This window comes from Cervus canadensis, chromosome 13 (genome assembly GCF_019320065.1).
Source record: "Cervus canadensis isolate Bull #8, Minnesota chromosome 13, ASM1932006v1, whole genome shotgun sequence".
Classification (NCBI taxonomy): Eukaryota; Metazoa; Chordata; class Mammalia; order Artiodactyla; family Cervidae; genus Cervus; species Cervus canadensis.
Window position 1 is genome coordinate 5,169,091 of NC_057398.1, and position 70,446 is coordinate 5,239,536.

A 70,446-nucleotide genomic window follows, 5' to 3' on the forward strand; every position below is an offset into this window, starting at 1 on the left:
CACCAAGATATTCTGAAACAATAATACTCAATTGCATGGTTCTTACTAAAAAAAAAATCATTCTTAACATATTTAATTCCTCAACAACATCCATCTACTTCTTATATGTGCCAAGCACTGTTTCATGCCTTTGAAATATGGCAGGAAATGATACAAACAAAAACCTCTTACCTCATAGAGCTCAGATTCCAGTGGGGAGAGAAAGAAAATCTAACAGAAGTACACAGTATGTTAAATGGTAATAGTTCTGTGGAGAAAGGGCTTCCCCGGTGGTGCTAGCGATAAAGAACCAGCCTGCCAAGGCAGGAGATGTAAGAGACGCAGGTTCAATCCCTGGGTCGGGAAGATCCCCTGGAGGAGGGCATGGCAACCCACTCCAGTATTCTTGCCTGGAGAATCCCATGGACAGAGGAGCCTGGTGGGCTACAGTCCATGGGGTCACAAAGAGTCAGACATGACCCAAGCAACTTAGGATGTACACACACCCTATGGAGGAAAACTACTGTAGGGAAGAGATGCAGGAAATACTAGCAAGGGTGTGGGAGCAGGCGGGGCGCTGGAAGGTAGAGCAGATAGGAGCACAGACCCAAAGGAAGGGAGAGAAAGCTGTGCGGCTATCTGGGGAGAAGCATTTTAGACAGAGGGAGCAGGAGGAATGGCGAGGAGGTCAGTGTGGCTGGAGCAGAGTGAGAGAAGAGAAGAGCGGTAGGAGGGAGCGACACAGAAGCGAAGACCACGTGGGCCTATAATTGTACCACGGCGGCCGCCAGGCACGTGAGGACACCGAGCGCGTGAAATGGAGCTGGTCCAAACCGCATGTGCCATGGGGGTGACGTAGCACCAAAAAAGAACATCGAGATAGACATCAGAGATGAAAACAGTGTTGACATACTGGGTTAAATTATCAAAATTAATTCCACCTTTTTCCTTTTAAATTTAGCTACCAGAAAAGTGTTAAATTATGAATGTGGCACTCCTGTGTAACTCGTTGTATTTCTACTGGACTCTGTTCATAAGCTACGGAGTCTTGCAGGCCACTCTGGGGACCGTGGGTTTCACCGAATGCAAAAGAAGCCACGGCAGGGTTTTGAGCACGGCAGGCATGCTGTGACTTACACGTCATGGGATCCTCCCGACCACGGAGAGGACTACAGCCTGTACAGGGCAGAGGAGAAGCAGGTGAGCGATGACGCTGGCCTGGACGGGGGTGACGGCAGGGGAGGCAGCTCTGACTAGTCATACCCTATGTCTGAATATATGTTACCGGCAGAGTGATTGAGATTCACCAGCAGACTGGATGAAGGACGTGAAAGAGAGAAGTGAAGCAAGACCACGGGCATTGTGGCTGAGTAAAACCAAGACAGGAGACTGGGGGAAGAATATATTTACGTGGAAAAATCAGGAGCTCAGTGTTGGGTGTGTTAAGTATGAAATGTCTATTAACATTCAAGTTGGAACATTGAGTGGGCAGACAGACATACAGAACAGTACTTCAGGAGAGGCTGGGCTTGAGACAAATAATTGGGGGGGTGGTCATTGGCATGTAGATTTTTTTTTTCAGTATGGAAAATTCCAGCATAGACAAAACTAGAGATAATCGTATGATAAATCTGCAGGTACCTACTACCCACCTTCAACCATTATCAACTCCTGGTCAGTCTTGTTCAGCTCACAGAATTCCTGGAAGTGAATTCCAGGCAGCATTCATACAGGTGGTGTATAATGCCAGGAGTCGGGAGAGGAGAGGCCCCGGGCCTTCTATCACTGAGAAGTCAGAGAGCCGAGATGCTGAAAGGGGACGGCCGCTAAGACAGGTCGGAAACCAGAAACACGTTCCCTGGAAGCCAACTGAAGGAAGAGCCCCAAGGAAAAGGGTATGACCAGCTGGGCCAGTGCTGCTGGAGCTGCTGATCCCAGGGTGAAGACCAAGAAGGACCCGCTACGTGTAGCAGCACGGAGGTCACCGCTGGCCGTGGCCAGGGCACTGCTGTCCAGAGGGGTTCGGACAAGCCTGACTGGAGAGACGAGAGAGGGGACGTGAAGGAAACAAGGACTGAAAACTCTTTGGGGCAGTAGTTGGAAGAGATGAATGGGGTCAAAAAAGGATATATATTTTTTTTAAGATGGGAAAAATAGCAGCATATTGAAACGATCCAGTTAAGAGAGGAGAAACGGTGATGCAAGGAGGAGAGGGAAGTGCTGAAAGAGCATCCTGAATACGTCTCAGGATGAAATTCAGAGCAAAGAAGAGTGGCTGCCCTCGGACAGAACCGTAAGTAGTTCATGCGTGAACACAAGACACCCAATCATTTTTACTTTTTATTTTATAAGGTATATGATGTATTATTAGCACAGACATGCTGTATATAAACACGCACACAAACACAACACACAAGGAAATTTGCTTAAAAGTTTTAACCAATACCGGAGCATAATCAAAATAAAGATTAATTAGAAGAAAATAAAACCATATCACCAAAGTCTATACTATGCAGCCTTCAGAAATACATATCTTGGCATATTCATATAATCGGTATTATCTTAAGTGCACAATAAAAGATCTAGAGAAAGTGAAAGTCTTTGTATCTGAGGATACATTAATTTTTATGAACGAAGATCTTTTTTTTTTAAAGGCTCAGACACTATAATTCAGGAACTGCAATATACCTGCATGTGAACTCGAAAACTGCAACAGGAACCATGGGCCATTCTCAAAATCAAAAGTCACAGTGTCCCAAAAAGTCTGATTATTTGTCCACAGAGAAATGCAAATCAGTGAAAGGTCTTATTAGCAAGGCAGGCCTGAACAGTGCTACGGAGACAACACAGCCACCCAGAGTCGCGCTGCTCGGCAGAGACCAGGAGGTCGAGAAAGCGGGGCTAATTAGGCAGGTAGCCTCGCCATTAAGGACCAAAGACCCGAGTCCTCCCAGAAATCCACAGAGGCACAGAAACGTCCGACCTGCTCGAGGGACACTCCCGCACCATGCTGTGTGCTGAGCCCTCTGATGGCTCCGAGCACCTCCCACAGGTTTCCACTCACCCCTCTACAAGCCACCAGCCAAGCCAGCGCTCCGCGTTCACTGGCTCAGCAACAAAGGCTCAGGCCCAAGAGCGTCTTGCGGACGCACACTGTCGGAACCCCCGGGCCTGGCCACTGGCACCTGGACCTGCCGCAGCCACCACGCCCGGGGGCACCGCTGATCCACCACTGAAAGAACCACACAAGAACACCCCACCAAGCCCGAGGACGCGGTGGATCCATCGGACCAGCAGGGACGCCCGCGGCCACCCAGTTCGGCCGGCTGGACTGGGTGGCCCTCGACAGCGCCCACGCGGTCAGACTAGAAGCTCCTCCAGAGAGTGTGCCTGCTGCAGTATCTGGCACCGAGTGGACTCTGAGAAACACTTCTCGAAGGAAGGAAGAAACCACTAGTTACGTTACACCACCAAGACAAGCAGCATAATGAAGGATGCCCCAAAATCACCAAACGGTTCACAAAACTCAGGAGAGCTGTTAACGGTAGCCGACAGGAGGTGGGGACGGGGCAGCGAAGTAAATCCAAACGGCAGAACTGCACAGCATCGAGCCTTCCCGAAAGAGCATCCTCTTTCCTAACAGAGACGCCGAGATCCATCGTGAACTACATGAAACATGGGGACCTTACGTGGAGCTTGATTCAAGCAAAATACCAACTGTGTAAAAAAAAAAATTGAGACAAGCAAGGGAGACGTAAGTGAATGGATAATCGGTGACATTAAGAATGACAGTGCTTTTGCTGGGAGTGGCTACTACAGGGGTTATGTTTTTTAAAATAATACTTTTTTAAAGATTCATCATGGAGTATTTATGGATGAAGTATGATATCTGGGATCTGCTGTAAAATCATCCAAAAGGGGAATAAGGGATAAGGTTGATGAACGTACAAAAGAAACAGACAGTGCCATGTGTTGATTACAAGATAAAACTGGGTGATGGGAGCACTGAAGTCTCTTATGCGCTCTTTACCTTTGCAGATACATGAAAACTTCCATAGTAACTAGAACCTCAAACTGCAGTTACTTTCCCCGTGCCTGCCCAGTGCAGAGAAACGTGGTATTCTGGGTCGTATCTGGTCATGGTCACATCTTTTGGAGGAGGCCCGCCGGTCAGAGCAGACAGCCACTGCCAGCATCTTCCCCTGGGACTTACCTGCCTCAGCTCCAGTCCACCCTGGGCCTGCAATGCCTCCAGGCTCCCTCCCATTCCGGTTTCTCCTCTCCTGACTCCATCTTACCTCCCCTGCCACCGGCTGGTTTCTTCCCTTCCTTAGCCCCCCTGGCTTTACCCGGTCACGTGGGGCTTTTTGTCCCACCTCTTTGTCCCAGGTCACTCTCCTCCTTTCTCACGGTCCGAAGGTCAAAGGTCCCTCCCTCTCACAGGGTCAGTCTGTCTGCATCCTTTCTCCTTAACGACACCCACATAACCAGTCTATCCGGTTTATTATTAAAGAGTTCATCTTTGCCCAGGTTTGCCACACGGGCTGCTGTGAACTCTTGTATTGCTCCACTTACCTCCTCAGGCCCCTCCTGCTTTCCAGGACAGACACCAAAATGGGCTGGGTGAGTCCGTTACCGGGACGTGGGAGCCTACACGATGGGCCAGCCAGTTTCAGGGATGTGCACGCCTGCCAAGGTGCACGTTTGCCACACGGGGCCGCTGCAATGAACGCGACAGACACAAATGTGCTCGCCTGGAGCTTATGATCTGGGGCAGTTCAGCTCAGTCGCTCAGTCGTGTCTGACTCTCTGCGACCCCCTGGACTGCAGCACGCCAGGCTTCCCTGTCCATCACCAACTCCCGGAGTTTACTCAAACTCATGTCCATTGAGTCAGTGATGCCATCCAACCATCTCATCCTCTGTCATCCCCTTCTCCTCCCGCCTTCAATCTTTCCCAGCATCAGGGTCTTTTCAAATGATCTGGGGCAGGCTCCTATTAAAATTGGTTCAACTGCCCACATACCTTCCAGACTACACCGTGAATCCTCCAGTTACCTCCGTATCCCCCCAAGCTTTGCACAACGCCCAACCCAGAACTGATCCGTAATAAATCTGTAGCAACTGAACGCTCCTCCAAGTCAGTTCACTTGTCTGAACATTCGTGGAAACCCGCGTAGTGTGGGGTCACCCTGGACTGAAAGGTATTTAGAGAGGGTTTTTGATGAAGACCTTTTTTTCTTTATTCTTCAATGAGAAGAAAACGTCCTCGGGGCCTCTGGGGAAAATGTGTGTAGAAGAGGTGAGAAGTAAGACTTCTAGAGCCGGGCTTACCATTGCTGGCTAAAAGCAGCTCTGGGTGTGCTTAGCTTCTGTCTTCTTTGCTATTCTGGGTCGTCGGCTCCCGCCTCCCCTGGCCAGCCTCCTCCCTTCCAGCTGCAACGGGAATAAACCTCAGTCACCACCCTCCTGCGCCCCTCCCGTAGGCTCTGCGCACACTGTTTCCTCTCACCACCAAAGTGTCTCACTTCCTACCTCGACCCTGAGAAGAAGCGACCCGACTGCCCTGCTGCTGCTGTTTCGTGAAAGGGAGAATTTGAAATTCATCCTGTTCCTCGCCAGGAGTCCCCCTGAGACTCCAGTCGGAGGACCGAGTCAAAAAAAGGTGGAAAGCGGGACCCGAGAGGACCCAATACAGTCGGCTGCAAGAATCCCGAGCGCTGGGATTCCAGCCTCCAGCCACCCAGGCACATACCCCACCAACCCCAGGCGGCGGGGCCAGGCTCCGGCAGACAGACCCTGCTGGGCTGCAGACCCTCTCTGCAGATGCATCTCCAGGGCCTCCGGACGAAAGGGCACAGGGAGGCAAGAAGCGGCAAGGCAAAGGTATCAGGAGAACCACGCCGCGGGGCTTGTCAGAACCAACGAGCCTCTCCTCCTCCTCCTCACCAGACACCCGTTGGTCCCCTCTCCTCTGCAGGGGCCTGAGAAATGAGAGGGGAGGTAGCTTGTCACGCCAGGGCCCCAAGACATCCCTGATGAGGACTTCAGGCCTCTGGGCTCAAAGAAGGGTATGTGTGGGGGTTGGGGGGCTGGGGGCAGAAAGGTTTCAGGAAAAAGGATGCAAACAGAAGGGGCTTCCCAGACACAGGAGCATGATCTTGGGGCTGACTCTAAGAACCTACCACCTCAACTGCTGTCTCATCCTCTCACGGGATCACCAAGGAAGGCCCAAAGCATAATCCTCAAGAACCCCAGGAATCTGGCCATTGTAAGCACCCTCAGTGGTGACTCAAGCACTTTTCTGGTGTTCTAGGACAGGCGTGAACACTTTTTTTTCTTGCAGGGCCAGACAGTAAAGACTTCAGGCTTGCAGGTCATACGGTCTCTGTTGCGACAACTCAGCTGTACCAACACGGCATGAAAACAGCCATAGACATAAACGGTGGGCCTGTGTGCCAATAAAACTTTATTTACAAAAGCAGGCATCAGCCCACAGGCCATAGTTGGCCCACTCCTGGTCGCTGGGGAAAAACTACCTTTCTAGTATTTCCACACTCCCAAGAAGAACAGGGGCCACCTGCTACTTGCAGGGCTCCCGCCCACTCTGGAGACAGGGGCCTGCTCTAGGGACCAGGGCTCCATTTCTCCCACACCCCCTCCCACAAGGCACCAAGAAACCTGGGCTGCTGGTTTCAAATGGCTGATCTTCAACAGAAACCTGGGCAAATGCAGGGAAAAAACTGGGCGTCCTATCTGAAGGCTTCAGAGCTAGGAAGAAACTAGACGCTTAGGCTAGGCCTTAGCCTGGAGAAGGAAGTGAAGTGCTCACGATCATGGTGCTGGCAAAGACCTCTGTCGAGCGCTCTTACTCCTGCAGTGGTAACTGGAAAGGAGCCAGAAAGAACAGCCTTGCTGGTGGAGGCTGAAGGCACATGGCGCTTCTCTGTAGCACAGGCCAGGGCCTCTCAGGAATTTATAAGTGAACGGTAGAGCAAAGGTCACGGAGAGACCTTGGTTAGGTAAGTGTACGCATCTATCCTTCCAGGACATATCCTCCTGGACATAGTTACCAGGGAGAAGAAAACTCAAACAGAAACCTGAACTTCAAAAAGGGGTGTGGTTTGGTAGGAGACGTGGGCGTTCATTAGCAGAAATCTGGTCCAGCAGTCTGGGCGGGCCCTGGTAATAAACAAGTACCAGGCTCAGAGCCTCACCCAGCCCGAGGTCCATGTCCCAGGCTCTGGGATCTCTCTCTCCACACCTTCTCAGCAACCTCACACCTTCAAAGCTTCGTAATAATACGGTTTCCTCCAAATCTCTTCCCAGGACAGATTTTCATCGCAAATTCTCTTTGCCTGACCATAAATATTTCTACTCAGACACCCTGCCTTTGTCTTGGGCAGTATGTCCAAAGGCAAATCAAACATGACTCCCCCAAGCAAGTTTGAACCTTGATTTTGCAACTTCTGTCAATCACGAAAGCTCAAAAGATCAGCACCTTCTCTTGCCCGTGTCCTGTCCCCAAGTCAAGCGGGCTCTGCGAACTACCTCTTCCTCACATTCTCACAGGCTCCACCTTAATCTACCACTTCCCGTCTGGAATATTGCCAGTCTCCTGCCTGGAGCCCCAGAGTCTAGGCTTGTAACCATGCCAGCTGATCTTCCCCTATAGACGTATCCCACTCTCATCTACCATGATCTCTTCAAGGTCAAAGTCCAGTCCTACTGACCTGTGTCTTCCCAGTTCCCAGAACCTTACCTCACATGGGAGGCACCCAAAAAAGCGCTGAATGAATGAGTTCGAGCTTTCCTCGGGAGCCACGGCCACACCAGAAACCTCAGGGCCTTCCCATTTCCTACCACCACTGCGCACCCAGGCCACCCCGCTCTCCAGGCCTTCCATCGTTGCCTCCACCCTCCCGCCCCCCAGCTCCTACCATCCCAGGCACGAGCTTCATCCAGCTAATTGATGCCTGACCCTCCTCGTGTGCCAGTCATTCCTGCATCCATATCGCTGCCCACGCGCTCTGCTCATCCTGCCCTGCAATGACGTCCATGCCCTTCCCCCTCCATCCAGTCCAACTCCTCCGCAACTGCCAATTATTGAGCTCTGGGGGAGATGGGGAACGCAGGAAGGGGAAAGATGACCAAAAATGGGGAAGGAGGGGGCCTGATATGAACGCGCTGGGGTCTCTGATCCCTGGAGCCTTCACTCCTCCGATAGGTTGCACATGATTAGAGAAGGAAGAGGCGGGAGGAGGAGCCAGATTTTTCCACTGAACGAAAGGCATGATTTTCATCACTGCTTCTGTTGCCCTGGTAACCAGGGACAGCCCAGTGGAGAGTACAGTAAAAGAACACCATGTTTATCTTTGCTGTCTGATCCACTTCCCTGTACACCCTTCCCTGGCCATCCTCTAGCTCCAAGGCCAGCTCCAAATTTCTTAGAAGGCCGCCATCATCCCATCCTTCCAGTCACTCTTGCTCAAAACCTCAATTTCTCGCTCTCTTTATCCAACCTTAGGTACCGTATATTCTTCCACTGCAACATTCTGGGGGGTCATCTCACCATACCCATCTGCCATGCCAAGGGACCCCAAGAACAAAAAAGTGGCCTCAGGGCACAAGAATGGAACCCAGTCCACCAGAAGATCCACAGGGCAAGGGGGACATGGAAGGGACAAGAACGGGAGGAACGCCGACCGGCCAACCCGCCGGGTCAGCTCCAGACAGCTGGAGTGGGCTCTCCGGGTCCCCACCTACAGCCGGGATGAGCAGAGGGAGCCAGGGTGAGGATGAGGGTGTCGGTCCACCCACGAGCTTCCACAGATGCGGACTCCCACAGGGACACAGCGTCTGTGTGACCCAAGAGCGGAGACGCAGCGCTCGCCCCGGGAGATTATATAAGCGTTATATAACATGGTGGCACCAATCAGCACGACGACGCCGCAGCTGTCAAGTGCCAGGGACGGGCTGAGAGCAGAACCAAACCCAAGGGGCTGGAGGCACAGCTCTCTGGCCGCCGATGCCAGAGCAAGGCCGGGCGCTGGCCGCCCCAGCCCTGTTTCTACCTGCTCCTTCCACCCCGGAGGACACAGGGGGAGACTTGCCTGGCTCCGCGTTCCTCTTCCCACGCCGGGCAGCAGGGAGGGGCGGCAGCACCCTGGCCCCGGCAGCCTCTGTCCAGCTGCCCTTCTCCCCGGGGAGCGCGCGGGGGCCCCTGGGCAGGGGAGGCGCGGGGCCGGCCGCCCCCTCCCCTCTATCCCTGCACCGCAATGTGTGGGGAACCGGTGCTGCAGCGGCTCCGGGATTGGCTGGGCCAGCCTTCCCTCTGCTCTGTCATTTGCCGTTCCTCTAAAAAACAAAACAAACCGAAAGGGAAAGAGAAAAAACAAAATTAAGCACATTTGGCAAATGCCAAATCCCAAATTTTGGTCTATGGCTACAGACAAAGCTAGAAGGGGGGGTGGGTGGTCCTAAGGACATTACCTGCTTTCCCTATAGCTCCCACCTCCCACCATCTCCCGGCCCACCCACCACCTAGGAACTTAGTCTGCAGGCCTGGAGACTGCCTTTCCCCTTCGGACACCGCCCCCACCCCCTCGTCCTTCTCCCAGCCCCCCTCTCCGGAGCTGTCCCCGGGGCTGAAGCTTCCAGGAGGATGAGGGCATGGCCACCCGCCGCCCCCACCCCCAGCCGCTGCAGAGCGCTCAGTGCATGCGGCTTCCAGGCATGCAGCGGGGAGCCCGGCCGCCGGTCGCGGCCAGTTCCGGGCAGTTCTGGGCCCGGTCTTCATCCAACTCCTCTACCTGCACCGCCACACCCACTTCATTAATTTGGGGGGCGGCGGGCACTGAACAGGGACATTTGCCCAGTGGCATCTCTGGCTGCGCCTGCCTCTCCTGAGCCTAAAGCCTCTGGCCTTCCCGCCTCCTCCTCCACGCGCACCTCCGCGCCCCCCGCCCCTCCTACCCCACCGCGAAGAAGGGGCGAGAAAGAAATACGCATTAAGATCACAAGCCTTCCCGCACCATCGCTCGCCCCCTCAACCACCTGTCTCTGCGCTCTCCTCCCCCACGGCCTTCCTCAACTCCGGGGCGCCCCCCTCTGCAGCAGAGGGGGGCACCACGCCCACTGCGGAGCCCAGAAGCGGAAGGTGAGGAGTGGGCAGGGGCTCCCGGGCCGGGCCCCGGGGTGGGGGTGGGGGCTGATCATCCTCCTCCCCCGCCCTGCTGGCCCCGGGCCCCCCAAGAGCCCGGGGTGCGGGGGTTCCGGCCGGGGCAGAACCCGGCCCCAGTCTGCTCCCACCCACGCGGCCAGGGCAGCTGCGGCGGGAGGCCGGCGCCGCAGCGGGCGTGGGGGCCGCCCGATCGCGGTGGGCCCGGAGCATCGCCCCCCCAGGGCCGGGTAGGGGAGCACCCCAGCCTTGCCCGGGGCTCCGGGAGACCGGCTGCAGGCCTGGCCGCCGCGCCGCTCCCACCCGATCGGCGGCCCGGCTCTTACCTCCAGCGGCCGCCCCCTCCCCGCCAGGGGCCGCACGACCGCCTCGCCGCGCCCCGCGCGCCCCGCGGCAGGCGCGAGCTGCGCAGCGGCTCCGCATTCGGGCCCGGCGGCGGCCGCGGCTGCCCGGGCGTGAGCGAGCCCGGCCCGCCCGCGCGCCCGCGCTTCCCACGCTCCGCGCGCCGCCCCGCGCCGCCCAGCGGCCGCCGCCGGCACTGCAGCCCCGCGGCCAAAGGGCGCTGCCGCAGCCCGGCCGGCCGCCTCGGACCGGCCCAGAACGCAGCGGTGGGTTCGCACGGGGCGGGGTCCCCGCAGGCAGACCTCGCCGGCTCCAGCTTCATCAACGCAGAGTGGCTCCCGCCCGCCCCGTCTCCGAAGAAGATCACAGAGCCTCTGCGTGAGTCCCCGATTCTCCCGTCTGGCGCTCTGACCTTGCCTCCTATTTGATCTCAGGGCGATGGGGACTGGTGAGCACGGTGACCACTCGTAGAATGGAGGTGGGGCGGGGGGCAAGGGTGGGCACAGAGGGAAGCCCGCGTGAGCTACCATTTCAGGGCCTTCTTGGGCCTGTCTAGAGACCGGAGGCGCGCACTGCACAGTTCCTGAAGGAGGTTTCTTTTTTAAAACAAACATACAGATGCCTCAGTTCAGTTCAGTCGCTCATTCGTGTCTGAATCTTTGAGACCCCATGGACTGCAGCACGCCAGGCCTCCCTGTCCAACACCAGCTCCTGGAATTTACTCAAACTCATGTCCATCCAGTCGGTGATGGCATTCAACCATCTCGTCCTCTGTCGTCCCCTTCTCCTCCTGCCTTCAATCTTTCCCAGCATCAGGGTCTTTTCCAATGGGTCGGTTCTTCCCATCAGGTGGCCAAAGTATTGGAGCTTCAGTTTCAGCATCAGTCCTTCCAGTGAATATTCAGGACTGATCTCCTTTAGATGCCTCAGACCCACCTGTGAAATAACACCTTTTCTCAACTCTAGAGCCTTCAGAGAATTGTAGGAGGGCTGTGGGCCCTCTCTCCAGAAAAGTGCACGTTCATCCCTAAACGTAATTTTGCACCATCAGGGAATTCTCAGACTTGTCAAAGCTCCCTGCCCCCCTGGCTTAAGGACTCCCCTCTGCCAGTACCCTAAGACAGCAGGAGATGGGGCTGGCGACTGCCTGTGCCCGCTGCCATCTTTGCTAATGCTTTTTCTTCCTTCAGGAATACCTGCCTACTGCAATCCCATGTTTATGCCTGTAGACATTCCACCTCTCCTTTACAACCAGCTTGAATACCACTTCCTCCCTGGTTTTCCCATTCAGAAGTGTCTATGACCACGGCCTCCTGGGAACATGTTCCCTATGCCATTTATGACTATTAATCCTATTCATGTGGACCTGTATTTACTTTTGTGATTAGTTGTCTTTTCGTACCTTCTAGGTTATAAGCTCTTATAGTGTCTCCCTCTGCATCTATGAAGGTGCTTTACATGGTATGCCCTTGACATATAGCTCTTAAATAATCAAAGGGAAGCTGGGTTGAGGGAACAGGAGGCCTGCTGGAGACCCAGGGAGACCAGCTCCAGAAGAACCAGATGCCCCTCGTATCAGATGCTTCACCACCAACACAATTCCACACCTTGGCTGCTGGCAAGTAGAATTCTCAAGTTTGTTGTTGTTCAGTCGCTCAGTCGTGTCTGACTCTTTGCAACCCCATGGACTGCAGCACGCCAGGCTTCCCTGTCCTTCACCATCTCCCAGAGCTTGCTCAAACTCATGTCCATTGAGTCAGTGACACCATCCAACCATCTCGTCCTTTGTCATCCCCTTCTCCTCCTGCCTTCAACCTTTCCCAGCATCAAGGTCTCTTCTAATGAGTCAGTTCCTGGCATCAGGTGGCCAAAGTATTGGAGCTTCAGCTTCAGCATCATTCCTTCCAATGACTATTCAGGGCTGATTTCCCTAAGACTGACTAGTTTGATCTCCTTGCAGTCTAAGGGGCTCTCAGGAGTCTTTTCCAGCATCACAGTTCAGAAGCATCAGTTCTTCAGTGCTCGGCCTTCTCTGTGGTCCAACTCTCACATCCATACATGATTACTGGAAAAACCATAGTTTTCACTATTATGGACCTTTGTTGGCAAAATGAGGTCTCTGCTTTTTAATATGCTGTCTAGGTTGGTCATAGCTTTTCTTCCAAGGAGCAAGCGTCTTTTAATTTCATGGCAGCAGTCACCATTCGCAGCAATTTTGGAGCCCCCAAAATAAAGTCTGTCACTGTTTCCATTGTTTCCCCATCTATTTGAAATGAAGTGATGGGACTGGATGCCATGATCTTCATTTTCTGAATATTGAGTTTTAAGCCAGCTTTTTCACTCTCCTCTTTCACCTTCGTCAAGACGCTCTTTAGTTCGTCTTTGCTTTCTGCCATATGGGTGGTGTCATCTGCATATCTGAGGTTATTGATATTGATACCATTGTGCCTTTTATTCCTTTTTCTTGAGGATGGTTTTGATCACTGCCTCCTGTACAATGTTATGAACCTCCGTCCATAGTTCTTCAGGCATTCTCAAGTTAGCAGGATCCTTTCATCCATTGCTTCTCCTCTGGGCAAGACAGACATAATTTACAGGTCCCTGGGTGAATTTGGGGTGCAGGCTCATGCAGGATACACCTGACAAATCGCAGATACTCTGCCCCAAATGCCCCCTTGTCAAATAAGGGACGCCTCCACTCACCAGTTGCACAGCCAGATACAAGCTGGTATCATGCTTGACTCCCTCCCCCGCTGCCTTCCCGACATTCACATCCCCCACCAGTCACCATGCCCTCAGTCTGTTTCAGAGACTGCCCTTCTCTCCATCTCCATGGCCCCGTCCCAAGCTCAGACCACCGTTCCTTCTTGCTTCAATTCCTGCATCTGTCTCCATCCTAGCTGGCCTACCTGCCTCCAGTCTCACCAGGATCAGATCCAGTCTCCACATCCCAGCCAGAAGATCTTCCAAAAATATCATCCACTTCCCTGCTGAAAGCACTCAGGCAGCTCTGCGTTTATCAAGGACGAGGTCCAAAGTCCTTCACCCAGCTCTCCAGCCTCCAGGCTCTGGCCCTCGCTAACCCTCTGGCCTCCTTTCTCTCCGCTTCCCTCTCCTGCTTTGGGCTTCACTCGTACCAAATACCAAGCTCTTCCCCACATTGAGGTGAGAACCCCGTTCCCTGGTTTGTGAGGCGACGTCCTACTCATTAAGGTGGTGCTGGTGCTAAAGAACCCGTCTGCCAGTGCAGCAGATGTACGAGACGCGGGTTTGATCCCTGGGTTGGGAGGATCGCCCGGAGGAGGAGATGGCACCCCACTCCAGTATTCTTGCCTGGAGAATCCCATGGACAAAGGAGCCTGGTGGGCTATAGTCCAAAGGGTTGCAAAGAGTCGGACGGGACTGAAACAGTTTAGCACGCACGCGTGTCCTCCTCATTCTTGCAAGTTTCCCTTCTGTGTCTGTCTCCTCCTATGTCACCTTGTCCTTCCCTACCTGGAAACACCCGTCACAGAGACTGTTCCTCACTTAGCTGACACCCACGCTCTCTGCCCCTCTAGGAGTGCTGCAGTAGAGTATTCAATGCTGGGCATGATCCCTGATGCCAGATAGGAGCTCAGACCTTTCCTGCTTACCTGGTGAATGAAAGCTGGGGATGTGACACCCAGCCCAGACGAGGACTCTGGGGCAGACCCCTCGGGGCTGCAGGACCCGAAAGTCAGACGTGGTGGGGCCAGGCTTATCGCACCACTCACTGTTTTGCCAATGAGTTCCAATCTTTCTGAGTCTTGGACTTTTCTCTCAACTGAAAAGTGGGGCTAATAATCCTCTGGGTTGCTCTGAGGGTTGCCAGGTGTCCATGTAGAAGCCCTTTGTGATTTGAAGTTCTCTCTATATAATAGTAACATTGGATTACTTATCTTAATCCTCCCAGTAACATTTTGACGGAGGCGACTGACATTTCCCATTTTGCATATGAGGAAACTGAAGGTGGACAATGGAAATAATTTGCCTGAGGGCACCTAGCTGGTTACCAGGAACAGAAGCTTGTCCCTGGGTTCCAAGTCCAGGCTCTCTGCCTGCTCTGTTACCACTGCCCCTCCCTTCTAATGTGTTGACATCCTGAGCGTCCTACAGCTAACGTATGTCCACTTAACCATTTCTACAAGGGGTTTTTTGGGGAGTGGGGCCCAGGTTGGGGGGAGGTGTGATGAGTTTTTGGCCGAAAGTGGATTATATAGCAACACGTATCCAGCAGAATTGGGTTCAGAAGGAGTTGACCTTGGAGCTCACCCTGTATTCCCCATCTCTGCCCCTTCTCCCACCCTGAGGGGTAGCCTCAATTGACAGTCCCCTTTTATCACATAGCTGGACCCCCTGCAGGACCTAAAGTTCCCAGAAGCTGGTGAGCTTCTCCTGCCTCCATATTTTCAATTTTGTATGTTAGCAACTATTTACTGAGCTCACCTGAGTGCTTCGTCACTGCCTGTGGAGTCCTGGACAAACAACTAACCCTCTCTGAGCGACAGTGTCCCCATTTTGCAAAATAGGGTGGCTAATGGTCGGTCACATGGCTGAGGGTTACAATAAGATGGTATCCTCACCCCTGCTGGTGGGCTGTTGCTGATGGAGACCCCTGCCTCCAGCCCCCTGTCTGTGTCTACGCACCACCATTCCAGTGCACGGGCGTGTGTGTTCAGTAGCCAGGGGAGGGCAGAGGGCGGCGGAGAGGCTGGAAAGGAGTCCGAAGGCCGCGGTCTCCCAGCATCGTGGAGAGCGCTGCGGGGCTCAGAGTCTATCTGAGCTGCTCAGGGATGACTTGTAAGTTCTTGGGCCCGTTGAGTTTGCTTGACACGGTCAGCCACTGTGATGAGAGGCTTCTCTGAGCTCTTGGTGAGCCGAGGGCACGGACCACTGTGAGCCAGAACAGGAGGGGAAGCGCTGAACCGCCCTGCTGCGGTGCCCACAGCCGTAAGAGCTCATAGGAAGCGTCCTTCTGGGGACTCCCAGAAATACGCTGGGCTCCCCTGGTGGTGTGGCGGTCAAGAATCCGCCCACCAATGCAGGAGACACAGGAGATGTGGGTTCAGTCCCTGGGTGGGGAAGATCCCCTGGAAGAGGGAGTGGCAACCCCCTCCAGTATTCTCGTCTGGAGAATTCCCCTGGACAGAGGGTCACAGAGAGTCAGACATGACTGAGCCGCTGAGTGCATGAAAGCAACTCTAGGGCACTCTAAGAATGTCACTGAAGTCATCAAAACACGATGTTGCAAACATAGAGAACGGAGGTGGTGCCTGGCACGTAGTAGGAACTCAGTGTATGAGTTCCCTAAGAAGCACCCGCGTCAGCATCGGGGCAGAGTCCCCTTGCCCCAGAGTCTTCTGACGATGCCGCCTTTGCCGTAAGCATGTTTGTTTCTCACTGTGTACGGTGCCCCAGGGAACACCCAGTGGATCTGCCCTTCACAGATCCCTGTGTGTGGTGATGGCGGTTTTTCTCTTTAAAGATGAAATCATTTTTTTTTTCCCTTTCTGTTCAACAAAGACAACAGCCTTTTGGTTTTTGATAAACGTTCCCTTCATACTAGCAGGTGGATTTGCCCCGGGCACTAAGCGCTGTGCTTTTAAAACACACACAGACCCAGCTGTTTGAATCTGCTGCGCACTCCAGTCTTTCTTACTTCTCTTATCTTCTGCCCCCGGGGTTTGAGTTTTCTCTGCCTTGGCAGGCTGATAACATGTGGAAGGAGGAGAACAGTTTTAATTAATAGACTAATTAAGTGGTACAAGCCTTTAATAGCTGATTATAGGAAAGTCGTTCCCCACCCCCCCCCCAAGTGATTGATTTATTTATTGTTCTTGTGCTGCATTATGGCAAAGTAGTCAGCTTCTCATTATCTTTTGGTTGATTCAGTGGGTCTTTTCCTTCTCTCTCTCTTCACGTGTCCGTTTGCTAACGGTGGGCACAGGCAGGATGGGAGACCTTAAACCAGAGGATGAGCAGAAGCAAGGGTCAGAATGCTGGTGCCACCTGCATCTTGACAGCGACAGTTTGAAGGGGGATGGGAGGTAGGAGGGAAAAGCTGGCAAGAAATTCCTAGCCGTAACTGTAGGCTTATTTCCCCAAGACCCTTCGCCCATGATCCCTGCCCCCCGTAGGCCATAACTCACACGTGTCAGGTGCATTCAAAAACAGCGCAGTACGGAGTTTTACAGAATGCCCTGAAATCTGACTGCCTGAGTTCAAATCTTGCCCCTCCCACTGGCTCGCCATGTGGTCTGGGCAAGTCCTTCAACCTCACCGCGCCTCAGCCTGCCCGTTTATAAAGTAGGAATATAACCATTCCTCCATAGGACTGGGCATCTGTAGTGGCTCAGGTGGTAAAGAATCCACCTAAAATTGCAGGAGACCTGGGTTTGATCCCTGGGTCAGGAAGATTCCCTGGAGAAGGAAATGGCTACCCACCCCAGTATTCTTGCCTGGAAAATTCCACGGGCTGAGGAGCCTGGCAGGCTTATGGGGTCAAAAAGAGTCAGACACGACTGAGTGACTAACACTTTGAATTTTCCCTAGGATTGTCATGAGAATTAAATGAAACAAGCCAGGTAAAGCACTTAGTGTAGCACTTAGCACATACTCAGCCCAAACAGATGAGCTATGACCATCACTACTGCCTGAAATTATTTAAATTGACTGCTACATAGGAGGGAGCTGATAAATGTTTGTAGAATAAATGAATGACTACATCATAATTTTCAAGTAGACTGTGAGTCCTTGAAGTTCAAAAGGGTGAAGAAAAGAGGAAATTGCCCATTAAATCATAAGAAGAAGCCACCTTTAGTTGAGTGCTAATCACGGGTTGGGCTCTGAGCTAATTGGTTTCTGTACTTTCTCTCATTTAATCCTTATGTAATGTGAATTTTACCAGCCTTCTTGAACATGTTTTCCTTAAAGAGCCCTCATAGCAAATTTTGTGGGTTGTCCATGCCTCCCGAAGATTTCCAAAGATTCTTGGGGGATGGGCTGACATTTTCACGATCCTGGTTTCTTATGAATTCCTGCTCAAGCTGAAATCAAGGTTATTTTCCTGAATCCTCTTAGTCTCATAGCAAGTTGAACTCTTCCTTCTGTCCTTAAAGCTCCCAGAGCACAGGGCCATTTTGAATGGAAGACTTTTACTGAAGGTGAAGAGGCAAGACAGGAAGTTATAGCGCCACCTAGAGCAAGCATGTCTCCATGTCTCTGCTGTTCTCTACCTTTCCCTGAAAACCAGCTTCCTGTTACTTTATCACACAAATAAATCTAGCTCTTTGAACAAATGTCTCCAGTCCAGGCTGTTCTCAGTCCTGGGTCAGAGGAGCTAAGGAGTTGGTGGGGGTATAGAGCTGCTTGTCTCAGCCATGAAAGTTTACCAAAGTGTCCTCCTCAACACATGAGCCACGCGCCTCTGAGATGATTCCTGCCCCACTTAGAGTGAAGAAATATGGCAGTCCTATTTTCGCATAATTTTTTTTCTTCCTGTTACACTTGTGGTCGTGTTGCAGGAAGGGGAACCCCTTCTAGGACCTGAGAGTGGGCTCTTGTCTAACACTCAGAGACAAACTGTCCGAGAAGACACATGCTGACAAAGCAAGAGACTCTATTGGGAAGGGGAGCCAGGGTAGAGAGCGCAGGAGGTAAGAGAACCCAGGAGGACCACTCCGCCACGTGGCTCACAGTCTTGGGTTTTATGGTTGTGGGGTTAGTTTCCAGGTTGTCTCTGGCTAATCACTGGGACTCGGTCCTTCTAGTGGTGTGTACATTGCTCAGCCAAGATGGACTCCAGCGAAGAGGATTCTGGGAGGTTGGTAGGACATATGGACTGCCGTCTCCTTTTGAACTTTCCCAAATTCTTCCGGTTGGTGGTGGCTTGTTGGGTAGCACCATGTTCCTTTCCGGGACCTGCTGTCAAAATAACTCATGCAAATAAATGGTTACGGCCAGAGTGGGTGGTGTCAGTCAGTGTTTCCCCTAACAGTCATGGTAGGAGGTAGATAATATTATCTCCATTTTTTTCCGGATGAGGAACCTGGAAGTGAAAGATGTAAAAAAAAAAAGTGACCCACTCAATGTCACGCAGCTCATTCAGAGCTGGACTCCCAGGGTGGGCCTGTCTGCTTCCAAAGCCAGGGAGGTGGACCACGACACCGTGTGGTCACTTAATGCAGCTCCAACTGGTCTGAAGTGGTTCTACTCCTAGGGCAAAACTTCCTCAGGAAATCTTTCTGTGAGGGAGGCAATGTGGGTCATAGGAAGGTGAATTGATTGACTGACAACCCAAGACATTAAAACAGATTTAGAGCTAGAAATAGCTACGTATCTATAGCTTCATGTATGAAACCCAAGAGTTGTTGCTATTAATCGCTGCTGAATGATTACTCTGATTGCTTCAATTCTGTTGATGCTGCAGTTGCTGACTCTGCTGTGCTTTATTCAACCTTGGGTAGGGCCTCTTCTCCAGGAAGATAAAGAAGGTTTTCTTTTGCTTATGAAGTTCTGGCTTCATATGTAAAACATCACTTTGGGAGCCTCCTCTCATCTGTGAAGGCTGGCCGGTTGCTGCGGCTCTTATAAAGAGCTCAATAAATAGCTATGGAATGAATGAAAGAAAGGCTCTTCGCTATCTTTAATTTGTCAGTTCTCTTCCCAAGGCAGGAGTTAGGCAGAAACAGACAAAGGAGCATCCATCCCAGCTGGGCAACTGGCAGGAGCACCAAAATTGTTCTGATTCAAGAACATCACTAGAAATGGGATGAGGCTACAGAAATGGAATTTATCCACTCTCTTCCCAGAAAGAGTAATGAATGTAGTTAGAGTTCTTTAACAAGCTTCTGGGGCAGAGTCCAGATTTTACTACATAGTAGCAACGTGACCCCAGATTTCTCATCCCTAAAATGGGGGTTTGGTACTTATCATAGGGGTTTCCCCCTCAATTAAGTGTGACAATGGAAAAATTCTAGCTTTTATCCTTACTTACTCTTCAGTCTACTATAATCCGGTTTCTGCCCTCCCACACCCCACCAATTGCTTTCACTGAGATTACTGATCACCCCTTTGTTGAAAATTCCACTTCTCCATCGCTTGGTGGCTTTTGACACTGAATAACAGAACTTCCTCCATGAAATAATCTCTTCCCTGGTTCCTTATGACCCCAGGGCCTCCCGTAGTAAAATAATTTATGCAAAGGATTACCAGCTAGAGTGGGCAGTGTCAGGCTGAAAATTTGCATGTCTCCTTGACCATCCTTTTAAGTCTCCATTTGAGGCATCCTCATTAGTTATTTGTTGCTGCATAATGAATTACCCCCAAATTTAGCAGCTTGGAACAGCATCGTTTCTGAGGGTTAGGAATTTGGGAGCAGTTTAACTGAGCTGTTTTGACTTCAGCCTTCTCCTGATGTGCAGTCTTACTCATTATTCATTCATGAAGATTCTCTTCCAAGCTCTCCAAGCTCCCTTGCCTGGCTCTGGGGAGGAGGTCTCCGTTCTTCACACGTGGACCTCTGCACAGCACTGCTGGTGACGGGGAGGTGGCTTCCCCAGGGTGAGTGACCCAAGGAGAATGAGCGCATGTGGGTGAGAGCTCAGGGGTGCCGTCCCATCACTTCCGCCCTCATCACACTGCCCGACCCTGGTACAACATCAGGGAGGACCACACACCAGTATGAAGATCGGAGACAGCCGTGGGGGCCATCCTGGACGCTGGCTACCATGGCAACCTTTTTGGCTGACCCTGAAAAGTCAGTGCTCCCTGGAGTTCTGTCTGCACACCCGTCTCCTCTCAATCTCCACACACACCCTTGACAGTGTGGAGCTCCCCTTCAATTACATTTAAATTTTAAAGTCCTCCAAGTCTGTATCTCTAGCCAAGGTCCCTCTCAGAAACTTCAGCTTGTACACTCTCTGCATGTGTGCATGGGTGCTTAGTCGCTCAGTCGTGTCCGACTCTCTGCGACCCCATGGACTGTAGCTGGCCTGGCTCCTCTGTCCCTGGGATTCTCCAGGCAAGGATACTGGAGTGGGTTGCCATGCCTTCCACCAGGGGAATCTTCCCGACCCAGGGATCGCACCCGCGTCTCCTGTCTCCTGCATTGCAGGCTGACTCTTTACCCGCTGAGCCACTGAGGAAGCCCCTCATACACTCTCTGCTGGAGCCCAGAGGCACCTCAGAGTCCACAGATCTGGGCTGAACTCATCCTCAGCCCACGAGTTCCTTTCTCCTCCTGTGTTTCAATCTCAAGAATGACAACACGGTCCACTCTGTTGTCCTACAAGAAACAGAAAATTATTTGTCGCTTCCTTTTCCCCTTTCTCTCACATCCAACCACCATGTTAAGGTTCTTTGCTTTTTCCATTGTTTTTCTCATCTTTTGTTTTGAAAAGTGTCAAAATATAGGAAAGTTAAAAGACGAGTAAAACGACCCCCTATTGATTGGATTATTTCCGCGTTCACAATTGCTGGTATGTCGTGTTGCATCTGCTTTCTCTCCCTGCTCCTCTTCCCATCGGTTTATGTCTTTCCGTAATAACATTCAGATGCTATTTGCCATTCTCTCACAGATGTGCAGTGTGTGTGTGTGTAAAGTTTCCATGTAAATACAGTGGATCTGAAAGTAAGTTACAGGGAAAGAATCTGAAAAAGAGTGGGTATATGTGGATGTATTCTTTATTGCATACCTGAAACTAACACAACATTAGACTCCAATATAAAAATTAAATTAAAAAGAAATGAAATGTATTGATAGACGATAAAGAAAGTTAGTTGAAGATATTATGACACCTCATCCCTAGGGAGTTCTGCATATGTTTCCTAAAATGTTTAGCTTTCCTGGGGCTCAGTGGTAAGTAATCCACCTGCAGTGTGTCAGATGCAGGCTTCATCTCTGGGTCAAACCCTGAAGTGGGGAATGGCAAGCCACTCCCGTATTATTGCCTGGAAAATCCAACGGACAGAGGAGGCTGGCGGGCTACAGTCCATGGGGTTACAAGAGAGTCCGACACAAACCGACTAAACAACAAAACAGCTCCAAAGAGCAAGGACACTCTTCCCCTACGTAACCACAATGCCATTATTATTCCAAAGACCACTCTTCCTGCTCTGTCTCCTTCAGGCCATTCGCTTTCCTTACATCACTTGTGCAGTCATCTCCTGACTAGTTCCTCCTCTGATCCATGTCCCATACTTCTGCCAGGGTGAGCTTTCCAAAATACACATCTGATTATGTCACTTCCCTTCTCTGGACCTGTCAGTAGCTCTATATTACCTTCAAAATAAAGATAGACTTCACATGGCATATAAGCTTTCATCATCTAGATTCATTTAGAGCAGTATTGCCCAGCACCAGAAGTGTAATATGAGCTACATAAGTCACTATTCACAGAAAATTTACTTATTCATTTATTTTTGCCTTGCAGAGGCTTCAGTAGCAGCAGCTCACGGGCCCCAGAGCTCGGGCTCAGTGGTGCTGGGGCTTAGTTGCCCTGGGGCATGTGGAATCTTTCCCAACCAGGGATCCAACTTGTGTCCCCTGCATTGGCAGGTGAATTCTTCACCGCTGGACCAGGAGAGAAGTCTGGTAACCTTACATTTTAAATGTAGCCACATTTTAAAAAGTTCTTAAAAAACAGGTGAAATGAATTTTAAAAATATGTTTTATATAATCCAATATATTCAAAATCTTATCATAGCAACGTAAGCCCAATACAAGAACTATTAATGAGATGTCTTACTTTTTTCCCTAAGTCTTCAAAATCTGACCTTTATTTCGTATGTACAGCATACCTCAATTCAGATGCTCACTTTCCAAGGGTAAACTAAAAATGAATTCCTACCAAAATAACAAGATTATATTCAACAAAAAAAGTTTATATTGTTCCAGCTGGCTTAATTAAAATTAAATGAAATGGGAAGCTCTGTTCTTCCTTCACACTGGCCACATCTCAAGGGTTTAGTAGCCACAGGGACTAGTGGATCCTGAAAAAGGGAATTTCTGAGCAGCAGTTCTCAGTGTGATCCAGGGTCTCCCCGGCGGTCCTCAAGGCCTTTCCAAGGGGGTCACTAAGGTCAAAATTATTTCCATATAATTAGACATTATTTGCCTTCTTTCACTTTTTTTTTCTTCCACCAGTGTAGTACAGTGGAGTGTTCCAGAGGCCACGTAACATGTAGTGTGACCACAGACTGAACATAGAAGCGTTTAAGAGAAGCAGCAGTTTGTATTAAGCAGATAGTGAAGAAATTTACCAAATTGTGAAACAAGGCATCTCCTCTCCTTACTTATTTTTGTTTTGGAAAGTATAATTATCTTCCATTAAAATGTGTATATTTTTATACTCAATGAGATGATTATTTTTAAATGAATTAATGAAAAGATTGAAGTGTTCTCGGTTTTACTTTCTGATACAGTAATTATCGATAGCGAGAACTCTCACTTCTCTATGGTGTAAGAGGGCTTTGAGAAGACCTGGCCTCCAGCAGCCTGACTCTCCAGCTTCATGGCCAGTGATTTCCTCTCCTCCCTCATACTTTTCACATGAAAGTCCAGCTCCAGCCAAGATGAAGCAAATCCACTTTCTCCCTTTTCCTCTGGTTAAGTGCTTCCTAAAATCCTGAATATCACAGATACAACCAACATCTGAAAGGTAAAGCAAAGGCTAGGGACCTCAGGACTCAAGGAGTGACACGTCACCAAGGTGGTATCAGCAGAGACCCAGACGGGCTGCTGAACTTCTGCTCTGGTCCAGCAATAATGAGACGCCCGCCACTCCGCAAGTGTGTCGACGGCTGAATGGAGACCCTGGACTTTAACCCCCACCTGGCGGTAACCAGGAAGTCACCTGCCGCCCCGCCCCGCCCGCCTCAGCAGAGCAGTAGGAAAGGGGCCCTGATGAAACAGATCAGTCTCACAACACAATACCTGAAGTGTCCAAGATGCAATTTAAAATCGTGCATGATGCCAAGAACCAGGAAAATCTCAACTTGAATGAGAAAAGACAATTAGCAGATGCCAACACGGAGATGACAGAGATGTTGGAATTATCTGACAAGGATTTAAAAACAACCATCATAAACATGCTTCACTGAGCAATGATAGCATTGCTCAATAACTTAAAATAAAGGATGACTTAAAGGAACAAATAGAAAGTCTCAGCACAGAAATAAAAGATAGAAAGAAGGATCATATCCTTTACTTGGGCCTTAAAAGTACCACTCGTGTTTCTGGGATGACCGCCCTCTCTTTGTGCCTGGGCCAAGGTGTCTGCCTCTTCTTAGAACACCCATCTCTCCTTTTTAAATCCTGCTTGTCCCTGGGGCCAGCTGAGATGTCACCTCCTCTGCGAAGCATTCCTTGACTTCCTTGCCCCTTCCCGCTGAAAGCTCCCCACACCATAGCACTCACACTCAACTCCAGTTATTCTGTCTTCTCTCCCTCCGCACCTGCCCGGTGTAAAAACTTTCCAGAGGGCCTGTGTCTTATCGCAGGTGCCTGGCACAGTACCTGGTTTAAAATAAGCACTCAGAAAGCTGTTGAATAAATGAAGAAATCTGTGAATAAATGGAAACTCTGCAGTGACTCTCTCTTTGATTGATTAAATCTAATTAATGCCTGTGGTCAGGCATTAGATGCCCTACACAAACTGTGATACACGTCTTTTTGGTATTTGGCTTCCCTTCACACCTCCTACTCCTCTGCCGCACTGGAAAACACAGTGCTGTGTTTTCCTGGAACTTCAAAGCAATTTTTATTTGTCACATACAATTATTAATTTCTTTCTTTTTAAAAAAGCTTCTTTTTATTGGAGTAAAGTTGATTTACAATGTTGTTTCAGATGTACAGCCAGATGAATCATTTATACATATATCCACTCTTTTTTAAAAGATTCCTCTCCCACATAGGTCATTACAGAGTATTGAGTAGTGTTCCCTATTGAGTAGGTCCCTAATGAGGACCTACTGGGCTTCCCTGATGGTTCAGATGGTAAAGAATCTGCCTGCAATATGGGAGACTCGGATTCGATCCTTGGTTCGGGAAGATCCCCTGGAGAAGGGAATGGTTACCCACTCAAGTATTCTTGCCTGGAAAAGTCCATGGACAGGGGAGCCTGTCGGGCTATCATCCATGGGGTTGCAGAGAGTCATACACGACTGAGTGACTAGCACTTTGACTTCATTGTACAAGGACTTACCAGTCATCTATCTTATACAAGTAATGTGTATATGTCAGTCCCAGTCTCTCAATTTATCCCTCCCCCCTGCCCCTCTGGTAACCATAAGATTGAAAACACAGTCTTTCGTTTTGTTTTTTCTTTTTTGGCAGTGCCATGGGGCTGGTGAGCTACTAGTTCCCCAACCAGAGGTAGACTCCGAAGACCCTGCAGTGGTCAAGCAGAGTCTTAACCCCTGGACCGCCAGGGAAGGCCCAGAAGACAGTGTTCTGAAAGGACCTTTTACCTCTCTATATCCCCACCTCCACATACACATATGTATGCATTTCTCTCAGCCTCAAATATTCTCACCCATTTTTACAGCCCCACTCAGACATCGCCTCGCCGTGACCAGCCAGCCCCTGCTCTCCCCTGCTGGAAGGGGTCCCGCCCGCCTCTGGGTACACGGCACTTCATTTAATCTTTTCTCTGCCATACGTTTGTTTATTTTGGCTGCGCTGGGTCTTCATTGCTACACGCGGACCTTGTCTAGTGGCAGCGGGCAGCGGGCAGCGGGCAGGGCCCACCCCTTGTTCTGCTGCCAGGGCTTTCGTCGCGGCGGCTTCTCCTGCTGCGGAGCCCAGGGCTTCAGTCGTTGCGGCCTGCGGGCTCAGCAGCTGAGACTCACGGACTCTAGACCCTGGCTTAGAAGTTTTGGCGTGTGGGCTTAGCTGCCCCTTGGCACGAGGAATCTTCCTGGCTCAGGGATTGAAACTGCGTCCCCCGGCATTGGCAGACGGATTCTTAATCACCGGACCACCGGGGAAGTTCTGTCTTTGTTTTTATTTGTTTGTTTGAATGCACTTGTATTTGCCCCAAGATTTAAAACTCTGTGGGTTTGGGACTCCCTGTCAGTCCAGCTGTTAAGACTCCATGCTTCCACTGCAGGCTGGGGTGTGCGGGTTTGATCCCGGTTGGGGGCCTAGGATCCTGCCAGTAGGCGGCACCGCGGGGCCAGAAAAGGTCCGCGAGTGCAAACTCACATCCTGTTCATCTTTGCCTCTGCCACCGAGTCCCTAGCATGGTCCTTGTTACTCTCAGGGAGTTTCCATTTTTTTTCCTGAGATCACGGTACCTACTGCATAGGGGTTCTGTGGCTACTAAACCAAAAACACACTATTTAAATTTTGATACAGTCAGTATTCAATAAGTGATTGAATGATTCTTGTTATTATCATTTGAAGGAATAAATGATGGAGCAAGTCCTACCTACTCTACCTTCAAAACGTCCTTTTGAATTCCACTTCGTCTCCCTACCGCCACTATTATCGCCCTGCTCCCAGCTGTGACCATTCTTGATCCCATCACTGCAGTCCAGTGGGCCCAGCCCTTTCTGGATTTGTGGAAGACAATTTTTCCACGGGCTGAGGAAGAGGAATGGTTTGGGGGTGCACGTTACCTTTACTGTGCAGTTTATTTCTATATATAATTATTCTGCATTATTATAAAGCGTTTTCAAGGGAAAAACCAGGGGGCCACCCTGTCACCAACACATATATCCAGGCTTAGGGGACAGTCCTCTTTATCCATGAAATGAAAATCTAGCAGAAGATACGTCTAGGTCCATTTTCCACAGTGAACTATGTAACAGTCCAGGGTGAATTCTCCAGGGCTGACTGCAGGCAGAGCAGAGGGAACCAAGGCCTGGGGACTTGCTTGGCTGCTCAGACCTGGGAGAGCGCCCCCTGAGGAAATGCCCAGACATGAAGCCCCAGACCTATCCTGACCCTGCCCTCACCAGCTTCAGGACATTCAACTGCAGGAACCCTGAGGTCCCAGCGGAAGAGTGGGGAAAGCTTTGGATTCAGGACTTCTGAATTCCAGGTGATTTGGGCAAGCTACCTCCCCTCTCAGGGCCTGAGTCTGTAACTATGCCATAGGTTGTCGACTTGAAAATATCTTTGAAATGCCTTCCAGTTGTCACTGTCTATAATTAAAGGAGCTTCAGGTGTGGAATCCTCTGGATTAGGCTCTTTGAAGGGTCGGGCTGCAGGGGAGAGAAACCCAACATGGAGGCAGTTGAGCCAAACTGAGCGGTAGGACTGTTCACTGGAAGGACTGATGCTGGAGCTGAAACTGCAGTACTTGGGCCACCTGATGCGAAGAGCTGACTCATTGGAAAAGACCCTGCTGCTGGGAAAGGCTGAGGGCAGGAGGAGAAGGGGACGACAGAGGATGAGATGGTTGGATGGCATCATTGACTCAGTGGACATGAGTTTGGGTGGACTCCGGGAGCTGGTGATGGACTGGGAGGCCTGGGTGGTGCGGTTCATGGGGTCGCGGAGAGTCGGACACGACTGAGCGACTGAACTGAAGCCCGTTGAGCGGTAGGAGCTCAGCGTGGCCAGCAGGTGGAGCCATTGCCACACCAAGATGCCCAAAGCAAAGCGTGGGGGGCGGGGGGGCGGATTCTGATTTTTCGAGAAAGCAGAGTCCCTCAGGGCAAGCTGTCCAGCATCAAGAACTAGTTGCCACCCCACGCTGTCTCACACACACACACACACACACACACACACACACACACACACACACACACACACACACACACACACACACACACACACACACACACACACACACACACACACACACACACACACACACACACACCTGGCTCCCGAAGCCTACACATTCTGACAAACTCAGGGTAATGTACTGTTACAGGTTGCTGAGCCTGAGGCTGACAGCATATTGAAAAGCAGAGACATTACTTTGCCAACAAAGGTCCATCTAGTCAAAGCTGTGGTTTTTCCAGTGGTCATGTATGGATGTGAGAGTTGGACTGTGAGGAAAGCTGAGCGCAGAGGAATTGATGCTTTTGAACTGTGGTGTTGGAGAAGACTCTTGAGAGTCCCTTGGACTGCAAGGAGATCCAACCAGTCCATCCTGAAGGAGATAAATCCTGGGTATTCACTGGAAGGACTGATGTTGAAGCTGAAACTCCAGTACTTTGGCCACCTGATTCGAAGAGCTGACTCATTGGAAAAGACCCTGATGCTGGGAAAGATTGAGGGCAGGAGGAGAAGGGGATGACAGAGGATGAGATGGTTGGATGGCATTACTGACTCAGTGGACATGGGTTTGGGTGGACTCTGGGAGTTGGTGATGGACAGGGAGGCCTGGCGTGCTGCGGTTCATGGGGCCGCAGAGTCGGACAGGACTGAGCGACTGAACTGAACTGAGCCTGAGGCTGTAGGGGTTTCAAAGACCCAGCTGCCTTTCCTCCTCCTGGTTTCCCGGGAGTCTGTACCCTGCCCACCGGTCTTACCTGGCCTCACTCTCCTCCAGTCACTCCCAGGGCAGGCTGTGTCACCAGACAGAGGCCAGCCTGACGTTTTTGATTAACCGTCTTCCCTTTCTCCAACCCCCAGCCGTCACCTTCTAGGGAAACCTCAACACTTCCTCCGTTTGCCTCCCCGAGTCCTGGGGAGGAATGTCTGGTTAGAGCAGTGGGAGAAAAGCAAGGGGGAAGTGGTGGGGGGTGTGCTGCTGAGGGGAAAGGTCTGGCCTGGGCCAGATAAGCCTGGAAGGATCCTTTGTTTGGCCCCAGCCGCCGCTGCCATTGTTGACACAATTGGGAGCCTTTCCCAAAGGTCCTGACTGTCCGACAGCTCCCCTTCCCCCACTTCCTATGGGCTTGGGTGGAGCTGGGGGTGTCTGGGCTCTGCGGGTGGTGGGGGCTTACGGATAGTTTTGCAGTTAGGCTGCTGTCTTAATGCAGAGGTGGAAACCACCCCCTCCAGGGGCTGGCAGCCAGATCTCTCAGAAAGACATTCCCACACTGTCCCTCACTGTTGTGCCCGCACCTGGGGGCAGGGATGGTGTGACAGCTGAGGGTTCACAGGCCCTGGTTCCTCCCCGTGGCCTGGCATCTTTTGCACATGTGCCTCTTCTCAGAAGGTGTTCACGAAGGGCGTGGCTCCTAAGTCGTCAGCATTCTCTCTGCTTTTCCTTCTGCAACTAGGAGCATCAGCTTCCCTGAGAGCATTCCTGTCTCCCCGCCAGAGAGGGGAGCAGTCAGTAGGCCCAGACGAAAGGCAGCATCCTGGTTGGTACCCTGAGATGGCCAGCCCCTCCCCCCATGTCCCCACATGGTCCCCTTAGGTCTTGTGGGGAGACCTCTGCTCTGGTCTTCAGACAAACCCAGCTGGCATAGAACACAGAACAGATGTGTTTCAGTATCACTTTATTACATTATTTACATAGGCAAAACAAAACAAAAAATCCACCCCATCTTCCTATCTCTGGAAAGTTCTATTTCCAACCGTCCACTGAAATCAGGATCCCTTTTCACCCTTCTGGAAAAAGAAAAAACAACAAACGAGGACCTGGGTCACCTGCAGAAAAGGTGGCTTGTGGTGAGGGTCCTCTGGAGATGTCCTGGGGCCCTGACTGCATGGGGTGCAGAGCGGTGAAAGGGTCCAGGGTTGGGGAGACAGAGATAGAAAGGAGTCTGCTGGGAGACTGAGGCCACAGCTCAACCCAGGAGTCAGGGAGAGACGGGAGGAGGCCGTCAAGACAGAGGTGAAAGTCAGAACCTAGCCTCAGAGCAAACGGCTTCCTTCCAAGCGCATGGGTCAAGAGGCCTGGCTCAGAGATCTGGTCCCGTGGTCCTGTCCACTCTGACCCGCTGGCAGAAACAGCAGCCCAAGCAGAGGCTCCGTGTGGCCCTGCAGGGACCGGGACCAAGCTGTGGGCCCTCACCCCTCTGCCCTTTGAGTGGGAACACGTGTCCACATGTATCCCTACCAGGTCCTCCAAACACACAGACTCTGGAGGTTGTTCTAAAACTTGGAGTCTGGTTCCAGGCTCAGCCAGAAAAGCTGCAGAGGCCTCGGCCCACAGAGGTGGGGGAGGGGGGGTTACCTTGGAGCTCGGGGAACTTAGAGAGCAAGAGGGTGCTGATGAGCAAATGTTCAGTGCCTCAGAGGGGGATAACGGAGACGGGTTAAGACGGCATGATTTTCTGTACAAAGGGGCAAGTGTGAGGGATTGCTTTGGTGTTCCTAAAGTAGAGAAAGAAAAAATACAAGGAAGAAACAGGAAAAGGTAACACCTCCTGGGACGAAGTCACAGCCCAGAAAAGCCCCTGCTTTCCCCTGGGAGTTCCTATAATGAGGCAGAGAGGAAGGGGAGGAAAGGGGCCCCCCGCATGGAAGCTGCAAGACCATCCCACCCCCCCACCCCCCACCCCCACCCCCACCCCCGAGGAGCTTCTCAGCATCCTGGCTGTGCGCATCACACCTTTCCTCAGAGCAGCCCGGAGGTGGGTGCAGGGAGCTGAATGTGTGGAGGGCAGGAAGACCCCTCGGCCTGGTACAGGGCGGGGCTCCGAGGACGGCCTCCGTGGGTGTGTGCAGTGGGAAAGGGTGGGCGGTGAGGGGGCACCGCTCCAGCGCAGAGGCCGCAAGCGCTCAGACCCAGGGAGGGGCTCCTCCCCCGGATCCCACCCGGCCTCGCCCCTCCCCAGCCACGTCACAGTTCGGTATCAGCCACCACACGTTGTCTCGCTGAATGGCCGTTTCTGGAGGTGGCCTGGCCGGTGCCATTCTCCTGAGCCCCTCGATTCACAATGGCCTTTCCCTGAGCCTCGGGGGAGGCCTCAGGGCCTGAGCTATAGCCCTGGCCTCCACTGTTCTCCACGTAATAAGGGTCTTCCCCCTGGATGGTGTATAAATAAAGGAGCATTATCTCGCAAGCACGGGAGCAAGAGGAGGGGTAGGGGGAAGAGGAGAGGCAGAGGCAGGGGAGAGGGGGCTGCAGCTGCAAGTGCAGGCTCCTTTCTTCCTGAAGAGCGCTCAGGGTTCCAGCTCCTAGAGGAGAAAGGACAGAGGAGAGGCACCTCACCGTGCCACGGCAGCTTGAGAGCCAACTCGCGCCAGAAACTGGGCCGTCCCCAGGGTGGAATAACCTCCCCAGAGGAGGTAGAGGGGCCAGAGACCAACAGGCAAGCCCTGGCCTTGTCCACCCTCCGCTAGACCACTTCAAGAGTCGAGTTTCCTTCCACACGTCCCCATCTTGTGAGACGCTGGGTACCCGTGGGGCTTTAATATGCTTGCAGAGAAGTGGCTGCTTTAGCTGCCTGTTCTGGTTTGTACCCAGCTAAACTATCCCAGGGAAAACAATAAATAGAGGACACAAACCATCTGTTACCATGGGGGTGGGGAGCAGGGCCCCAGTTCATGCCCCCCTCCCCAGTCTATTATATATTGTTTTGACTCATCCACGCATACAGTGATGTGTGTGCACACACATTCCTGCACAGAAGTACCTCTTCTGCTATTTCTCCTACCCTTCTGTGACATTCATGGACCTCCCCAGGAGACCTAGCTTCCTCATTTTCTTTGCCCTGGAGCCCAGAACTGACCAGCCTTTCTCCTGTTGGGCTCCAGCTGCGGCGGTTCATCAGGAAATAGCACGTGGTGATCAAGACGGCCAGCAGGATCCCCGAGGTGAGCAGTGCAATCAAGGTCTTCCGGGAATAGCTCTGGTGGCTGCTGACATCTTCTTCAGAGATGCCCTGGATGCCCATCTTGAAGAGAAGACGTAGAAAAAAGGGAGCCTTCCACTTGTGGAACGTGGGTTCTAGAAGAGGAGCCCAGCCCATACTAGACCCCTCTGTGTGACTCAACACTGAATAGACCCAAGGAGACATAGACCTCAGGGATGTTCTAAACAGGACTTAAGACTGGTATCTCTTCATTAAGTCGAACTGTGAAATTTTGTTCCAAAGATAGAAGGGCAAAGACTGTTGGAGAAGGGTGGAGAGGTAGGAAGGGTAGGTCTGGGGAATATGATTACTTTCTCCCCTGAGACCCCTCATCTCCGAGAACTTACCTCTCTCAGGTCAGAATCGTGCCTTCTCAGAAGTTCGATCTTGCTGGAACATTCTGGAATGAGAAACGGAGTATGCTGAATCTAGAAGCTGGAACAGCTCATCCTGCACTGTTCTAAAAGATGTTCTGATGGTGAGGGTAGATCTCAGGAAGGTCTTTCCCAAACTCAGCACGGCCCTGCTCCCCCGCACCTGTGCCCTTGAGCTATGATGCCTGGTTTCTATCCAGCATCCTCTAACCTCAGCCTGTCCCCCTCTTGGCCTCAGCACAGACCTGTCCCTTACCTGTACTGTTGGCCAGGACCAGCAGCAGGCACTGAGGCTTCACCTCAGATTGGGCCAGGAGCAAGGAGCACACCTCGGCCTGTTCCTCCTGACATAGGACTCGGGTCAGCTTCTCTTCATTGTTCTTCTTAAACTCCTCCTGGGACAACAGAGAAAAGTGGTGAGCAGGAGACGAGCTTGCTGGTATCCTTTGCACTGTATCTGGGGGCTCAGGCAATAATTCGGATTAAAGTCACACTGTTACCCTCAAAACAAAAATAATCCTTTTTTCCCCCTAAAATTCCAAGTGAAAAAAAAAAAATCTTGCAAACTTCATATGTGCAAAAACATGATAAGAAAAAAAAAACAAACTCCAAAATTTTCCAAGACCAAAAGGTGGTCTTAGCCGGTGCTCTAAAATGTCAGAGAACAAATTTAGGAACTATTACCTTATTGAAGGATTGCCCATGTAAATATACACTATCCAAATTAAGTTCAAAAGAAATCACCAATAACACAAAATATTAACAGTGCAATACAAATGAAGATAAAACCCTCTGTTTCAAGGTTATAAGAGGCCCAAATATTGACAGAAAACCCAAGGGAGGTGAGGAGTAGAGAACAAATTTATGACTATAGATCCAACAAATTTATGACTATAGATGCAACAAATTTATGACTATAGATCCTCGTCCCTTCCCTCTTAGTCTCCGAGGGGTCTCACAGACAGCATGGCTCAAATTCAAGTGGGGCTCTTGTCTAGTCTTCCATTCCCTGTCCCCACTAGAGACACGGAACCCAGTTTTACATGAGGTGGACAGGTCGCTCCAGGTTGCTGATTGACTGGTCCACGGGAGTCAGGCACTCAGACTCAGGAGACAGACTCTGACAATTCTTCTGACAAGTCCCAGGAAAGGGATGAATTAGAAGCCCTGGCTGTTCCCCCTCCTCAGTCTTCTAGGATTTATTCCAGCAGCCTCTGAAGGGAGTGGCCTGCTCTACCCAGAAAAGGAATCAAAACCAAGAGTCTCTCCTTTGTCCGGATGGCAGATGGCGGGGGAGGAAATGCCTGAGCAGCTCTGACAGCTTTCCTGTGAGGGGAAAACTGCTGGGGCATGTGAGGGGCATCAGAGCTGAGCCTCCGTGGAGGAGAAAGCTTCCTGTTTGCGGAGCGGCGCTGCTCCGGGGGCAAGGCCACAGGGCCCTCCCAGCTTGGCAAGCAGCCTGGGTATTTTCCTATTGCTGTGGCCCAAGGCAGTGAAACCCAGGCTCCTTTGCTCCCGCACAAGGCAAGGTCAAGATTGGCCTCACGTCCCAGCTTTCTTCTGCCAGCTGGAATTCAAGGCTTTGGGGAGGCCAGACAGCAGGGTGAGCTAACCTCCGGATCACAGAAGAGAGGAGTCCAGTGGGAACCTCAGAAGGTCCCCAGGAGCCAAGGTTACAGAGAGATGAGTCCTCAGGCCACGGCTCCTGATGAGGCAGGTCTCCAGGGAAGTCCCAGGATAGGAGCTCCTCACAACAGCATTCGCTGTGGGGAGTCTGGGCACCGCACTGCATGTGATCAGCAGTCTCCTTCCTCTCTGGGCCCACGTCCCCGTGGACTTGTCTTGCTACCCCATGAGCACCTTGTGGATGAGGAGGAGGGAATTCCCTGCCTGGATGACTCTGGGCTTCTCAGCTGTCTCGGGCTGACATGTGTCTCTTTCCCAAGAGAGGCAGGGGAATGGGGCTCCTGCACAATCTTAAACAAGCCTAACAAGGAGGCACCTCCTCAGTGTGCCGAGTCCTAAGAAGCTCCGCCTCGATCAGACTCAGCTGTTCCGGTGGTGATCAGGACTGCGTGAATCCCTCTGCGTGCGTCATGTGTGTGGTCTGTGTGTGGAGCGGGGCTAGCAATGAATTCCACACAGTCAGAGCTGTTGGTGTGTACGCACGGCCATGAAGATAGACACCGCTTCCTATGTCTCAGACACTGGTTCTAACTCTATGAGACTATTCTCCCCATTTTGTAGATGAAGAAACGGAGGCACAAAGAGACTTAAGAGTTGACAGCGCTAGTCACGTGGTAAGCAGGCACACACCTGCTTCGGGGTTATCAGAAACATCTCAAAATAGGCCTCACAGAATGGATAGAATGTATGCAGGAGAAGCTGGGGAAGGGCCTTGGGAGAGTGGGTGCCACCCGGAAGAAGCCCAGGCGCGTATGAGCCGGCGGCCTTCGCAATACGGGTTGCCTGGGGAATGAAGCACATGGCCTTGCCCCTTGGAATTTCATCCTTCAAGACTGGATTCCACCTCACCTCCTCAAAGAAGCCAGTCCCTGTCTTCCAGCAGACTGGGTATCTGTCCTTTCTCTGCTATTTACTAGGTTCTTTGCAAGTCGTACAACTCATCTGAGAGTGAGGCTGCTCCGCTGAAGACTCAGCAGGGGTGGAGACTGGAGGGCTGCTCTGTGAAGAGCGTCCGACAAGGTGCTCGGAACCAAGTGGGCACGGGTTAAATGGCAGCTGTCCTGAAGCAACACCTCCCAGACCACATCGTCTAGAATCCACACGTCGATGTTGAATCACATTCTGCCTTACTGCTATTATCATTTCTCTGTGACTAGATTGCTAGGCTTCTTAGTAGGGGGAGGGAAGTGGGTGCACATTAAACAATTTTGAACCCAGACTGCACAGAGCACAGTGCCAGAGAGACAAGAACTCAGTGAGCTGTTCTTCGTCTTAAGGTCCCAAGTGGTTTGATTCCCACACAGGGGCCCTCCGCCCCTTGTTTAGTTTCTTGGACTCGATTCAGGGGAATAACAGTGGCCAGCCAGCCTCCCTTCTACTCTGGAATCCAACAGCATCACTGAATTGTGTTTGGGCCTGGACAGAAGCAGGTGGATCCTGAACAAAGCACAATGCGCCTCCGGATGCTTGAAATAAACATCCTCCCCCAAGAGAGGCTGCAGGCAGGCATCACGGGAGAGTGGGCAGGAGGAGGCCACAGTCTCACCATGTTGCTCGTGGGAATCAGACTATGGACCCCTAACTGCGTTGGCTAGCACATGATATTTTATAAAACCAATTATCATCATCATCATCATAAAACCACCTAAGTTTTCTAAAGTAACATTCTCAAACTTTGCAAAGACTCTCAGCATGTTAAAGAAGCACATTAAATATTGGAGTAGGGGGAGAAAGGGACAGGTATTTTTCTAAACTTTAAGATATTACCCAATGTTAAGACTCTAAGATCAGTCACCTCTCTTTCTCCCTTCCTCCCCCTCTCTCAGTATTTTATCGACTTTGGTGTGAGCTTGACAATGCAGCTGAAACACCTCTTTTCATATAGAGACTGGAATAATCAAAGCACCCATTACAAGTCACACAAGTGGGCAGCTGACCAAAAGTTAGGGTGTCCCAGATCTCAGGTTCTTTCCAGAAGACACGCTGTCTTCATCAGTCACCCATCTGCAAGTTATTTTTTCTGCATGGAAACTGACCTTTAGTGTTTGAGCAGAAGGCAAGGAAGACACGGGCTGGGGGACATTATCTGCAGGCAGCCTGCCTCCAATGAAGTAAATGTGACAGAGCAAGGGGGATGTGAGCTAAATGAGTAAATATCATCTCTGCCTATAAACATATGTGCTTCTAAAGAAAGGCAGTTCTGAAAGACAAACTGGAGGGCAAAGGACTTGAATAGAGATTTCTCCAGAGAAGACACACAAATGGTTAGTAAGCACTTGAAAGGATGCTCAGCATTATTAATCATTAGGAAATGGCAATCACATGCACCTCACATCCAATCAGATGGCTACCATCAAAAAATCGAACATAATGAGTGTTGGTGGGCATGAGGAGAAACTCGAACTTCTGTGTCCCATTGGTGAGAACATAAAATGGTGCGGCTGTTATGGAAAAGAGTGTGGTGATTCCTCAAAATATTAAAAATAGAGTTACCGTATGATCCAGCAACTCAATTTCTGGAGATATAGCGAAAGAAATGAAATAAGAGTGTTGACATATCTGAGCAAACATGTTCATAACAGTATTATTAACAATAAGCCAAAAGGGGGAAGCAACCCAAGTGTTCATAGGTCAATGAATAAATAAAATTGGATATGAACACACAATAGAATATTATTCAGCCTTAAAAAAGAAAATTCTGACACATGCTACATCATAGATGATCCTTGAGGACATTAGACTAAGTGATTATGTATCAGTCACAAAAAGATAAATACTATATGATTTTACTCACATGAGGTACCTAGAATAATCAAATTCATAGAGAGAGAAAAAATAGTGGTTATCAGGGAGAAGGCGGCGGGGGGGGGGGAAGGGAAGTTGTTTAATGGGTGGAGAGTTTCAGTTCTAGAAGATGAAAAACTTCTAAACATTAATCATACAACAAGGTGAATGTACTCAGCAGTACTGAACTGCACACTTAAAATGGTATATTTCATGCTATGTATATTTTACCACCATTAAAATGATTCCTTGGTAGATTCCCCTGGATCAATAGATATGAAATAAGAATAAGGGCTTCCCTGGTAGCTCAGCTGATAAAGAAGATGGTAAAGAGTCTATCTGCAATGTGGGAGACCTAGGTTCGATCCCTGGGTGGGGAAGATCCGCCGAAGAAGGGAATGGCAACCCACTCCAGTATTCTTGCCTGGGAAATTCCATGGACAGAGGAGCCTGGCAGGCCCTAGTCCACAGGGTCACAAAGAGTCAGACATGACTGAGCAACTCACACACACACACACACACTCCAGAATAAAGTAAGCTTACATTCTGGAAACTATGTGGGAAACCACAACCACCAAAGAGTAAATTAACCTGACGCTGCAGCAGAGAGAATGAACATCAGACGTGGGTTATACGTTCTGCTAATGAGGCTTCTGAGATGTAGTAACAGCTGCTTGACAAGAGGATGGGATTACTGTTCTCTGGCTGACGTAGGTGACCTCTATCTAGAGGTGAAGCACCGCAGCAAAAGGAGAGTAGCTGGGATAGAAATGTCTAGAGAACGCGTGTACAGAAGGCAGGCCCAGTAATCCCATAGCAAGAGCTAACAGGCTGGATCCTTACTGTCAGTGTGAAATGAGTGTCTGGAGAGCTGGAAACAATGCCTATTTCTGTTATGGGAACACATTAGATGGAAGAGCAGGACAGCAGTACATAAGTACTCGAGGGTGTGATGTTAGGGGGACCCATGTCCTTCATGCTTCTCATTAGGCCTGAGTTTCCCCTCGATGAGAACCAGGGCCATAAGGCCCTCTGACGCCCAAGGTACAAAAGCAACCTAAGGAAAATCAGGAGGCACCACACCACTTTGGGGCAGAGGCTGATTATCAGAGAGGCACGCAGTAGGACTCACAGAAAAGGAATCGGAAACAGGAGCTGTGGCCCAAAATTCTGGAAGAATGATTTCCGACTGAGGAAAACAGGAGGCAATGCTATTTGAGGGCTGGGGAAGAGGAAACCCCAGGAAGACAGAGGGGTCAACAGTGGTGGAAGGAAAAGAAAAAAAAAGAAAAGACAAAACAGCACTGCAGAGGTGCTGCTATCGAGTTGACTGATCACGGGCAGCGCAGAAGCCTTCTTTAGGATATTGGAGGAATTACCATCTTTCCACATCCCTACTCCCAGATTCTTCCCAAATTACAGTAGAGTGCGGATCTTTTCAGCTGTGGCACAAAGTAGGTTAGACAGTAAAGGCCTCAGACAGAGAGAGAGAGACTGCGGCGCAGTAAACGCAGTTATTTCTGGAGCAGCAGTAAGTTTCTGGCACTTATCTTGTAGGATGACCCTCGTTAAATGTGAACTTTGAAGAGCAGTGGACAGACATTTAGAATAAATCGTGTGCGATTAGCTCTAAATCGTTTGTACGAAGAATTAGTATTCTGGCACAGACCACTGTGATGCACAGGAAAATAAGTGCTCAGCCAAGATAATACAGAGAGAGAGAGAGAGAGAGAGAAGATGATCATTTTTCTGGTCTATAATTAGCAAACTGTTGGGGAAAAAAAATGTTTTTTAAATGAGTTTAAAATCAGCATCAGAAACACAGAATCTTAACGTGTACACACGGTACATTCACGCTTAACTACTTTACAAGTTGCACTTAGCTATTCCCATTGCCTGAACCTCTGTCTTTCAAATTTCTGTTGTTTCTTAAAACTGTAAGTTAAATAGTTTTCTTAGGTATTATTTTAGAAGACCTGTGAGTCAGAATGACCCAGCTGATAACCACAAGATACCAATAGTCAAATTAGACAAAAATAAGTAACGTAACACCCTCTACAGACTACAGTATTTACCCAGACTCTTTCCAATACATGCATGTCACATGTCATATAGATGGTTCCCTTAAATGGGTTCCCAACTTGTAAGAAAATGCTTTTTTCTGTAAGTAAATATCACTCTTCCTATCATCCCATCTTTCATCCAGGATATTGTTGCTGTCAGGAAACTGGATTTACTGAAACAAAGCAAGGAGACCTGCTATCATCATCAAAAATTAATACCATGCTGTACAGTCTGCCACGCAATAAGGCCTGAAACTGAAAGAAGAGGCGAAACTACTACACAGAAAGAGAAAACCAACATGTTATGAGAAATGGCATGATGGTTTACCTTAAAAATGAAAAATAGCCATTTAAAAAAACTCCTGGAATTAATAAGCATGTTAAAGAAAATGGCTAGACCCAAGATAAATATAAAAAACTCAATGAACGTTCTAATATACAAGAAAGAATCAACTGGAATATATCGTGGAAAATCTATATAATAAACAAATCTTAAGAAATCCATAAAACTTATAGGAAAAAACATTTTAAAAATTAAAAAAATAAAAAGACACAGAACAATACCAGAGGAAAATCAGAAGAAAAAAAAACAGTGAGATTTCAGAGCTGTTCCAATTAAAATTTTAATGGTCTTGTGGGGTTTTTTGACTTGTTGTTTCTAAAATTTTTCTAAAAAATAGATGAAAGACCTTATACACAGGTCTTTGTATAGCAAAGATCTACTTGGCTAGATATTGAAAGTGTTGATGTATAAAAGTATAAGGGCTTCCCTGGTAGCTCAGCTGGTAAAGAATCCACCTCCAGTGCAGGAGACCCCGGGCCAACTCCTGGGTCGGGAAGATCCCCTGGAGAAGGGATAGGCTACCCACTCCAGTATTCTTGGGCTTCCCTGCTGGTTCAGGCAGTAAAGAATCCTGCAGTGTGGGAGACCTGGGTTCGATCCCTGGGTTGGGAAGATCCCCTGAAGAAGGGCAAGCAGCCCACTCCAGTATTCTTGCCTGGAGAATCCTCATGAACAGAAGAGCCTGGCTGGCTACAGTCCATGGGGTCGCAAAGAGTCGGACACGACTGAATGACTAAGCACGGCACAGGGCACATAAAAATTTAATACAAACTAAAGGGGGAACTCCAGTCAATAAAGGAGAGAATCACTGAGTAAATATTAAATGTTACGGGAACTGGTTATATGGAGAATGAAGAATTTACAGCAAAAAATTCTTTCTGTACTAAAGAGTTATATGAAAATAATAATAAATAAATTGATTTTTTAGGTGACTAGCTTATATTTCCTGAAGGACTTTCTTAACATAAAAGCAAACCTAAATCGGACTATATATTACAATATGCACGTGTGCGTGCTCAGTCACATCCAACTATTTGCAACCCCATGGACTGTAGCCCGCCAGGCTCCTCTGTCCATGGGATTTTCCAGACCAGAATACTGGAGTGGGTTGCCATTTCCTCCTCCAGGGGAATCTTCCCGACTCAGGGATGGAACCCATGTCACCTGCATTGGCAGGCAGATTCTGAACCACTGAGTCACCTGAGAAGCCGATATAGTACAATAGAGGAACGGGAAAAGTAAATTTAAATAAAATCATCTTTGCCTTCTTTGTCCACCAGATGGGGCCTCTTACTCCCTTAAATCCAAAGCTCAGTATTCAAAGCAGCCTGTCCATGTTAAACTGCCCCGCCTCCACCCAACTCGGTCCTTCCAAGACTCACTTTAAGGAGGTTCAGAAGTAATTTCGGGAGGAGAAGGAGGGGGATAGACTGGGCAGGGGGGTTTGACTTACACAGCTGGAGGTCTCATTTAGCTTCAGGCAGATGCTGTGGGTCAATTTCACTTCTTTGATTGTGGAACATTTTATTTCATTCTGTATTAAAAAAAAAAAAAAAGTAAACAAGTCAGCATCATTTCTTCCCCACCTCTTTTCTGGTTTGATTTCTATGAGCTACTTTTTAAAGAGGCTTTTAAAAAAAGGAAATTTAAACATGCTGTTAGGAGACTAGAAAGTTATAAGACATACTCTTCTTTCACCTCACTTCTTAACACATCAGATAGTCAAAACTTTAGTTACTAGCCTGGGCTTGCAGGCAAGTAGCTATTTGCAATCTTGGTAAACATTGGCTTGGATGGTGCAGAAATGCAAGAGGGTAGGATCTTTCCCCTTGGAGCTGTTTTTCCCTCCAGTGAATTACACACTTGCAGGGGAACAGATAATGAGGTGGCCAGGCAGACTCTGGTGACACTCATTTTCCTTTTGGGCCCTGGGACTCTCCAGATTTCTATTCTGGCTCCCTTCAGCACAGAACCCAGGCAGGTCTCCCATGCCGCTGGCAGGCTCCACGCCCTTGCATTTTTACTCTTCCTGCTGAAAGGTGTTGATAGCCACAAGCCCCAAGACTGAACAAGGCAGGTTTAGCCCAACACCCCTAGTCTTCTTAGGTCTCACGGCCTCTCTACCCTGGCATACCACCAAACCCTCTCACAGACAGGAAGCAGTATTCGCCCTAAACATTTTGGGAAAAGCAGCATCATTAAGTGCAAGACAGTTTCCAAACATGCCGAAAGGCAAGTGGTACCTTGGTCCAAGACTAGACCAAGAGGTATAAGAAAGAACCGTCGAGCACTGGATGGATTTCTGAGAATCCTCTTTACACTCTACTTTCTAGAAACACTATACCCATGGCACAGACCAGTCTTGCCACCAAACCCTACCCTTCTCCTCCCCTTTCTCTCCCTTTCAGCAATATTTAAGCTGCATGTTTCTCCCATGAATTCCTACATGATCAAAATTCATTGGTTTGGATAAGCAGAGGTTAAGGGGAAGGGAGAGAGCTTGCATACATATGAAGTGAGGGGGAAATCTGTCATTTTTAGCCCAATTCACCCACCTTGATGATACTTTGGGTAGGAGAAAATGATGGAGAAGTTTTAATGGAAGAAGTCACAGGGCCGGTACTATTGTATAGGGAATCCGAAATATTTCCAGGAAACATGCTGGGCTGCAAAGTCGCCTCTGAAGTTGCAAAGCTGATGAGGGTAGAAGATACTGTGGTGGCTAAAGAGGTCTGTGATGGGACAGAAGAGTTCACGGTTCCAGAGACTGGGAGGATCTCAGAGGTAGACGTGAAATTGACTGTAGACACTGGAACTGACCAATATACAAGTGTGAACACACGCACAATGGCATAAACACACAGACAAACACAAAAACACATCTCAGTTCATTCACATAGGCTCGCACTTCAACCCAGAAAAGGGAATCTGGGGAGTTAAAAATTACTTCATATCCTAAACCCTTGGCAACTCATTTCCAGTCAGCTGTTGGAACCATAGCTATAATCTAGAATGTATTAGAAATGCCCTGCAAGACGCTGAAACTGAACTGGAAACTGGTCTACCTTAGAGACACCAAAGACCCCCAATTTGAATCTGTACCCTGTTTGCTTCACTTAGAAAAGATATAGACTCTTCTTTTATCACTAAGCTGGACTCAGGAGTACAAGAATTACTGATCAGAACAAGCAGCGCAGACGTTGACTGGAGAGAGCTGTCACTACAGGAAGAATGGTCTAGAACATACTTCAGGGTTCCCTAAGTGTGATATTCAAGCTATTATTCAAAGGAGCTTGTATGTTTTCATCTGTGGGGGGACATAGAGGGCAGGGGTGGTTTGCAAATATCCTAATGCTTTATCCAGGTGCCAGCAGCATCCTTCTGGGGGCTTGAGATGAGAAATCTTTACCTAAGGTGACGGGTGTGGTCCCATTGCTGTCCTGAGAGACACTGTAGAGGCTGGTGCTTCTAAAAGTACTTGAGTTCACACTTATCCAGTTGGATGTAGTTGTAGGGACAGGTGAAGATGTTCCTGGGCTGAGTGGCACTGTGTCATTAGTAGTCACGTTCTTATCTGTGAATCCCTTAGAAGCTATAGAGAAACCTAGAAGAAATATCAGAGCCCAGATCATCCTGATGACTCATGGCATCACATGATTCAGCACATGATTCAGTTTCTTGACATGAGGGAGAATCCATCTAGAACATCCCCTGGCAATAGAGCAGAACAAGAACACCCTCCTGGACAGTTGACTAATTTCCCACTAGACTTTTTCCCAAGGAAAGAGAGAAAGAAAAGTTCACATGCACCAAGCATCTAGCATAGTATTATTTATAGGAGGGAAAAGTTGTGAGCAGCTAAATGAATTACAATAGGGTAGATGTTATATGCACTCAGCATACCATAATCACTGCAAACGAAAACATGCTACAGTTATAGCAGCATGAGAATATGAGGAAATGCTCATAATAGGCTAAGTAAAATAGAAACATTTCAAATTACACCTGAATAAATATTGCCAAGATCTAAAATGTGGGAAAGGATGCACCTCTATTTCCTTTTGAATGTATCCTTCTCTCCGTTCGATTTATTAACTCAGAATAACCACTAGATTCACACCAGCTCTATGCAATCCTTTAAAAAATCTTCTTTCCTTCCTAGATTGCCCCATTACCCAAATCCTTTCATTCTTTCCCTCAGGGCCTTAAAACCTATTCTTTTTTTTTTTTTTTTTTTAATGGAGGAACTGTGGCTCACAAGCCCAAGATTTCTTTCGGGAAACTCTGACCTAGGAATCTAGCCGATGGACTAGAGAGCATATGACTTGGTTTCTCATCAAACACCGTGGGGACAGACAGCTGGGTTCTGGCTCTGCCAAGAATTCAGTAATTTAATGTGTGTGTGTACCAATTTTTAGATGAGGGTCTTTTCTTACTTGGATTGTTGGGGAAATCAACGAGATAGCAAATGCTATAGTATAATGTTTCTAGAACTAGTTATTCTCTGAAACTTCTCCTGCAGGTTCTTAACCTTCCCATGTTTCCTATGGTACCCAGCAGTGCCATCCTTAGGTCCAGGAAGGACCCTCCCTGTTCCCAAAACATGAGCAGTCCATGGGGCCAACGGAGGTGTATCCTCTCTTCTAGATCATGTGTTGGGACCAGAAGTCCTAGAACTTCTTGCCCAAATGGCTCTTTGCTTACTGGAGGACCTGCATGGCCCTCTTCTCCTGGTCCAACCTTCCAAGGGTGAGCTGCAGCTCCAGGGAATGTTCTCCAAGCTCAAGGGTAGCCAGCGTGCAGGGAAAATGTCAGAGCTCAAGCATGTGGGTGGGGTGTCCCTTGCCTGCACGCACGGTCCCTTACAGTATGGACCAGAGCCCTGGGTAAGAAGAAGAGAAGAGGGTGGGCAAAGGCCAGGGACCGTCTCTTCCTGCTAAGCCCCCCTGTGACACTGAACCCAAAGGCTCTGAGAGTCTTACATTCAAATCTGGCCTTCCAGGTGGCCATGAAGGTACATTTTTAAGAAGATAGAAGATATTTTATTTACCAGTTCATTGGCCTGATTTATAACTTGAAGAATTTGGACATATGGGATATGGGCCTCCACTGTATTCTTGGCTCGAGCCCTAGAAACAATTAGAGGGAGGCTTGGTATCCAGAGCTCACACCCAGCAATACTATCCTCAAGGAAAGGCCCCCCGGGGTCCCAGGGCACCCTAAAGCTTGTCTCTAACTTTTCTGATTGAGATCTGAGTCTGTATTTTTCAGAGGTTTCCAGGTAAACGCAGTGCAGAAGAACACCTCTTCTTTTGCGCAGCCTCAAGGCAGCAGTCAGGCAATGGTTTCAAGGCAATGAATTTTCCCCCAAAGGTGGTGTAAAGTCTCATTCTGCATCATCCACCTCTCTTCCCAGCCTGCTGCAGGTAGGCTGGTACTCATGCTGAGTACAAAGCACCTCTCTGAAAATGATGGGGTGCAAGAGAAGGACTAACACGTGGTATTACTATTTCCATTTCAGAGATAAGAACCTGGATCACTGAGGTTTTAGCCAAGGGGCAATGCTGTCATTCATGCAGGGCAAGGAGCCATGGGGTCCCCAAGGCTTAGCTGACTCTTGAGTAGAAGCAGCAAGAGGGTCAGGGAGTCCAAACTGCTAAGGATCAGGATGCATCTTCCACACTTTGGAGAGAAAAGGATGGGCTTCTGGCTGGCTGGGGTTGGGGGTGGGAGGAATGAATCTCTCAGAATAAAATAGATGGGGAAGCAGACCCAGTAGTTTTGTCTTTAAATCAGTCCCCCTCGTCCTCTGTCATCCCCTTCTTCTGCTGCTTTTTATCTTTCCCAGGGGACCACAGAGGACGAGACAGTTGGATGGCATCCCCAACTGCATGAACATGAGTTTGAGCAAGCTCCGGGAGACGGTGAAGGACAGGGAAGCCTGGCGTGCTGCAGTCCATGGGGTCGCAAAGAGTCGGCCACGACTGAGTGACTGAACAAGTCCCTCTCAGCAATCTGACCCGAAGGTCTAAGTTCAGCGCAGGGGGCAGGTGGTGGGAGCATTTGGACACTGAACTGAAGGACCATCCTCCCAAGGTTCCCATTCCAAGGCACCACGGGCATTCCCCCTGACATCCCTCCTCCTGCCCACCCTGGTTTCTTCTTCCCTCCAGGACACCGATTCTCGGGAATCCCATCTGGCCCCGCCTGGCCCAGCCCTCTCCTCTCCCCAACGAAATCTGGGCCTGGCTGAGGTTACGTCATGCTTTTGAACCCCCTCCCCCGGGGCCTCCTTCACCCAGACAAACAGTTTTGAACTTTTCCACATGTGAAGAGAGACCCACTGCCCGTTCTGCGCTCGGAGGCGGCTGCTCCAGAGGAGTGAGGCAACCCTGCACCCAGCGGCTCCTGAGCCACGGGGTCAGGCTCCCGGCTGGGGCGGCCTCCTCCCACGCCCTCCCCCCGCCAAGAACGGCGGAACAGGTGGCAGGAGCCGTCTGCGAACGAGGAGGGAACCCTAACCCCTAACGCAGTTCACATCCCCGGGTCCAGGCGGAGTGGGGAAGCCCGTGAGACCCTTGAGAGACAGGACAAAGAGGGAAGGCGGGAAGGCAAGGCTGGGCCCTGGGGTCGATCCTGACCTAGGCGCTGCGGGGAGACTGTCGGGGAGGGCGGCTCTTGTTTTCAGTCTCTAGGGCTCCCTCTCTAGTGCTCCCATGAAGAGATGGGTCTTGGAGGAACGCAATGAAAAGCATCAAGGCTGACCACAGGTCTGCGTTTATCCTGCCTTCCCCCACATGCCCATGGCGTTAGACCACCCAAGGCGGATCTTTCTTTATCCAAGCTTCTCATCCCCAACTGCGTATGGAAGTCATAGCAGCCTCCCAGCCAAATCCAAGAGATGGTCAGTGAAGTCTCCACCCCATTTCACTCTAGCAACTGGAGGAACGGCTCTTACCCAACCCAACAGAGCATTATGCCACAAGTTAAACTTGAACGAACACCTATCTTCTGCTGTTCACCTCTCACTCCATCTGTATTAACTGTGTCTCCTGAAGCACCCTGTTTGCCCCTACCTACCCTACTTGATCTCAGCCCATGAACTTGGGATAAAAGGAGACAAGGGATCCGGCAGTCAGAGACATGAGGATTCCAAGAAGCCAAAGAGATGTCACGAAATTTATGTTGTAAACGTCATGCATTTAACTTAGAGGTACTTGTTTCAGAGGCAATTAGTCTTGTCTGACACAGAATTCTAACAAACGTCTTCATCTGCTATCCTAGTCAAAGCTAAAAATTAGTAAGGGACTACTAGAAGCAAACAACAAGGCGAACCAACAGCTGAAAAAGAATAAACAGCAATAAATTAAAACCAGACACAAGTATTAAAACCCACACTAGTCTGGAACCATTTGTGGTCAGAGTAAATAAAAAATACACACTTTCATAAGTATTCACACTCAATGCGCATGAATCTGAGCAAACTCCAGGAGATAGTGAAGGACAGGGAAGCCTGGCGAGCTGCAGTCCATGAGGTCGCAAAGAGTCAGACATGACTTATCGGCTGAACAACAAGAATTAACAATGCCATTGAGTTACACCATAACCAAATTATTTTCCGGATACATCTAAGTCTGAAAGTTAAAACCCTTTTCCCCTAATACATTGAGAAAGCAGAAACGTATGTAATAGGTTTTTAAAAGATTTCTACCTACAATTAATATATTGAAAATTCTTTTAAACTTTAAAGGGCGTTTACAAATCTTCAGAGATCCAGAAAGCTCTGCTGCCTAAATTACTAAATTCCTGTGCTTTAGGAGATGTTTTTTCCCCATTATTTGGTCCTGTTTTTCACAGGCCCTCTGAGCTGTAGTGGTGCTGTTTTTTTTTTTTTTTTTTTTGATGGTGCTGTTTTCTGATCTCCTAGCCAGTCAGCCCCATCCTGCCCATCCTTTCAGGTTCTAGCACCTGACCTGAGAGCAGTTTCCTGGAGGAGATCTTGGAAATCTTAGATACAGAGCTGGGAAGAAGGAACAAGCTGGCCTCTGCTGGGAGCCCACAGCCTGTGTTGATGGTTGATGGGAAGATAGGAGAGCCCCAGAACAGAGAGCTCGGACTCTGTACTTGGACTGTGTTGAAAGGTTCCTCTACCAAGTTCTAGCTTTATGACCATGGAAAGCCTTTTCACCTTTCTATATCTCCTCTGTAAAATGGAGATAAAAATAGCCCCTTCCTCCTTGCTTTTTGGAGGAATAAAGGAGATAGGGGGCGTAAAGCAATTGCCTGTCTGCTAAGTGCTCCAGAAACAGTGATTATCTTTATGACATAGGATATTCTCCTGCCTCTAGGAGACGTTAAGACATATATCTGCACGACTTATCTGGCAGAAGATCATATACACTGTTTCCTGAGTGTAGGTCTTGTCACCTCAGTTACATCGCAGATTTCCTGAGTGCTGGAACCGTCTCTTAGACTTGTTTATTTTTAACTTAAGGAGCTGAACACAATCCTTTCTGAGTTCACGACAGGCACTTGGGTTGAATGGCAACTGCATCAGGCGTGTTCATACTGACCACTTCTCTGTATTGATAGAACCATCTCATTCAATGCTATAAGAGGACATTTACTTAATTAAGGGAATGTCCTTGAGAAGATAATCAGAATTAGGAAAGTTCTAGAAACCAAGTCACATGGTTGAAGGCTTAGTATTATTCCAGCTAGATCAATGGTTGGTGCTTGGTGCTGGTGGACCAAATCTGACCCACGGGTTGTGTGCTGTTTGGCCAGTGAGCTAAGAATGGCTTTTACAGGTTTAGAGTGTTATAAAATAAAACAATGTAGAATATGTGTCAGAGACCACATATGTACTCCAGAGCCTAAAATATTTACTATCTGGCCCTTTATAGGCAAAAAAAAAAAAAAAAAAATTCAGTGATGTTTGATCCAGACAGGAAGAATTTGAGGGGAGAGAATAAACAATCTTCTTCAAGATTCATTTCACTGATTCATTCATTCTTAATTTTCCAAAGCACCGGTGATGTGCAGAGGGCCAGACTCAGCACTGTGGGGAGTACAAATGAACACCTTTCTACTGTTAGGTGTTAGTGTTACTAGAGTTTAAATAAACCTCTGTCCTCAAGGAATTTGTAATCTCGTGGGGCAGACTAGAAAGGTTGTTAAGGATTGTCCTGAAGAAAGATTAATTCTACGAGAGTTCAAGGAACAGAATTGCAATCAATGACTAGAAGTTACAGAAAGGCTAATTCCACTGCAATACCAAAAAAAAAAAAAAAAAGCTAATAATCATAAGATTTTTCTTTAATAGAATAAACGACTCTGGGAGATAACAAGGTACTCATGTTCCTGGGAGCATTCAGGAAGCCTCCATGCTATGGGTCTTGGCGGGTTTGGGTCATGTGTAACTAGATCAAAGTTCTAGGCTGATGCCTTCCTATGCTACAGAGGCTGGGTTGAGGTGTGAGTGTAAACCGAGAGTCTGTGGCCTGAGTGTTCCCGGGGTTTGGAGACTCCCCTTTAATATTCAAATAGCACGTCTTGGACCCCGTCCACTTCCTGGGGAACCCTAATATCGTGAGCTCTCTCAGGGGGCCTGCGTTTCTCCCGGTCACCTCTTCCTCCATGTCCATCATTTCCAGGAACCCCTGATTTATAGCTCTGTGCTCAGACTGCAGGAGTTCTCCTTCTACACTGGTGTGCCACGGGCTCGCCAAATACCCATTCCTTTATCCCCCCTACCCAGAGCAACACTAATAGTGCTACAAGGCCAGTGTGAATTGCCTGAAGATTTCAGATCATGCAGGGAGATTACAGCACACCCCAGAGGAGACAACAGCATAATATTGAGATACTAGACATTCCCGTGCTAAACAGCCGGGCCACACCATAAGGAATGTTCCCAGCCAGGTCTTTTCCACCCTCCACTCACTACCATTCCCCTATTGCTCCAGGCACTTCCCTCCTCTCTTTATGCTTTCCTGGGCTTGGAGTCCTTTTAGCCTTTTGTCTCTAGGGTTCATCAAATACAAAGTTCCACTTTATTTTATCACACTCAGCAATTCAACTTCCTGCCTGCCACTGCCCAGCAAAGGTTTGTGCAAGGGTCCAGGTTTTCTCAACCAAAGACTCCTTAAGGCATTTTCTTAAACAATGGAGCGGGCTACCTAGAGACGGTGCTCTCCAGGAAGGCAGCAGGGGTGGATTCTTTGCGGTTTTTTCCCTCTTAAATCAGGAGCAGACTTCCCAATGAAGCCAGAGGCCTTTTCCTTTATGTCCAAAGGGAAGTGATTCATTCTAGCAGGCTCCAGGGTGTATGTCCTGGGACGCACACCCTGGTATATATCCCTCCTCATTTCTACTGCATTCTCCCAAGACGCATGCATCTTTCTCCTTAGCAAAGTCGAGGGCCCTTGAGACTAAAAAGTGTAGACACTGTGTTTTTATTTCTTAGCTGAGGAAGGAAGAGAATGTTCTCATTAGGAAAGTCAAAGCCCAGAAAAATATGGAAATTCTGCCCTGGCAACTCTGAGCATTTTCTTTTGGAGGGTGGTGTTTTATTCCTTTTCCATACCTTCGGATTTTCAGTTCTCCACACTCGGGGGCCCTTTAGTGACATCCAGCAAAGTCAATGGGAGAGGGAAACCCAGGCACCCTTAAGGTGGAGCCAGGTAACCACCCCACCATGAACTCAGGCCTGCGCCCTCCTGCCCAGGAACTAAAGGGAATCAGGCAGCGAGGTGGTAAGAAGTGGAATTGTTGCTCCTTTTGATTTGCTTTTGAAAGAACACTAGGCCTGATTTATCTGCTGCAGTGTGGGCTTTCTGGCCCTGAGCTTTGGAAGACAAAGACTCTTCCAAAGGAGAAGAGAACTAGTGAACAGAGAGGCCCAGGAGGTGGAGCCAAAGGGATAAGAAAAAGATGCCCAGGCTCCCTTTATCAGCCAAGCAGGCATGATGAGGGAAATCTGCGTTTGCAAAGGCCGGGCCAGCCAGAGGAGGGGGAGCGCTGGGGACCACGGAATTAGTCAGAGGTCCCAAGGCTGCTCCATCTAGGTCTCCATGTGGCAGCGAGTCAAGGGTGGAGTCTCTCCCCTCCGGAAAATATCTGATAAAATTCTTTTCCCTTTTCTTTTTTCCCCTCTTACACACAGCCCCAGACAGGATATGGGTGTGGGGTCAGCAGGCACGAAGGACCCAGAGGAAGAAGAGGAATGTGAAGGGGTGGGACACGCTGGACAAAGAGGAAAGACAGGCCTGGAGGGCTTGGAGGAAACAGATACCCTGGGCCTGACAACTGGGCTTTCCTAAATACCTGCAAGGCTTCTCCTCCCAGCCGGAGGTGTGATTCTGGTCACACACACACTCAGGTCAGACCCCAGTCTGCCTCTGGTCACCACACAGAGTGGCCCCATCTCCAACAGAGACGGTTCAAGCCCGAGACAGCTTCTCACAGGGACCAAAAACCGACCTTCCCAGAACAAAGCTCCGGAGAGGAGAAAACTCCAGGCCTCCCTTCTGTGGCTCCCTAAAGTTCACAGGAAGCATACCACAGAATTTCTGCAATGTCCCCTCGTTAGCATTTCAAGGTATAGTCACTCATTTCATTTACCCCACAATATATCAGAAAATGACTCCTGGTATTAAATAAAAACGGAGGGACCCAGGGCCCGCTGCTCATCCCCGAAGCGGACACGCTGAAATTCTCCGTGTGTCTGCCCAGGGTTCTGCAGAGGTTAAATCGCTTTCCCATCCCCTCCGCTGCAGGCCAAGGCGAGACTGAGACTGGCCAGCTGAGGAAATAAGAAAAGGGTGGGCCTCACTCGGCCCGGGACCAGGTCATCATGAGCTGTGAAGCCAAAGGAGCGTGGAGCATCGGATAGGAATCCGAGCTGCCGGTCAACACAGCCCGTTGTGAGGTGCAGACAGCCCCCAAGGCCATGCCGCATTCTAGGGCTTCAACATCTGAGCAACACCTTTTCTCCCGGCCCCAAACAGCATGTCTGGGTCCGCCAAACAAGTTAACCCAGAGCCTAACAGAGCTTCCCCCGGCCTGGAGTCTCTCTCCAACTGGGTGGGCCCAAAGGAAGACAACATAAGAGGCCTGGCTGGCTGACCCAGGTCACTCAGAGGGACTACGTTGGGTGGCTTTTAGGATGCAGTTTAGGGAACTGGGAGCCCTGGAGGCCTGGAAGCAGAACCTGGAGCTAACAAGAGAATAACTTACAATATTTAAATCTGTCTAAGCTCCATGAGATGAGACGGAGAGTGTTATCCCCAAATGAAAGCAATTACAAATAAATATTGATTGCGTGCCTACCAATTTTTTTTCTTTTCAACAGAAATGACAGCAAGAGCTTAAGAAGTGCCTGGATAAGCAAAGGAGTGCCCCCTAGTCTGCACGTCTGTCCACTAGTTAGAACTTGGAGAACAGGGCAGGGAAAGAAAACCCAAGTGCAATGAACTTGAATTTGTGCCGGGGTGAGCGGTTGTGGTGGGGAGAGAAAGGCAGAGTACAGAACAAATTCCATTCACCCGACTCTTCTCTCCAGGTAAACAGGTGTGGATGCCCAGAGGAGGAGTCCTAACCTAGCTTTCCCATCTTAAACGCACCCTCACGGACTCTTTTTCACTGCAAACTCTCCATGTCACCTAACTCTGCCTGCCTCCCGGACCTCTGGACCCCGGACCCGGGATCTCGTCGCAGGCGGGCTTCGCTCCCATTCCTTGAAGGTCCAGTTCTGGCTCCTGGCGTCCAGGTGGTCGGTGGGTGCCAGCGCTCCCTTCCCAGCAACCGGCTCCAGCCGCCGCTTGCTTTCCGAATCAACCATCAGCTATAAACTTTTCCTTTCCTTTCCTTTTCTTCTCTCCTCCCCTCTCCCGGGGTTCTGGCTCCAGCTCTGCGCTCTGCGCACCTTTGGCATCTCCAGAGCGCTTTATTTCAGAGAAGAGTCTCTGGCCTGACTCCCGGAGGCCTGGGGCGCACCGCCCGGCTTACACCTGGGCTTCACTCAGAGGGTCCCCTTCCCGTCGCGTCCCACCCCCACCGACTCCCAGGCGAGGGGCCGGTCCCCACTGGGCTCTGTGGGAGCGGCCTCAGTCCCACCAAGCCAGGAGCTGCGGCAGTGGGCGTGGGCGCGGGGGTTGGGGCGGGGGTCCCCGGGGGGGGGTCCCCCTGGTTCCGCGATCTCCTCGGCCCGGCGCGCTCTGCCCCCGGGAGAGCGCCGACCCTCCCCGCCGCCCAGCCGGGCGGGCCGGGCGCGCGGCCGGTACTCACGCAGCAGACTCAGCAGGCAGAGCGCGGTCCAGTCCCGCGCCATCCCGCGCCCCGCGCGCGCGCCCCTGCGGCTCAGCATCGTTCCCGCGGCGACCCCGGAGAGATGCGCAGAGCGCGAGACACTGCCTGGCCCGGCCGGGACGCGCGGCTCCCCGCCCCTCCGCCCGAGCGTGGGGTGGGCGAAACTCGCTTTTTCCCCTCCCCTCCCTCTTCGGTCCTGGCACGGCCAGCCCCTCTCCTTGGCTGCCACTAACGTGAGCTTCCCGCTTAGTCCCAAAGGCGGAGGACGTTAGGAGGGAGGCCGGGGTTGCCGCTGTTGAGGCCAAAAAGGTTTTGTAAGGGCCCCCCGGACGCCTTGTTCAGCTTGATAGAGCGAGCCCAGTTTCTTCAAGCTCACTTCCACTGAACTTTTAACCCCTTGGTGTCAGTCTTACAGGTATTCAGGGCAGGTTTCCTCTAATTTTTTACCCCCCTCCTTTCCTTTCCTTTTTATTTTTATTGGTTTTTAAGTTTTAAGCTGAGAACAATCTTGCAGAAGGAATCTACTGGTAAGGACCTGAGTTTACAAGGGTGTGCATTTTTGCTAATCAGGTAAAAACAGGGACGCCCAGGTGAAACGTACCCCGTGTTAAACCTGATGCAGACTGCGATGTGTGGTAACGACGCAGCAAGCCTGAGCAGGACACGTAAATGACGGTAGTTGTTCACTTTTTTCCCCCTTACCAGATTTGTTTATTTTAATTTGGAGGGTTTCTATTTTTCTCCCTGTGACCGGCCCTATTTTCTCACATGGCTTGATCTTTCACTAGCATCATAAAGGCAAAGAAATCCACTAGCACCTAGGATGCTTTCTCCCCAGTCACCCCCTTTCCAGTCCTGGGGCTGAGACTCTAGGGGCTCCATCCTGATCTTCTATCAGGAAAAAACACTTATCCTGACTCCACCCCCTTTCACCTAGCTGATCCTGGAGCTGCGTTCTCCTCAGGAGTTGTTCTGGATGTTGGTAAACCAAATTACAGAAAGTGTGAGCTGGGCGGCCAGCCTAGTCACGGACTGGATTGTGGGGGTGGAGATGGAGGGATAGAGGAGCCTGGAGGAGCAGGTGATGGCACTGGGAGCGGGGAAGAGAAGGGACTGTCTTGGAGACCATGCTCTGAGATCCTGAGTGGGCTCGCAGGATTACAGATGTCCAGTCCAGTCTCTTCCACGATGATCGTGGCACCAAGCCCAAAGGGGCAGAAAGCCCAGCACCCTCAGCTCCTCTCTGACTTCCTTCTCTGCAGAGATCCCCTGGCATTATAAGAGTGGAAGCGTGTTCAGGTCTAAAAGCAAAACCCAGAACTTCCACTGTGGTCTTGTTGCCTGACTTTCCTTTACAGAGGAAATGAAGCCTTGCATCACAGAAGGAAACCAAAGCTGAAGCAGACTGGTAGCACACGGTGGTGATTTGCTATGACTCTGCTGGAAAGTGCAGGTGGGAATTCACATCTGACCACACTGACCACACTGTGATCTCAAGGACCTGCAGATGGGGACAGAAAGCGTTACAAGACACATTTTTAAAATCAGGCGTTTGTCCTTGGAAATCCCAAGTGGACAGAAAAGAAAGTTGCCCTCCCCCACCCCAACTTTCTCAGCTCCAGGAAGTGGGTCTGCTTTACCCCCAGTGAGAGGAGGCGAACAGAACGGGAGGTTGGAAACCCCATATGAAAACCGATTTGTCTCTCTTGGCTCTTCCTTCATCCCCAGTAAATTCTTCTGGTTACTTTAAATGCCCTTTGTCTGCCCTAGTTGCAGCACAGGAAACAGGAAACAACTTGTCCCTAGCACCTGAATTTCTTAATTCATTTTGGGGGCAGAAGAGAGAATGATCCTCTGGAGCAGAGCTTCTCAAAGCATGGTGCACAAAGAATCGAGGGTAAGGTCTGGGACTCTACGCTTTTAACAGGCACTCTCTTTCATACATGCTAAAGTTTGGGAAGCTCTGGTATAGAACAAAGTCAGGCTAGGTACAAAGTGGATGACAGACTTCAGGGAGGGAAATAGGAGTAGGGGGCACTGAAAGCTGCCCGATCACTCCGGGAAACCAGAGCTGTTCTTCTCTGGCTTAAAGCACTGTGGATGACACCAGAACCATGACACCAGGGGATAGCTGACCACTCTTCCTATTTTCCAGGGTCCCTGAGACTCATGACTCCAAGCACACATAGCCTTACCCTGATCACCCACAAACTCAGGGTTCTGGCCACTGGACACATGTCCACCCTGGGACCTCAGCCTTATGTTCCGTCACAGGTCACACAGAGTTGAGCTAGTAAGTGCCTTCAAAGCTCTAGCCTTTCTTGGCTGCTCCTTAATGTCTCTGCTCTCCAACTTTGTCACATGAGCTGTTGCTGAAAGAGGATGTTAACTACACCACACACCGTGGAGGATGCAACAGTCACCTGTAGAGTGAGAGGCTCTATCAGACCGTTTATAGACCACTCGGTCATGGCTACCCTCACCAATGAACATCCACCACCCCAGGCCCCAAACACATATATGTCATATCAATCCATTTAAAATAGACCCTCATCCTGTGTTAAATGTAAACTTCTTTGATGTAAAAAAAAGTAAGGAAAATTATTCTTACAAATTTTTGAGTTTTATGGTATATTCTTCATTTTGTTCTTGTGATTCAAACTTTAGTACATTTAGTTCAATTCACAATCTCAGTTGTGTCCGACTCTGCAACTCCACGGACCGCAGCATGCCAGGCTTTCCTGTCCATCATCAACTCCCCGAGTTTGCTCAGACTCATGTCCATTGAATTGGTGATGCCATCCAACCATCTCATCTCATCAAAAGAGTGAGCTGCAGCTTCTAAGTTGGTTAAGTTTACCTTTAGGAGGCACTTAATAAAACATTTGTTCATTTTGATTTACCATTTTCGTATTTTGGAACCAAGACTTCCCTCCCCCGCCCCCGACATTGCTTTCTTATCTTTTGGGTCTTTGAAAGTTTTTAGGATGTGGAGCCCAGTTTGGCAAGGAGAGATCCTCGGTGGTGGAAGTGTCCAGATATTAATATTAGAAGGAGGCAATGAGAACCTGCGGTCAGATGTAAGCCCATTGTTTCCTCTTCCCACCTGCCAATCGCTCCAGTACTTCCTCTTGGCAGAACAAGGTCAGAAACCAGCTGACAAGGGAGTCTGGGAAATGTGGCATATAGTGTCTTTTGGGAGATTGGTTCCATGCAGTGGAAACCTCCAAGTGTGTTCGAGGCAGGCTATAGAGGCCCCAGACCAAGAAGTCTCAAACCAAATTATGGTGATGAAATCACAAAGGTTATGTATTTAGAGGCTGTCTATTTAAACCATACAGTTAGAACCAATCAGTCAGTCAGTTAGTTCAGTCACTCAGTCGTGTCCGACTCTTTGTGACCCCATGAATTGCAGCATGCCAGGCCTCCCTGTCCATCACCAACTCCTGGAGTCTACTCAAACTCATGTCCATTGAGTCGGTGATGCCATCCAGCCATCTCATCCTCTGTCATCCCCTTCTCCTCCTGTCCTCAATCTTTCCCAGCATCAGGGTCTTTTCCAATGAGTCAGCTCTTCGAATCAGGTGGCCCAAGTACTGGAGTTTCAGCTTCAACATCAGTCCTTCCAGTGAATACCCAGGATTTATCTCCTTCAGGATGGACTGGTTGGATCTCCTTGCAGTCCAAGGGATTCTCAAGAGTCTTCTCCAACACCACAGTTCAAAAGCATCAATTTTTTGGCACTCAGCTTTCTTCACAGTCCAACTCTCACATCCATACATGACCACTGGAAAAACCATAGCCTTAACTAGACGGACCTTTGTTGGCAAAGTAATGTCTCTGCTTTTTAATATGCTATCTAGGTTGGTCATAACTTTCCTTCCAAGGAGTAAGCATCTTTTAATTTCATGGCTGCAATCACCATCTGCAGTGATTTAGGAGCCCCCAAAATAAAGTCTGACACTGTTTCCACTGTTTCCCCATCTATTTCCCATGAAGTGATGGGACCAGATGCCATGATCTTAGTTTTTTGAATGTTGAGCTTTAAGCCAACTTTTTCACTCTCCTCCTTCACTTTCATCAACAGGCTTTTAGTTCCTCTTCACTTTCTGCCATAAGGGTGGTGTCATCTGCACACCTGAGGTTATTGATATAGAACCAATAGGAAAGAATTAGGTAGGTTAACCCACTTGGGGGCTTCCCGGTAGCTCAGCTGGCAAAGAAATCTGCCTGCAGTGTGGGAGACCTGGGTTCAACTCCTGGGTTGGGAAGATCCCCTAGAGAAGGGATAGACTACCCACTCCAGTATTCTTGGGAAGCCCTGGTGGCTCAGATGGTAAAGAATCTGCCTGCAATGCGGGAGACTTGCAGGAGATCTGGGTTCAATCCCTGGGTGGGAAGATCCCTGGAGGAGGGCATGGCAACTCACTCCAGTATTCTTGCCTGGAGAATCCTCATGCGCAGAGGAGCCTGGTGGGCTACAGTCCATGGGGTTGCAAAGAGTCAGACATGACTGGGCGACTAAGCACAGCACAGCACCCCACTTGGAATGGAGTGTAACAGGGTGAAAGGGCTGCGCTCTCTGAATCTTGTGTTTTACTCCGCTACTGTAGTTGCAAGTATCAGAATTGAGGTTAAAGGAGTCAGTAGGCAGAAGATGCTTGGAACTAAGGTACACTTGCTCTACTGGGAGATGCAGGCAAGCAGGTCTGGCGTCAGGTTTATTCATACAACTCATAGGTTCTGGGCAGCCACCCCTTTTGTCAGCGTTTCTGCAGCAGAGCACACAGGGTCCAGAGTGATGCTACCAACAGGAAGAGGGTTTAAGGATGTCAGCCCTGAGGGGGGCATGCTCTACACCTGCTGACTTATGATTTGATTTTTCTATTCCTTTCTACATGTAAGTAGCACTCTTGTTTTTTCCCTTCTTTTTTATGTAATACATTCCATTTATTCTATTTTTTCATGTTTTACAGATTACAAACTTGTTCCTATTTTTAGTCATCTGAATTCTGCTTATGTCTCACAAACTACTTGCTTACTTATCATCTATAGTTAATACTGATGATTTTCACCTATCCTGTTTGCTTTCCTTGTCCTCTGTAGTAGAAGTGAATATTCTCACATAATAGAGCAAACATACATTAAACTCTGCATTATAGAGAAGATTACAGAAGTGTGGGGTTGGGACTGAGAGATGCAGGGTGAATGCTTGGCACTAATCCAGGTTCATGTGTTTTTTATACAGAGAAACAGGGGCCCAGCTCTGCTTCCTGTGTGGCCTCTCCTTTCCCTACTCATCTGAAGTGCCCTTTCTGCTCCATATCTGCACCTCACGTACGTGTGGGCCTCTTTCTGGGCTCCCTATCCATCGGTCACCATGGGTGCAGCTTCGGATAAGTCCTGATATGGTTAGGTCAAGTGAAGGCTCAATTTTTTTCTCAGAAAAGTGACCTGGCTAGTCTAGGCCCTTTGAAGAGTGAAAGTTAAAGTCGCTCAGGGGTGTCTGACTTTGCCACCCCATGGCCTATACAGGAACTCTCCAGGCCAGAATATTGGCGTGTGTAGCCTTTCCCTTCTCCAGGAGATCTTCCCAACCCAGGGATCCAACCCAGGTCTCCCATATTGCCAGCAGATTCTTTACCAGTTGAGTCACAAGGGAAACCCAAGAATACTGGAGTGGGTAGCTTATCCCTCCTCCAGCAGATCTTCCTCACCCAGGAATCAAACCGGGGTCTCCTGCATTGCAGGTGGATTCTTTACCAACTGAGCTATCAGGGACTCACCCATATAGACCAGAATTCACTTATCAGATTCCTCCCCAAAATAACCTTTAGGATTTTGATCAAAATTTCCCTGTAGATTAATTTGGAGAGAATAGAATCTTCCATTCAGTGAAGCTGGCATAGCTCTTTATTACTTGGGTCTTCTTTAAAGTTTATGTTTTTCCCTGTAGTGGTTTTCATTCATCTTTTGTTAGATTTATTCCTAGGTAATTGATGTCCTCTAATACTGCTGTAAATAGTATCTTCTATTTAATTATTTTCGTTTCTGGTGTGTGAAATGACAGCTCATTGTTTTATATTAATCCTCCATTGAGCTACCTTGTTAAATTCTATTATTTCTAAGTATTTGTAGATTCTTTTGGGTTTTCTATGTAAATGATCATATAAACCGCAAATAGTGATAATTTTAGTTTTTCTTTCCAGTCCTCCCTTTTAATTCTTTTTTTTTTTTTGAAGTTAATGTACTTGGAGAACATCTGCCACAAGAACGAAAACTGGGTGATCTTATACATTCTTGACTCGTTTCAGATTTTAAAGGGTAATGTTCTAATATTTCCCCACTTAGAATGACATTTGCTTAATTTTTTAAATGTGCTTTTTATATCATGCTAAAGAAATTCCCTTCTATTTTAATTTATTAAAAGATTTCTTTAATAGTGAACGTATGGTGATTTTTAAAAAAATATCTGTATCTATTGAAGAGATAGTTTTTTCTCTTTTAATATGGGAGTATAGTGAATTACATTTATAGACTTTCTAATATTAAACTGACTTTATGTTAAACCCAACCTTGTCATGGTTTATTATCTTTTTTATACACTGTAGAATTTAATTTCTATTTTTTTTTGAAAAGTTAAAAATTCCTTAATTTTTTATTCCTGGTACCACTACCACAATTTACAGGGCAATATACCTGATGTAATGAAAAGAAAAAGAAAAAGACAAGGCTACAACAGATAAAAGACCTCAGGAATGTACATCTAATTGACACTACATTGCATTAATCAATAGCTGCACTTTTTGCAAACTGTGGCTATGACAGTCCTGAACAAGAAGGGTTTCCTGTTTAAGCTGCAGTAACTTTTCTGACTATGGATCATCGTTCCTTCTGTGGCAGATTTTTACAGTTCCTCTAACGCATTTGGGACGGCTGTCTCAAAGTAACCTGCAGCTTTCCTGACAACTCCTCGCTCTCTCTCCTGCTAAGAACTGTAGCCCTTTTCTTCTGAGTTTTTAGAACCTTCTGCTACCATATCCACCACTTCCACCACCAGATCCATAACCACCACCATAGGGACTGCCCGAGCTTCTTCCACCAAAACTACCCCCTTTCATGGGTCCATAATTTGATTGCTGTTGTCCACTATAATTTACAAAATCATTATAGTTTCCACCACCACCATAGTTACCTCCAAAATTTCCTCCTTCATTGTAACCATCATATCCTCCATCACTGCCACCATATCCATCACCTTGGTTTCCATATCCTGGTCCACCACCACCGTAACCTCCTCTACTACTATAACCAGGACCACCGCCATAGTTGCCACCATCACCCCAAATCCATTGTATCCACCATCACCTCCTCCATAACTCCCTCGGCTGCCACCACCTCCACCACCATAGCCTCCTCTTCCACCAAAGTTTCCACTACGGCCAAAGTTACCTCCACCACCTCCAAAGTTTCCTCCATGACCCATAAAGTTGCCAGATCCACCTCCACGACCTCTTTGTGATCCAGCAGATTGCATCTCTAGAATTTAATTTCTAATGCAGTCTTCTATTTATGGCTTGTGTTTCTATATTTATAAACGAAATGGGTCTATATTGTCTGATTTTGGTATTGGGATTATGAAGTCCTTATAAACTGACTTGAAGAATATTTCTTTTTTTTTTAATAGTCCCAGGAAGAGTTTTTATAAGATTGTGATGATCACTTTCTTAAAGATTTGTTAGAACTTTCCTACAAAATCACTTGGGCCTGATATTTAGTGTGGGACTATTTAAAAATACTATTTTCCATTTGTTTATAAGTTCTCAGTTTTAAAACATTTCCTCTTGAGTAAATTTTATTTTTCTAGGAAATCGTTTATTTATGAAAGTTTTCAATGATTTTTGGTAAAAAATAAATTCCTTTTATCTTATTTATCTATATTTTTCCTAGAAGATATCATCACTTTCACCCATATTATTACTTGCTTGTGAATAATTTGTCTTAATTTTTTATAAATATTTAAGTTACAAAAGTGTTCAAGTTGCATGTATATGCTTTGTTGGGACAACATCCCTCTCTTTAACTTGAGTTGGGGCAGGGAGGGATCTATTCCTTAGAAGGGAGTGAGCTTGGACTGACCATCCAGGGCAGGTGCCTGCAATAATATGTTAGCATCTTTCATAGGCCCCTTGGAATATCCTTAAAGTGAAAAAATGTAATGCTGTTCAGAAAAGAGGCATCAAATGCAGCATTTCGTTTCTCCCTCCCTTCAATATTGGCTCAGATCTGCCATCTGAGTTTTGCTTCCTGAGGGACAGGTTTCTCAGTAAGAAAGAAGGACGTGGCGTTTCAGTTGGACTTACATGTAATCCATAGCTTTTCTGTGCATGGCTATAGCTATAGCTATTAAGAGCTAGTGATAAGACACATATGTGGGAAGAAAGCACATCGAGGTGTGGTGATATTTTGCAGTGGGAAGGGCGAAAAGGTCAGTGTGTGAAAGGCTATACCCTGCATCACATGGTCATCTCGGGCTGGCAGAGTCAGGGGCAAATGCTGCTTTTTTCACTTCTGTGTACAGACTGGCCCTTTTTTATTTTATTTTTTACAATAATGATGCATTGCTTTTACAAACAAAAATGACAAATAAAGCTATTTGCACCGTGAAAAGGAAAAAGAGTGTGCTGATTTTTATTGTAGTCCTTCTCTTAAGACTTGTTAGGACCTAGGTTGTCTGAGGGAGCAGCCACGTGAAAACCGGAAACATCTTGGCTCAAGAACGAATATGTCAGCGATGAGGGCACTTGGATAAAACACTTCTAAGCAGTGGGAAGCAGCCCTCGGAGAATGGGGCAGAAATCCGTGGCCTGTGAGAGTGTGTCTGTACCTCTGCTATTGGTTCTGCTTATTTCCCTTGTGTCTCTTCTAGGTTTCCAATAACTCTTCCTGCCAGGGCAGGCCTATCTCGGCATCCCTCATGAGTGCGACCAGATAACATCTGTATTTCCAGTAAAACCAGAGTATGAGAGGGGTCAAGGCGACCCCGGGGGCTGGAGTGTAATGGATTCAAGGAAATGCCAAGGGGAAGGATTTATTTGGAGTAACAGAAATGGAGCTACTTGGCAAACTGCGCTTCCTCACTGGGAAACTCTGTGGTGCTACCTAAAGGTAGGAGCAGGGAAGTGATGTCTGGGATCCAAGAATTACCTCAGGGGGCTAGAGTCATCTTACACCCAATACTGCATCTAGCGCATGGCCCAACAGGCTGGAAAATCCAGGAACCCATCGGTCCTTGTCTCTGGAAACCCGAATGGACAACTTTAATGACATACATTTGATGGAAGCCAAAGCAGAGAGGGTAGTTATTTTTAGCTTGGGGCAGGAAAAGGGTGGCTGGAAAGGAAACATCTGTCCCAAACTATTGACTGTTGCACTTCACATGGAGGTCTTTTCTTTCTTGAAACCATCACATAAAATAAGGTGGTTGGTTGGGGCCTGGCTCTGGGAACATTGTCCCATTGCCCCTCTCCTACTGCTTATCTTCTGAGTTGGGGCTACGCCTAAAAGAGACCATCTCAGAGGCAGCGGGTGGGGGGAATAGGTCAAGGACAGCCCAACTCCTATGAATTTTTCGGACGGCTCCTAGTTTACCATCTTCATCCAAGATGGCCCCACCCTTTAGGGTACAAATTCTTCAGACTGCCAGTTGGGAATCACCAGAGGTCTCAGGCTGTGAGAATCAGACCTCTGAGAACCAGAATACTCTCCTCGGCTGTGCTGGTGTCTGACCTCTGAGCAGAGTTGTTCTTTCTTCCATAACAGCAAGAAAGCTCCCTTTCCTTCAAGATAGGGCAGCCTCCTACGTGTCCGTCTGAGGGGGAAGAAAGGGGCAAGTGTGCCCGCAAGGAGGCAGGGAGCTCTTTTCGCCTCAAGAGAAGCATTTTCCATTTCTGAGCACACAGTGCAAAGCTGAATGTAGCCACAGAGGCTCAGGATGGATAACGTGAAGGAAGTGGAGAGGCAGAACGCTGGGCTCGGGCAGAGCACGGAAGGGACTCAGCCGCTCTGCTCCTGCGGACGACGGCATGAAAATGGCTCCTCCGGAAGTGGCAGCCGTGCAGAAGGGGAGGAGCAAGACCCAGCATGTCGTTGGCTGAGGGGTTTCCAGCCTTGTGTCTTGAAAAACTAACCAGAATAGTGCTGCTGTGTTCTTTCTTTCGGTCCTTTCTCTCTTTCTCAATTCCTTCCTGTTTTCGGCCCAAGACAATCGCCTTCCAGATTGAGCAGACTCTTGCCAAGAGCAATGACAAGTGGTGAAGAAGAATAAAAGAGCCTCTATGGGTCCACTCCGTCCCTCTCCTGGGGCAGTCCCAGCAGAGCAGTATCAGAGCAGGAGGGCTTAGAGGGTGTGAAACGGAATTGCTAAATTGCCTGAGTCTCTAAAAAGATCCATATGTCTGGGCGGCATCAGGCTTCTGGGCTCAGGGAGGGGCCGATAACGTCATCTGCTGGACGGGCGTCCGGTTCTCTTCCTTTGGGGAAGATTCGACATCAGTGTGATTACAAGTTGTTAGACTTCGTGATGACCCAGGTTGGGAACTCGGGGTGCAAGTGTTTGGGGTGTGGAGGAAGGGAGAGGAACAGAGAGTAAATGGGAGTAAATGAATAGGAAAGGTGAAGTTTCTAAGCTCGGGTCTGTGAAACATTTAGTAGGGAAAGAGTTTGGAAACCCCAGCATACTGATTTTTTTCTTTGAAATTTTTTCTCATGCCAGGAGAGTTTTGGGGGGAGCCACTGTGCAGTTGGATGTTGGGCCATTTGCCTACTTCGTGGGAAGTCTAGACGCCTGTTCCCATAACTAACCCTCCAGAGCCAAGGAAGAGTCACTTTCTTCCCCCTCACATCTTTAACCTCCAAACTGCAGCTTCCTTCGGGGTAGGGGGTGGCAGATGGTACACAGCTGTGTGATGCATCTGGTCTTGAAGGGATCAGAGCAAGGCACAAAGGCCAGTTGGAATCCCAGAGGCTACCCTGGAGGCATGGCTTCGAAGATTTGGGGTGGTGCCTCTGACACTCTACCCAGGTCCCATCTTGGACAGATTTTCTGCCTTTCCTTAGTCCCCTACGCCTCTTCTCCACTCTGACTTCAACTGGATCAGACAGAGAAGATTTTGTGAGAGTGGCCAGGCAGCTGCTTCCCAGATGTGTGTCTTCTCCAGAAATGGCCATGTCCAAACGTGGGAGCTTTGAGAAGATTGGTTGGCGACGGTAGGGATGGGACTTGGGAGATTCCCCTGAGGATGTCCTGACCTAGGAGAGCTAGCACGGCAGTCGTCTGAAGACCCCGGAGTGAAGCCGGAGGACCTGAACTGGAGAAGGAATGGCAAAGCTCTGGAGTGTTCTCAGCTCTTCTCTCCAAAACTCTGTGTCCAAACATATGACTTTAGTACATTTGCCAGATAATCTGACTCATTGTGTGTGTGTGTTTGCTTCACAAGTAGAACATAGTCTTCTCCAAGGAGGTCTTGAGTCTGCCACACAACTTCTTAGTAACTCCCCTGGTCCTGCATTTCTCAGTTGGAACATGAGTAGCTTCTAGTCTGGTCTCCTGATAACCATTTTTTTGGTTGTTGCTGTTCTTTCTTCTCTTTATTCAAACAGCAGGCAGAGATAATGTGTGAAGGATTAAAACTGAGGCATTTCATCCTCTTGTTGAAAACTCTTCAGTGATTGCCCTTCGCTCTAAAATAAGATCCAAACTCCTCACCATGATCTGGAGACCTGGCTGGGCTGGACTCTTACTAGTCTCTCAGTCTCCTCTCTTGGTCTCACCTCCTTGCCCAGTCTCCCCACTGTTCTGGCGATTTGGGCTTCGTAAAACCTCCCAAGGTCTTTTCCCACCTTAACTCTTAACCCAAGCTGTTTCTTTGTCTGACTGCTCCTCTTTCTGTAAGCCGGCTCATCGTCCCATCCTCCCTGACCACGCCATGGAAATAAGCACCCCTACCCCCAGTCGCTTCCCTTCTCTCTCACAGCCCACCCCACCTTGAAACATGCATCCATGCCGCATATCACAGTCTACAAACACACGTTATGTGTTGGCTCCTTGTCTTTCTCTTTTGACTGTAAGCGACACAGCAGCAGACACCATGAGAATTTTGTGCCCTGGAACAGTCCAGGTGGCTAACACACCCTCTCAGTATTTACTGGGTGAATGAATGCATTATCTCTTTATTTTCCTTTGAGGAGTCTCCACTTGCCCAGACATCAGTAAAAGAAAATGTTTTAATGCTAGGGACAAACATAGGATTATCACATGCTATTATCGTTGTTTCAGAAAAACAAGGTCATTTTTACAACCTCAAGGTGAATGGAGCCTAAACTCGAAGCTCTTTCTACAAAGGCACAGTTGGGTGATCTTATCCTAATTTCTTCAGTTTCTTCTGAAAATGTCACAGATAAGCCCACGTCTTCTGACTGCGTTTGGAAACCTTAGTCTGACCTCACAGTTCCTACAAGCCGTGACTCCGCCCAACGCCGGTTGGGTGTTCAGACTCTACAAACATTCCGGTGTACCTGAGTGAATCCTTGCCCCTCCGTGGGGCCCAGTCCTGGCATCTGCCATGTGATAGGGCTCAGAGAGATGGTTGCCAAGGCGATTCCGGCTCCAACCGTACCCACCCACCGGCTTCCCTCTAAGAGGCAGGCCGAGCCATGCCTGCTGCCAAGGGGACTGAGCGGGGTGGGCGGCCAGTGTCTGAGCCCTAAGCTGCTGCCGGACAGGGGGAGTGTGGGGGTCGTCTCCTTGTGTGCCGGGCAGCCCAGGGCGAGAGTGGAAGCAGCCGGAGTGGGTGGCCAGTTCCTGTCTCTGACCCTTGGGGCAGTGCCTGCAGATCCTGCCAGGCTCCCACACCTTGGCTAAGAATAGCTCAGCTCCTTCCTGCTAGCCTGCAGGCCTCCGGAGCCCAGAGGAAAGAGAGCCGGACTATATAACCTCAGGCTGGGCTGACCCTTCCGGCGATTCTCTCCTACGCCCTGCAGATCAAAGGGCTGCCGGGATTGCAGCTCTAGTTTCTGACGCTATCCCCTAATAATAGTGTTCTGCTGTCGGTGGGGGGAGTCAGGCCACTGTTGAAGGCTGGTGGGAAGCAGGAGGTCTGGAAACTGAAAACTAATAAGTCTGGGTACCCAGGACTGGGAGGATGTGTGCTTGGGAGAGAAGCAGGTTGCCAGGGGTCTTCAAGGTGAGCTGAGGTTGTAGCCGAGAGCATCAGACTAAGGCCTTGCGGGGAAAGGAGCTCCTGGTTCCGAGTGATGAGGACCAGAGTGGGTCCTGAGCACCCGGATGGGCACACAGCTCTAAAGCTGGCTGAAGCAGTTGGCCTGAAGACCACACTTTGAGAAACAACCAACAACGGATGGCTTAGCAGTCCCGAAAGCACTTCCCTGAGTGAGGGGCTGTCCTTATTCTGCACCAAGGCCATGAGGGTAACTTTGGGTCCATCACTAGACTCCAGCGACTAAGGGGATCATTCATTTGGACAGTGAATGAGGATGTTATTAGTAGCTATGCCAGGAGATCAAGCATCATGGAAACTCTCCTGGAAAACCAGACATCTGGTTGTTCTAACCACCAAACACAGCAGCACCTCCCTGCTCTCCTCTGCCTCGATTTCTCAATAGGAAGAGATGAGATGGAATACATAAAATAGAACGTTGGAAATGGAGGGGCCACAGAAATCTGGGGCTTATGATCAAGCTTCTCTGTGCTTCACAGGTCCTGTCCTTCATAAATCAAGTGGAAGTTAATTATAGCCACAAGGAAGCTGGGAAAGAAAGGAGAACTTTCTCAGGAAGTCCATTGCTTGGCTGGGGTGGGGGACTGCCTGGATGGAGAGATAAGCTTCATTGACAAGCCAAGGGCAGCAGCTTTAGGCAGCTGAAATCCTGGGCTGTTGCAAACCCCGGAGAGAACCCCTACATCCTCTTTTACAGTAAAATAACCTCAGCTCCCCAGTTAACTGTCCACAATCTATACAGTTCACTTGAATTGACAGTCCATTGATTCATTAATGATCATGTAAGGGACAGATCATATGTTACATGCCAACTTCTGTGTTAGTTTCTAGAGATGTGAAAACAAACAAATTCGTCCCATCTCTTAAGGAACTCTCAATCTAGCAGGGGAAACAGAGGGTTAAATAATTTGCAGAGTGGTGGAACAATACTGCTTTCATGGAGAAACCTGTTTCCAGAGTCCCTTTCTCAGAATCACTGAGGATTTTCACAGTCATTCTTTAGACAGATAGCAAAATCCTTGCTTATATGATGATGAAATTTACTTTGGGGTGTTTCAGAGTATTTGTTAGGAGATAGGCTTTGGAGCTGGTTAAACGTAGATTTGGATTCTGCTAACTCACAAATTACATACTCTTCAGCAAGGTTCTCCAGGCAGATAGCAGTGCCTACTTTGTCAAGCAGTGGGTCTAAAATTTTAACATGTACACAGATCAATTCGGGGAAGTGTTAAATGCACATTCATGTTCAAGAAGTCTGGGCTAGGGCCTGAGAGTCCACATTTTTAATAAGCTCCCAGGTGATATTGATGCTGCTCATCTGAGGACCACACTCTGAGTGGCAAGAGCATGGAATACTAAAAGATCGAATGAGTGCTGAGCGCGGTGCCAACAAGTGGAAAGTATTCAAGAAATGTGCCTTGAAAATGAAAGTTACTCAGTCATGTCTGACTCTTTGTGACCCCGTGGACCATGCAGTCCATGGAATTCTCCAGGCCAGAATACTGTAGCGGGTAGCCTTTCCCTTCTCCAGGGGATCTTCCCAACCCAGGGATCGAATCCAGGTCTCCCACATTGCAGGTGGATTCTTTACCAGCTAAGCCACAAGGAAGCGCAAGAATACTGGAGTGGGTAGCCTATCCCTTCTCCAGGGGATCTTCCAGACCCAAGAATTGAACTGGGGTCTCCTTCATTGCAGGCGAATTCTTTGCCAACTGAGCTATCAGGGAAGTCCGAAATGTGCCTTACTACTATTCAAATGAAATTCTAAAATGTTCATTGATTTTCATCTAGCTCTCTCCCCATATATTACTTATTATCATAATCTTAAAGCAAATTTCTTAAGTCAAGGAAACACTCCCTGTTCCATCTCTTGGGAACCACAAGAGGCCAGTCCTTTACACAGTCCCTGGCAATGGGGTAATTCCAGAAGAGAGGAGTGGAAGATTGGGAATTTGTTTCTAATATCCCCCCAGATCCTCGTGATGGAAAGAGCAACAGGAACTCTTGCTGGGCTGTCATCTTTCCTGCAGAGTGCATCTACCTGTGGGTACTGAGAAGGCGTCACTCTCAGACCCCATACTAAGAGTAAAGAAGGAAGCAGGCATGCGGATAGCAAAAACACGATTAAAGTCTAGAAAGTTTTATAAACTGTGGTGGTTTTAAGGTATGGCTTCACAGATGTTGACACTCCTGCCATTGAGAGGCAGGCTGTATGTCCTCTCTTCTTAAAGCTGAGCTTGCTCGTGACTCCCTCCACCAGAAAAGTACGATGGAAGGGCTGCTGCGTGACTTCTGAGACTGGATGGGAAAGGGCCCTGCGGCCTCCCCCTGCTTCTCTGGGATGCTTGCTCTCCTGACATGCTCCCTCTTTTGGGAAGCTAGGTGCCGCAGGCCACAAGGAGAGACCTCATCTACGCTGTCTGATTGACAGCTCAGTGGGGTCCCAGTCACTCCAGTCTTCCCGCTGAGACCCCGGACCTCCTGGTGGAGCCGAGTCAACGCCTTCCGCCTGGGCTCTGGCCCACAGAATTCACGAATATAATAACACACTTATTTTATGTTGACACATTCCCAGGGCAATAAATAATTTAAACCATATTTTTATTTAGAATAAGAAAGTATAGATATGGTAGCTAAAATTGAAAGCTGATGTTAAACCCTTATTTACAGGTAGTAAATATTGTTTTCTATGAAGTTAATAATTCATTAGGTTTTTAGAAAGTAAACATCAAATCTCTAACACATTAAATTTAAATTCCGTGATTAAGTATTATGTCATTAGAAGAGGAGGAGTAAATAGTGAAAAAAAAATCATACTTTGGAATCTGGATTGGAATTCCAAATTTAAAACTTGCCAGTTGCGTGAAAGACAAATAGGTTTGCTTTTCTATGTCTCATGTTAATAATATATTAAATATTTATATCATTTCATGATATAGTAGATGGGATGGTAATAAAATGAGAAGCTAAGCAAACTGTGTTGAGGAAGAGAAAAAGGTTTCTGATGAAACTGCCTTGTAAATTAACCCTTAAAATGAGTGGGAATAACTGGGTTAGATATTCTCAGATTGTAGAATTTCAAAAATTTTCCCCCAAAATTTAGGGTAGATTTAGGTGGGGGAAGCCTTCAAAAAAAGCAATTTTCTAAAATATGTATAAAAATTTGAAGAGCCAATAATAACTGAGCCTGTCTTCAGCCAAACAAGCTGAATATCTTAGTTAGTCTAGATCAAGATGGATTATAAAAATATAGTAATGAAGATAGCATGGTTTTGGAACAAGGATAGACAGTCTGATGGATGGAACAGATAGTTCAGCTATACGCCCACATGCATTTGGTCTGATTTACAGCAAAGGGGACAGCTCAGAGGTTGTGAAGAATACAGCTGCAGAACAGAGAAAAGTGAGGACCAGGAAAGTAGAGCATCCCAGAATCAAGGGAGCAGAGAGCTTCAGGGAGGAGATAGAGGACAGAGCCAAGGACAGCAGAGGTCTACTAAACTGGAAAGCTCTTCTGAACTTGACTTTCCAGCAGTTGTTAAGACCAAAGTGTGAGCTCTTCTGCCAATGTGGACAGGAACCAGATTGTAGTGGTTTGCAGAGTGAGTGGAGGTGATGGGTTAAAGAAAGAAAGTGCAAGCTGCTTGTCCAAGAACTCTGGTAAGAGGAGAGGGGAGGAACTCACAGCAGGTATCCATGATAGGAATTCTTTTTTAGGTTTATTAAGGATAATTCAGGCTTGAGGGTGTTTATAAGTTAAGGAGATGGTGAAAGTTGAGAGAAAAAGTAGAACATACATCACACTGAAGATATATTGATAGAGGAAATTCAGTATATTTCTGGGGAGAAAAGAAGATTAAGAGTTAAGAATAACACATGGATAAACTAAATTTTATGAGTCTTTAAATGTCTCCAGAAACTATTAACATTTCAGTTTAAAATAGCCCAATTCTCAGACATCCTCAGTTATATCTCAAAGGCCTTTTAGTGGCTTAAAAATGCGTTTTGAAATATATCAGACATAAAAAAGTCTATAAAGAGTACTGCAAGGAACTTGTGAGCCCTCACTCACCTTAGAAAAGAGAACATTATGAATACAGTTGAAGACCACTTTTTGCACCATTTGTGTATGTGTATGTGTGAATGTAACTGTGAGCTTTTGTTTGCTATCATTTTTCCTCAGATAAAGAAATGTCAAAAGTTAAAGAATGAAGAAAAGTCTTGCACCTCTGCTTAGCGATAGGTTGCATGCGTGCATGTTAAGCCTCTTCAGTCATGTTCCCCTCTTTGTGACCCCATGGACTGTAGCCTGCCAGGTTCCTTTGTCCCTGGGATTCTCCAGGCAAGAGCACTGGAGTGGGTTGCCATGCCCTCTTCGGCAATAGCTTAATATGTTATTATTATTTCTCTTACTGTTTTAGTATACTTTTGCTTTCAGTTCAGTTCAGTCACTCAGTTGTGTCTGACTCTGCGACCCCATGGACTGCAGCAGGCCAGGCTCCCCTATCCATCACCAACTCCTGGAGCTTACTCAAACTCATGTCCTTTGAGTGGGTGATGCCATCCAACCATCTTATCCTCTGTCGTCCCCTTCTCCTCCCACTTTCAATCTTTCCCAGCATCAGGGTCTTTTCCAATGAGTTTTGCATCAGGTGGCCAAAGTATTGGGGTTTCAGCTTCAGTCCTTCCAATGAATATTCAGGACTGACCTCCTTTAGGATGGACTGGTTGGATCTCCTTGCAGTCCAAGGGACTCTCAAGAGTCTTCTCCAACACCACAGTTCAAAAGCATCAATTCTTCAGTGCTCAGCTTTCCTTATAGTCCAACTCTCACATCCATACATGACCACTGGAAAAACCACAGCTTTGACTAGTCAGACCTTTGTCGGTAAAGTAATGTCTCTGCTTTTTAATATGCTGTCTGGGTTTATCATAACTTTTCTTCCAAGAAGCAAGTGTCTTTTAATTTCATGGCTGCAGTCACTATCTACAGTGATTTTGGAGCCCTCCAAAATAAAGTCTGTCACTGTTTCCATTGTTTCCCCATCTATTTGCCATTAAGTGATGGGACCAGATGCCATGATCTTAGTTTTCTGAATGTTGAGTTTTAACCCAACTTTTTCACTCTTCTCTTTCATTTTCATCAAGAAGCTCTTTAGTTCTTCTTTACTTCTGCCATATGGGTGGTGTCATCTGCATATCTGAGGTTATTGATATTTCCCCCGGCAGTCTTGATTCCAGCTTGTGCTTCATCCAGCCTGGCATTTCACATGATGTACTTTGCAAATACGTTAAATAGACAGGGTGAGAATATACAGCATTGACATACTCCTTTCCCAATTTGGAACCAGTCT

At 48.6% G+C, this 70,446-nt stretch overlaps 2 protein-coding genes and 1 long non-coding RNA gene across 5 annotated transcripts in view; 1 reads left to right on the forward strand and 2 right to left on the reverse strand.

Moving 5' to 3' along the window:
• LOC122451951 overlaps positions 1-5,417 on the reverse strand; it is a 7,554-nt gene extending 2,137 nt beyond the window's left edge. Inside the window, exons 1-3 of the long non-coding RNA XR_006272549.1 lie at positions 5,313-5,417; positions 4,555-4,699; positions 1-3,696 (exon numbers count right to left, since the gene is read on the reverse strand). The exon at positions 1-3,696 is cut by the window's left edge and continues 2,137 nt beyond it. This is a non-coding gene — a long non-coding RNA (uncharacterized LOC122451951). The remainder of the gene's footprint in view (positions 3,697-4,554; positions 4,700-5,312) is intronic.
• A 3,589-nt stretch (positions 5,418-9,006) lies between these two features.
• Positions 9,007-24,101, forward strand: LOC122452314 (basic proline-rich protein-like). Its single transcript, XM_043485823.1, has 4 exons — positions 9,007-9,258; positions 10,095-10,878; positions 21,954-22,114; positions 22,667-24,101. The coding sequence occupies exons 1-4, from the start codon at positions 9,007-9,009 to the stop codon at positions 22,721-22,723; spliced, it is 1,254 nt and encodes a 417-aa protein (XP_043341758.1). The 3' UTR covers positions 22,724-24,101.
• A 4,811-nt stretch (positions 24,102-28,912) lies between these two features.
• CD34 (CD34 molecule) lies at positions 28,913-51,950 on the reverse strand. Of its 3 annotated transcripts, none has more exons than XM_043485266.1 (8): positions 51,774-51,950; positions 41,893-42,087; positions 41,039-41,292; positions 39,937-40,017; positions 31,864-32,002; positions 31,581-31,633; positions 31,111-31,275; positions 28,913-30,404 (listed from the first exon to the last, which is right to left on the reverse strand). In XM_043485266.1, the coding sequence occupies exons 1-8, from the start codon at positions 51,850-51,852 to the stop codon at positions 30,219-30,221; spliced, it is 1,152 nt and encodes a 383-aa protein (XP_043341201.1). In that variant the 5' UTR covers positions 51,853-51,950; the 3' UTR covers positions 28,913-30,218. The 3 variants fall into 3 exon arrangements, with proteins under 3 accessions (XP_043341201.1, XP_043341202.1, XP_043341200.1); XM_043485267.1 differs by having other exon boundaries at positions 28,913-30,556; positions 41,039-41,298; positions 51,774-51,948; XM_043485265.1 differs by having other exon boundaries at positions 41,039-41,298; positions 51,774-51,947.
• Between the last annotated feature and the right edge of the window lie 18,496 nt (positions 51,951-70,446).

Coding starts and splice junctions, on each gene's coding strand:
- LOC122452314 (XM_043485823.1), top strand. CDS start 9,007: ATGCCAGAGCAAGGCCGGGCGCTGGCCGCCCCAGCCCTGTTTCTACCT. Junction 9,259..10,094: donor CTCTATCCCTGCACCGCAAT/GTGTGGGGAACC, acceptor CCCCCTCTGCAG/CAGAGGGGGGCACCACGCCC. Junction 22,115..22,666: donor TGGACCAGGAGAGAAGTCTG/GTAACCTTACAT, acceptor TTCTTCCACCAG/TGTAGTACAGTGGAGTGTTC.
- CD34 (XM_043485265.1), bottom strand. CDS start 51,852: ATGCTGAGCCGCAGGGGCGCGCGCGCGGGGCGCGGGATGGCGCGGGAC. Junction 42,088..51,773: donor CTGCCTGCTGAGTCTGCTGC/GTGAGTACCGGC, acceptor TATTTCTTCTAG/GTTTCTCTATAGCTTCTAAG. Junction 31,634..31,863: donor GGTCCTGGCCAACAGTACAG/GTAAGGGACAGG, acceptor TTCTCATTCCAG/AATGTTCCAGCAAGATCGAA.